The sequence below is a fragment of the Nelumbo lutea genome, chromosome 1 (genome assembly GCF_056320005.1).
Source record: "Nelumbo lutea isolate HS-2025 chromosome 1, American lotus-T2T, whole genome shotgun sequence".
Classification (NCBI taxonomy): Eukaryota; Viridiplantae; Streptophyta; class Magnoliopsida; order Proteales; family Nelumbonaceae; genus Nelumbo; species Nelumbo lutea.
In genome coordinates, this window is record NC_142684.1 from 101824694 (window position 1) to 101890993 (window position 66300).

The 66300-nt window shown below is 40.5% G+C and overlaps 1 protein-coding gene and 2 long non-coding RNA genes across 3 annotated transcripts; 1 reads left to right on the forward strand and 2 right to left on the reverse strand.

Moving 5' to 3' along the window:
* Positions 1 to 335: 335 nt before the first annotated feature.
* On the reverse strand, positions 336 to 3381 carry LOC148876458 (alcohol acyltransferase 9-like). The gene is made up of 2 exons (XM_088966988.1): positions 2828 to 3381; positions 336 to 1470 (listed from the first exon to the last, which is right to left on the reverse strand). Exons 1-2 carry the CDS (start codon positions 3254 to 3256, stop codon positions 511 to 513), a joined length of 1389 nt encoding a protein of 462 aa, XP_088823114.1. The 5' UTR covers positions 3257 to 3381; the 3' UTR covers positions 336 to 510.
* Positions 3382 to 21051: 17670 nt separating this feature from the next.
* LOC148876459 (uncharacterized) lies at positions 21052 to 22802 on the reverse strand. The gene is made up of 2 exons (XR_016100571.1): positions 21655 to 22802; positions 21052 to 21565 (listed from the first exon to the last, which is right to left on the reverse strand). It is a non-coding gene; the product is annotated as an uncharacterized LOC148876459 (long non-coding RNA).
* LOC148876460 (uncharacterized) lies at positions 22258 to 25154 on the forward strand. Its single transcript, XR_016100572.1, has 2 exons — positions 22258 to 22396; positions 24884 to 25154. It is a non-coding gene; the product is annotated as an uncharacterized LOC148876460 (long non-coding RNA).
* Positions 25155 to 66300: the final 41146 nt, after the last annotated feature.

Below are 66300 nucleotides of genomic sequence, written 5' to 3' on the forward strand. Positions count from 1 at the left end.
CTATAGATTTTTTTTTCTGGTTCGAGTCGGTTTTATCGGTTTCAAACCGGTCCCATCGTCCCATGTGCGTGTTGACTTGGTCATAGGTTGGATAGCCCGATGGTCCGGCCTGCCTATTCTTTAGTTGAGCTTGAACATGAACTTAAGGTACGCATGTTGAGATTCGAACCCAAAACACCAAGCCTGACAATTTCGAGCCTTATACGAAGGCTGGACATGGGCTAAGGTCTAGGCCCGATGCTCAGGTTGGGTTCGGGCTCAGGACCGGACATGCTCTAGACTAATCCTGGCCCGTGAACATGTCTTACTCAAACCGGTAACCACCAGACCCACCAAACACGAAGTGATGTGATTTCACTATTTCATTTCGTTGGCCGAGAAAGTCTTTTGTGTGGGAAAAAGATAAAGAAACGACGAGAAAGAGAAAATAAGAAAGAAAGAAATCAAAAGAAAAGAAGGCGGACCGAAAAAAGCCACGTACACAGTACACAAACTAGTCCTTACTACCCCTTACAAAGTTGATGTTTCAGAATTCAGACTAAAGACAATTACTTCTCCATTCTCCTTTCCTTCTTCCCTCGCTTCTCTCTCTCTCTCTGCTGTTGGGTATTTCATGTAGTATTCAAACTTCTCTACGACACTCTCCGGAACAGACACCAAAACCCTTACACTGTTTACGTCGCCGATGACCGGCAAAAACAGGCAATATATTTCACTCGCCAGAGGACCCATGTGCAGCGGCTTCCCTTCTCCGAAATCCAACTCTTCTAAACCTAATCTAGACCACTGAGAGATGACCAAACTCGTCGACAGGTCGGGCTTCGCTCGCCGTTCCTCCAAAAGATCCACCATTGACCTTACGTAGTCGTCGGTCAGAGATGCCCTCGCCTCCTGCACCAGTTTCACCCCGTGGTGTAAGTTACCACCAAGCAGCTCCTTAACCGTGGTCTCCGCGCATCCTAGCACGAATCCGTTGCCGTAGTACCCCTGCGGTAACTCTGGGCTAAATCTTTTCCTCACGTTCACGGAGAAGAGGAGCTTGATCTTCAGAGAGGGTGGAGGGTTGAGAGATCTTATCCAGCAGCGCCAGGTGTGCGACGCGAGGGCTTCGAAGGAGGTGCACTTTAGGGAGGGGACGCAGCGCCTCTTGAGGTGAAGGATATGGGATGGGGTGAAGGTTAAGCAAGTGGGGACGAGGGGCTGAGAGTGCAGAATGTGCATGAGGTCCACATGAGTAATTTTGTCCCGGGGGGCACTGTTGGTAAATTCCGGATGGCCGAATGCTACTTTCCGAGGGATCCGGGGTTTCAACAAGTGGCGACCGTGAAACGGTGCAATGGGGAGATGGGTGTTGGGTTTCGTGGTGTGGTGGGTCCAGTCGTGCAGGAACTGAGCAGTGCCGATGCCATCGCACAGACAGTGATTGATTGCGGTGCACAAGATCATCCCTCCGCAACGAAGCCTCGTTACCTGCACAAGGGTAAAAAAATTCCAATTCAGAGACAAGAATTCAGAACTGAGAAGGAAAGCGAGGGGCATTTTCGTCATTCAGGGAAGTAGGGAACACCAGCTGCTCCCGTTGAAAAGAACAGGCAGGATTGTAGGCTTATTGCTAAATTGAAATTGAAAGCAATTGGGAAAAAATGATGAAAAAGGAATTTTAGGAAAATCAGATTCCGAGGCTATGTTTGGTTAAAATCTTTTGTTTCAAAGAACCATGGTTTTAAAAATGCGTTTTGAGACAAAAAAATGATTATTTTTTTTACTACATTTTTTAGCTCAAAAGAATTAATTCTCCAAATGAGTTTTGATAAAAAAAAATAATAATAATAATTACTTTCAGCAATTTTCCTTAGAATCAGAAAATTTATCAAAATTAAATTTCTGGAAGAATGCCAAACACGATCTTAGAGTTAAAGTAAAATAATAAGTAATTGAGTTAATGCGTCATCTGTCTGAAATGTCCAAAACTCCATTTACTCGTATCGCCTTCCGTAATTGTTGGACAGGGTGATGGGTCGAGTTGGAAAAGTGGCAGCAGTCAGTGATCCGAAACTCGAAAGGGGGAAAAATGCGATGTGATCATGTGATCATTGATCAGCATCCAAACTTTAACAGGGGAATTTTGGGCCCAGAGAGCAAGTCGGATTGGATCGGGTCATCTACGGGACCCGCAACGATATATGATGGACGGAAATAGAAAAATTAGCTTTTATAAAGGTGGCACGCATATGATCTATTTCTAGAAAGATCAGAGGATTTACCTCGTTGTTTGTTGGGAAAGCAAAATGGATAAATCGGTGACCCGAAAGAAGAAATTGGGGATTCTTTCGCTATGCTTGTATCCTAATTTTCATTCAATGTAACATTCCTCTGGTATGTAGAAACTAGAGGTCCAACGACGGACCATGACCCGACCGCACTGGTATCGCTGTGAGCCGTGAGTAAGCTCAGTCGTTTTGCATTCTGCATTCGGTTTTTTTTTTTTTTTTTTTTCCCAGAAGAAAGAGATTTTAGTTAACGGAAAAGAAACAAGAAACCGAGTAATTAATGCCTGCAATCGGATCTCATCTTAGAATTCAGTGTTTTGTTGCAGAGCTTCAAAAAGAAGGAAAGAATCAGGGTAACGAAACTCTAACCGAAACCAATTAAATATAAACTCTGAAAAGAACAGAAGCACTGCAAAATGTAGCGAATACGTAAGATTAAAAGCACATGAACGAAAATCAAAGCTTGGGTTTGGAAGAATATAAGTTCAGAATTCAACAATGGAAAATACAGAAGAAAACGATAAATATGCAGCAGAAGTAACAGAAGAAAGGCTCACCTGAATGACAAGAGGAGGGATATCTAAGAAACTCTGACCATCGACTCTGTAAAGGAGCTTTCTCCAAGACCTGTTAGGTGTTCTTGAAGCTTCAAGAAACTCATCCACTGTAAAATCCATGAAAGCTTCTGCGAACACAGCACCTTCTCCATTGCAGTCAATCTCAAACTTGTCTTGATCTTCCGTGCTAATTCTCAACCTCCCTGCTAATGGATAGTAGTCGACGAGAACCCTTGAAAGTGAAGATTTCAAGCTCTCCGAGCTTACAGATTTCTTATAAGCATATACATACTTAATAGAGAATCTCAGAAACTTCTGGTCGTCGAGGTTAGAGAGAGAGAGTGAATGTCTGGGGGTGGGGCTCTCCGGGCAAACAAAAGTGGGTTTCTTTTGATAATAACAATCTGGAAGCTCTGAAGATGTAAACATGGTTATCTGTTCTTATTCTTGTGGTGGTGGTGGTGGTGGAAGCTGAAGCTGAGAAACAGGGAGAGAGAGAGAGAGGAGGGAGGAAGCAAAGCGAATGAAAGGTAGGAGAGTATGAGGGCATTTTGTAGATGCAGAGAAACTCAGAAACAGGGGTTCAGGATCAGATCTACGGTTGGATTTGACATGTACGATTAGATTCCTGTTTTATTAAATAGGATTTTTTTCGTATTTTGAGAAAGAAAAACTAAAACGAGAAAAGAAAAGATTAGGATATGGAGGATTTCTCGGCTTCTCGGGTGTTTTTGCGGTACAGTACTCGATAAATTGAGGCAGCGTTACGTTATTGTCTTCTTAAAGTTTAGGGTGCGTTTGGAATGAGTGTAAAACGTCATCAGCCTAAAAATATATTGATTTTATACTGATGACGTTTTACACTAAATAAAAAATGATTGTTGCTTTTCTGAAAATAATGATAAGTGAAATAATGTAATGTTCGGCATCTATAAAATCATGTAATTTTTATATGTAAAATTTTACTTTATTTTTATATGTAAAATAATGTAAAGTTTGGAATGAGTTAAAGAAAGAAATGATTGTTGCTTTTATATGAAATTTTAAAGTTTATATCGATTAACATATAAAATTACACTCCATCTAAACGCATGTAAAATTAAACTGAAATAAAGTTTTACATGGATAATAATTAGACCCTCTTTGCAAAAGCCTGAATAAAATATATACAACATAAATACATACAAAATATATGATTTTCCTTACTCCTTCCAAACGGAGCCTGAATAAAATAAATGAATAGTTGGGTACTGTCCACTGATCATATAAGATTTTCCTCTCTCGTCGGACGCGTAATGGCCGTAGAACCATAGAAGTAACTCGTGCGACATATACGTGTCCTCCTCACTCCTCTCCTCTCCTCAGTGGTAAAATTATGTAAAAGTTTCTCCCTTTCTTTCTGATCTGATCTGATCTGATCTGATGAAGCCTGAAGAAGGCGTGTGACTGTTGTGAGCAGTGACCACATGTTTCTCACGTGTCATATGCATATTGCATGACTGAGGATACACAAACACCAACCGTTGGATTGTCTGAATTGACATGAGATGGGATTGGTAGCAGCAAGGCAGCTTTTATTCCAATCTGATGTACGTAGTGAAAACGCCCTTTCAGACTAGTCTGAGGCGTGGAGGTGGTGGAGAGGTGCGTCATAAACTCATAATTAGTGATGAGAATGTTGCTTTGGGGAACGCTGTACAGAAAATGCCCACCGTCGGATATTGCTCTGTGGGGCTACTCATCCTTCACACGGTAGTGGGCAGTCCACGTTAGATTATGCAGATTTGTGGAGAAGCCCAGAAAAAGGAGGTACTGGACTACTGGGCTTGGTTGTTCATGTTCAGTTTGACAATCCGAGCCCATGCACAGTGCAAAACCTCAAATAGCACATATTCGGTCCAAAAGGGAGAGGGATCACCCGCATATGCGGACTAATTTCCGATGGGCCTTGGGCCGTGCCCCTCCGGTTCCGGTGCTGGCAGTGGCATAAATTGAATTCTGTTTAATTCTTTTTTGGTAAAAAAGGAAGGGAACCTCTTTTTGTGTCAGATTCTTATCTCAACAATCTGTCGTGTCAAACTTGGGCATTTTGGTGGGGCCCATATCCCTAGGGACACGTGAAACCGTCCCTCCTTTTACATATCTGACGGAGGAGCCACTTGTTATTCCACCGTGTTTGGGTCATTCTTGGCTCTTGCCTTTGCAGGTACACTGCCTACTTGCCTGCACCGCTAGAGGTTGTCCTCTGCTCTTTCTTCACTCCCAAGTCCTAACTCAAATGACTGAAGGCCCAATATGAAAACGTGGGCTCTCTCTCTTTAAATTATCACTTCTTTTGTAGTTTACTGTGTATTTGCATATTGCATATTCGGAACGGTTATAAATTATCACTTCTTTATAAATGGTATAAGAATTAATGTATAAACAAAGGTTTAAACTTAAATCACAAGATCGTGGGTCAATCTTGTATATAAGGGGAAGACAATTGATGTATCCAACAAAGGTATCAATGATGAGTCATAGTGTTTTAAGAGAATATAAACAATTGCTCCATGAACACTACTTAAGAATCTCTGTTTTACGTATACGTATAGGTTAATGGCTTTTATTTCTTTGGTTGATATTTATCGTGTTATTTATTTATTTATGGCCTTTCTTAGGGATTAAAAAAGTGAATTACACCCAACATTTCTTGTCAAACACTTATACTTAATAACTAATTAACTCATAATCAATAAGCTGGTATTCATCAAAATTGAAAAGGGAAAGGGGTGCTGCAATTAGTCAAAAGCTCCTTCGGGTATCATACCTTTTCGTCATCATAGACATAAAATGTGCCCTTGCATATAGAATTATTATGGACGAACGTGTCGTATAAATAGAGGTATTCGGACAGCCAAATTTTCTCCCGGGGTATTGATACTCCATGAATTCAAAGCATCTCAATCGAGCCTCCCTTCCGTGCAGATTAGATGCATTTTGGCTTGTGTCTCTGTTTATTCAATTCTCGTGAAGTCGTGATTTTCTTTTTATCAGATTTTGTTGTTTTTCTGAAGTACAGAGCTTTCAGCTATGTGTCTCGCTGCAAGCCACCTATGTGAGAGACCTAGAGAGAGAGAGATGATGATGATGAGAACACAGATTCCTCATCGATCAAGTTCCCTAAATAATGTAAAGGAGTTGTAGTTGTTTGTCCACCACATGGGAACCATAGACCAGTCCTTTTCCCAAAATTTCCCTCATCATTCACAGGTCTACAACCAGTCCAAGTCATATTTTGCGGCAAAGGGAAAGGGGATACCACGCATCTCCATTCTAGCTAGGCCATGGAGTTCAAAAGAATCACTCACACAGTCTGATGTTCATAAGAGAAAGCTCAAAAACTAAAAAGTAACAAATAATGTATTTAGGGTGTTGGGGGGGGGTGTTCAGAGAATAAAGTTGAATAAGTAATTTCTCTTTGTTCTTCCTTCCAATCTTTTGGAGTACTTGATCATGAACCTGGACTAGCTTCTTTCCTTAATTTCTAAGCACTTTTTGGAATCCACTTGATCAAGAACAATAGACTTAGCTTCTATCCCAGAATGATGAGAGCAAACCTACTCTTACAGTCTCTCTGCTTTGTATAATTGTATTGATTTCAGCATGGAATCAAATTCTAATCAAACCCATATATCTCAAATTTTTGCAAGCATATACCCGAACCTTTCCAAGTGTCTTCTAGAAGACAAGGCAGTTTGACATTAAAATGTTACGTATCTCTGTATACATGAACTCTATGACTAAAGTATTAAGGGAGATCTGCTTTTCTTTTGCTTACAAGATTTCCTTTTAATTTTTATTGATTGACGATAAGCTTCTGTTTTCTGCTAGTGAAAACCAAATCCCAGAAATAAAACACTGATTCAATGTAAGGCAGTAGCATGTAAGGAAGAATAAAATAAAAAAGAAAACTTATGCCATTTGAAAGAAGCAAAGCTTATATTCTAATCTTCTATAATATCCATTCAAGGCAGGCAGTGAATATATGTGATAATGGGTTTTACTTTATTCTCTCAAATGAAAAGCTATGTATATATGCAGAAAGCAATTAAGGACCTCTTAAGGTGGAGCACCTAGGCACCATGCACGGACCTCACTCAAAGTCATGCAGTGGCCCTTTGATGGGTGGAGCTAATACATCTTTTAGCCCAGCTTCCCCCAGTCAGCTTTTTGGGCAATTGGCCATTTGGGTTGAAGAGTAGATCCTTTAAACGTTACTTAAAGTTGTTTATACGTGATCAGTAAATTTTTTAGCATAGATTTTGCTGTTGATGCTTTAGTAGAAAAATAAGGTGCTCAAGCATCGTGATTGGCTACGGGAGTATCTCTAGCATCGTGATTGGGTAGAGAGTTTGATTATCAAAATGTCCTCATAGATAAGATACTTCCCTAAGCCAATCACGCACAGCGTCTTAGCACCAAGTTTTTGATGCTCAATCAAATTCCTTTTTGAGGGGTGTATGTGTGTTTTTGTATTTGTGCTTTTTCCAATGGAACACAAGTCACCAACTGAATTATTGGGTCATTGGTCATTCCTAAATTTAAATTAGAACTTAATTGTTTACTTTGAGGCTTTATTCGCTTTTTCGGGAAGTTATAATCTTCCCCGTAGGTGGAAAAGTTATCCACCTGGAGATGGGTATCATTTACCTGGAAAAACGATATTCAGGGAAAATAAATTTTCCATAGACCCCACATAAATCAGAAAGGAGAACATAAGTATCTTGGTCAATGGGAACCAAAATCCCATTGACCAACTTTCCCCCTCTCAAAATCCAAATAGCGGGCCCTAAATGTATTTTTTTTTTCTTGACATATCGGTCAGCTTTGGAACATTTTGTCACTGAAAATTCTATGGAATGGTTTTGACATGGACCTCAGTGCTGCAATATGATGGGCCTTAAGAAAAAGTATGCACAATCCAATTAATGTTAGGCCCAGATTTAAAAGATTTAAGCTTTTTAAAGGCACTAGAAAATGTATGTGTGCTTTGCATGAGCCAATTTTAGACGATGATGCCACTAAATAATATGTACCCAAAATTTTCTACATTTTTTGATATTTCCATCTGTATGAAAAATAATTTTATTTATCACATTTAGTTTTGCCTAATATGATGAATATGTAATATTAGAAATGTGCATTAAAATTATTTGATAATGCATATAGATCTAATTAATAGAATTTATTGGTGTGAAAATTACCTTAAATATAGGATTTAATGGCATAAAAGTTATCAATGTGTAGTACTATCCAAAAAAAAAAAAAAGGATAATAGGAATTAATACCTTAAATGCAAGACTAAATGAGAAGGAATTGAATGAGGTGATATGTAGAAATTCAAATTACATTTTCTACCCTCACAATTAGAAAGTGACTAAATTAAAATAGGGTATTCTAGTCAAAATGAGTTCTACAAGTTCATTCATACTTTTAATAGTACTTGATGTAACCGTTTTCGGTCACGTACCAATGTTTTGTGATGTAAAAATTTTTTGGCAAAGTACCTCGTTATTCGACCCGGTGGTGGCGTACCTTAGTGACGAGCTACTTGGTGGCGAACTACCTTGGTGGCGAACTGCCTGGGGGCGAACTACCTTGGTGGCGAACTGCCTGGGGGCGAATTGCCTGGGGGCGAACTCCCCGGTGGCGAACTTCATGGGGGCGAACTACCTGGGGGCGAACTGCTTGGGGGCGAACTCCCTGGTGGCGAACTCCTTGGTGGCGAACTGCCTGGGGACGAACTGCCTTAGTGGTGAACTGCCTACTAGGCGGTCGATGCCTTAGAGAATGTTGGAGCTCCCTGGTGCGGCGCAATCCGACTGCCCTCAGCATGAGGCGGTCTTCTTTCCTTTGTAGGCTGCGGGAGATGAGGGACCTGCGAGAACTTCATCTTTTTCTCCTCTTTGTAGGTGGCGGGAGCTGAGAGACCTGCGAGAACTCCATCTTTTCCTCCTCTTTGTAGGTGGCGGGAGCTAAGGGACCTTTGAGAACTCCATCTTTTCCTCCTCCTTGTAGGTGGCGGGAGTTGAGGGACCTTCGAGAACTCCATCTCTTCCTCCTTGTAGCTGGGGGGAGCTGAGGGACTTCTGAGAACTGCATCTTTTCCTCCTCTTCGTAGGCGGCGGGAGCTGAAGGACCTGCGAGAACTGAATCAGAAGTCCTGGGAGTACTTTCCCGGTGGGGGCTCTCCGATGCTTAAGTTAGCACTCTTATTGTAGAGAGCTTTGAAGATAATATGAGAGAGCTAGAGAGCAGGGTTACTTCCCTTTCCTTTCCCTCCCCTTCCCCTTTGGGGGGTGAGGTCTTTATATACCGGAGTCTTCGCGGGTTAGGTGGGTGAAAAGCCTCCAAACGGTAAGACTCGTCGCATCCGGTCATAACCGGGTTACGGTGGTGAACTCCTCGAGGTCGTCAGGCTGGCGCTTGTGTCAGGCGGCCAGGTCGGCGCCTGGGCCGGGTTGTCAGAGGGGTGCCTGCGTCAGTCGGCGGGTCAGTGTTTAGGCCAGGTCGTCAGGTTGGCGCCTGTGTCAGTCGGCGGGACAGTGCCTAGATCAGGTCGTCAAGCTGGCGCCTGTGTCAGTTAGCGGGTCAGTGTCTAGATTAGGTCGTCAAGCTGGCGCCTTGGTCGGATCATGCGCTAGGCTGGTCCAGGTCAGTCAGGTCGCGCAGGCCGTGCACAGTTCGCGCAGGTCGTGTGCAGTTCGCGCAGGCCGCGCGCTAGGCCGCGTGCAGTTCGCACAGGCCGCGCGCGCCGCGCAGGCGCGCGTCAAGTCGCGCGCAAGTCGCGCCAGGCCGGCCAGACAGGTGCCTAGGTGGGTCACCAACTTCGTAAGTTTGTTGGTTGGGTGTTTTCCTAGTTGTCACGAGGTGCCACGTGTCACAATTTTACTGGAGGGCCAAATCTGCCCTCATCAGTACTAGTAAACGTGTACGTGCATTTTCACGTGGTAGTATCTCTAAGACAAAACTATTTATAATTTATGGTCATTTTTTTATAATTCATTTATCCAAAAATTAATTAAGGTATTAAGTGAGTAGTTTCTGAACAGTTATAATTCATGGTTCTAACACCCTGGCAGTTTTTGAACAGTTATAAGTGGGCAATTTCTGAAGTGAATAAAGGACACATATACCCTCTTTATACTTGTTGTATGCTTAGACAAAATGGTAAAAAACGTCCAATAAAAATTTCAGAAAGATGGGGCATTCACTCTTTTATAGGTAGTATAGATATAGATAAATGGGTTTGACTATGATACTAGAAAGACATCATATCGGAAAAACTTACAACCAATCAACCAGTATCATAAAATAGATGACCAATCAGGTGGTATTCATCAAATTCAAAGGGGTGCTTTGATTGGTCAAATCTCTTTCGGTACCATGTCTTTCCGATATTGTAGATTTCCATATATATATAGATAGATAGATAGATAGATAGATAGATGGATAGATATAAATATGAGACTGGAATTGAGTTGAAATTACAAAACATATGGCAGTCTCATAGCATTAGTCATCAATACAAGCCCACTAGTTGGTATCAAAAAACCAAAAATCAAAACAAAATGAAAATAATCCTACTAGTCCTCAAGTCTTAGGAGGTTGAAATAAAAATTCCATTTGCATTGGTGTAAATACATGGGAGTGCAGTAGGTTTTTGTAAATTCTGCTTTACTATTGTCACAGATTTGACTTTGTCCTATTTGTTTATGAGAAGTAAAACGAAGCTACCTTCACTTTAAATTAAAGAGAATGGAGGTAGGGGGAGGGTTATATGTCTAGGAGTAAGATAGGATGCAAGGTGATGTAATCCCCATTTTATATGATAAAGAATTGAAGTAAAGGAAACATCGGTCTTGGGACACGAAATTTTTACTGCAAGTAAGAACAAAAGAGGCAAAACTAAATAGGGTACAAATTTTGCAAACTAAACTGAATAGAAAATGAAAAATCATAATTACAAACAATTGAAAGTAAAATTAAATCTGGTACAAATTTTGCACTGGATTAAGATTTGCATTGCAATGAAACACAACATTAGTTTATTTTAAGTTTCAACTTCACAGAAATTAGTACAGGAAAAAGCTACATGATTGTCATAATCTTCTCACCATCGTGTTGTGGTCAAGACTAAGTTTGGAAAGAGTGCAAATACAAGTTTAGAAATATGATAAAATACAAAAAACTCCCCTGAAGTTTCTAACAATCATAAAAACCTTACCTATAGATTCGTTTTAACACTATCTCCACAAAACTTTTGAAAAACTCAACAAAAGCCTCCCATCAATCACTAGTCCAGGCGGAAACCAAAATTGCCCTTATTCGAGCAATATCTCATTCATGCTTTTTATTATTCATTTCTAGAACAAAACTCTAACACTTGTAATGGTGCCATAGTTGGAGAATAATTTCCATTTTTCAGTTCTTCACCAACGATTATTCTTAACTGGTAGGTTTTCTTTTATTTCCCTTCTTTGTTTGAAAGCTCATTCACTCTATTCATTTTCTCTCTCAGTTTCTTCACTAAAACAACTTAGAACCTAATTTTTGGAGTGAATCTTAATGGTTGAATTAGTAATAGGACTGTGAATTTAGGATTTATTTGGTTGCTTTAATTTAGTGTTTCTACTTTGCCATGGAAGAAGAGGAGGAATGTGTGGGCATTTACATGCTTTCTCTGGAAATCGAGCATTCGAACCATGACAAGCTGTAGGAGCTTGAGGAGTTCCCAAATGTTCAAGAATGCAAGCTTGTTCCAGAGATGGATGATTTGTAGCTTGTAAAGGGATCACCTGTTGTTACTGAAGGGGCTGATGTGGCTAGAGAAGGAGATGCTATGGTTGGAGAAGGGGCTGTTGTGGCTGGAGAAGATGCTATGCCAATGGAAGAGGTGGAGGTCGAGATGGAGATGGAAACGTAGAGGAGGCTGACGTTAAAGAGACTACCAAAAGTGGCGGGAAGCACAAGCGAGGACAGTAGGCAAAGGTTTAGCTCAGATATTTATTCAAGGTAGTAGAAATGATTGATTTTGAGAGAGATTGCTAGAAGGAGGACAAAATTAAAAATGAAGTCTCTAAAAATGTTTGGCAAAACATTAAGACTATACATATTGCCCCTAATAACATGGAGGATAAAAGGATTTCGGGGTGCAATCCTAAGGGGACCTTCTCTATCAAATCAACTTATTTACTCAAGTGTTCCTCTATTTCATATCCTCCTATCAACCTTAATTGGTTGAATGGCATTTGGAAGTTGAAATGCCCTCCAAAGATCAAAATACTTCTATTTTTTCTGTTTAAAAATAGACTGCCTATTAAAAGTCACTTGAGGAAAAGAGGATTTAATATTGATGGCTCTTGTAGTTTTTGTGGGCTTGAGAAGGATATTGCACATATTTTTAAAGTTGGTGATCACACAAAGCAAGTTTGGATGACTTTAAACGCTCCCTTGGAAGGCCCAAAGGAAAATGAAAATCTAAGTGACTAGTGGATAAGAATGTGCACTAAATAAGAAAGCAAAAGTCTTTTTGTTAAGGAAAAACTAGATTTTGTTTTATGGGTGGTCTGGAAAAATAGGAATTCTAAAACTTTTAATGATGGTACTACTCCCATTCCAATACTATTAGATAGAGCTCTAAATATGTTTACGATTTTTTTTTATGGGAATAAATTCAGTACCTTTTTCATATCTCACAAGTTGTGGAAACAAATTAGTTGGAATGCTCCAAAACATGGTTTTACTAAAATAAACTTTGATATCTCTCACAATAGTGATGGAAAATGTTCAGTGGCCTTTATGGTTCGAAACCATCTTGGTAAGGTGCTAGCAGTCAAAGGATATAAACTTGGTACTTGTTCCATCAACTAGGCTACAACTTAGGCTGCATGGGAAGCCCATGTCCAAGCTACAAACTATAGGGAGTTTCCTATCATCATAGAGAGAGATTCGTCTCTTGTCATCTCCTGCCTCAAAAGAAAGGTGGATGTTCCTTGGAATCTGGAAGGTACTATCTTAAGCTACTTACGAAAGAGAAATATGTTCGAAGGAGATCTTCATTATCAACATGTCTACAGAGAAGCAAATCAGGCAGCTGATTGGCTGGCTTGGGAGGCTCTTTCTTCTTCTTCTTCTTCTTCTCTAGATTTTAGCATCTCATTTCTTCCCTCTTCTCTTCTTCTTGTTTGTTCTATTGACTTTTGGGGACATACTACCCCCCGTTGTGTGTAGTACATTTTTTTTTTCAAAAAAAAGAAAAAAAGATATACTTAGGGTACTCTCAAGCCCAAACCTTAACATTTGTAGAAAAAATAGTGGACATTGCTCTTGAACTGATAATTCCAAGGAATATTGGTGAAGTTGTTCTTACATTGAAAAAAGGAATTTGTAAAGACTTAGAGTTCGAAGCACAAGAAGAATGGAGAGCATAGACAAATGCTTGGTCAAGCCATACAGCTAGTTAGAGAAGAATCTCCAAATAATTATTGTCTATGATTTTTGCTATAGGTAAGCCATATAGTGTTCCTCTTTGATGGAGTTTAGGGATGGGAGTTTTCGATCAGGGGTTCCTCTCTCTTTGAATTGCATAGGGTTCCTATAGGTTCCTCTCTCTTTAAAATAGGATTATTTTAGTAATTTTGAATGTAAAATAATTTACAAAAAGGTAGAATGGGTATTTGAAAAAAATTGATATATCAACTTAACGTTTTTTCTTTGGTTCATTGACAGAAAGGAAGTTTTTGTTGAGTTTTTCAAAAGTTCAGGGGAGATATTTGTTAAAATGAAACTATAGGAGATGTTTTTATGATTGTCAGAAACTTCAGGGGAGGTTTTTGTATTTTACCATTAGAAATATGAAATACAAGGATTTACATTGTACATATTTGTATGTATATTCTTTCTAGTTTCCAAACTAAGATCAAGGGAATTTCTTAGATACAATTAGTGCTAGAGCTCAACCCTCTGTACGAAATATACCTTTCGATGTGGCTCTAAATTCTATTTGTTGTGGATCCAAGTTAGGGATTCATGACTTTTCTGATATCCTTAAATCATAATCATGATTGAGAAACATCATCATCATTCTCATTTTCATTTATATGTGCCTTATTGAACTTAATATTAAAAAAGTTATCTGCCATCTATTGCCTTTTTCTACCCTTAAAAGCGAGTAATTTCATCTACCAAGCTTGAATCTAAGGATTGCTTATATGGACAAACAATGTTTGTTCAAGTCATAGCTGCACTCTAGACGAACTAGGGATCTTCCTTGTGCCAACTTCTCAATAAGATTTCCTACTTCTTTTCGAGCTTATCTCCGACCTTGATTCATGGATTAATTTCAAACCAAAAAAATATTACGATTTGATCCATCTACTTTTTGAGTTTATCTGTCGATTTAGTGGGTACTGTAGGACCAATCATTTTGCTCCATAGGATACATAAATGCAAGTAAGAGATTGAGGGCCTATGCTTTGAAGTCTAACATTTGAAAGTGCAATAATTACATTAAAAGGTATATTGGTATTAGTGAACTTTTCTTTCCTCTGAACTTTGAATGCAAAGAATGTTGTTTTGAATTCTGAACTCTAAATTCTGAAAATTATCAAATATCCATTTTGACCCCATATATGAGAGTTTTATGGGGTCAAATATCTATTATCAAGTGATTGCGAGCCATATATATTTTAATTATTACTTTTCACTTCATTTAATTCCATCTTATTAAGTCTTATATTAAGTTATTAACTCCCATTCTCCCTAATTAAACCCTATATTAAAGTTTTTTTTCACTAATAAGCGCTATTAATTAGATCTATTATTAATATTTTCAACAGTATAAACCCATGTATTTTAAAGTTGACTCATAAACAAAACCATTTTTTCATCTAAGTGGTAACTAAGCAATTCAACCATCCAAATCAAATTGGTTAACCCATGAATTCACAATTAACAATAATTTTTCTAAATAAAAATAAATATAAAAATTTACACAAAATGTAGAAAGAAATTGGACATATATATGATATTTTATTAATCAAATTAAAAAATTAAGGGTGATAAACAAAAATAATTTTTATTGACAATGAAAACGAAATACATAATTTAGAACCAACAAAAAATGAAACTATTTTTCTATTTGGTGAAAATTAATAGTTCTACTTTTGGGTTAAATGTGTTGACCTATAATGTCTTAATTAAATAATTAAAATTAATAAAAGATAAAAAGACAAAAATACATAATTTTGCAAAAGAATTAGGCACATGTATAATGTCATGTATTTACCATATTAATAGAAAAATAAGTGCAACATATCAGAACTATTTTTACGCACATAAGAATATAAACAATCATAGAAAAATACTGAACACATTTAAAATTCCGATTTTGCAATTTGCATGCGATTAATAATCAAATTGAATTCAAATTTGATTTCATTGGGTCCCGAATTAAAACCGAAATCCAATTATATTGTAATATTTATTGGTTTTAATATATAAAATGCATATAATTATATTTAAAATTATAAAAATATATTTTTATAAATTATATTACATATAAATTTATTATATATATATATATATATAATAAATTCAATATGTTATATTTATATTAATTTATTATATATAAATGTTGAAAAGTAATTAAATCTTTATGTTTTATTTTATAAATGAACACGGTATCAAATTAAAACTAAATCTAATTGGATTTTAGATTAGATTCAAATTCAAGTTTTCAATAGCGGATCATATTTGGATGCAAGTTTTCAATAATCAGATTGGATTTGGATTTTTATCAATTTGATCTAAATCTAATTCGTCTATAGCCCTTCAAGTGGGGGCTCTCTCATTTACAACATTTATTCAGAAGTCTAACCTTGTAGGTTCAGTGAAAGATCGAGAGTTGTAAACAAAAGTGGCAAAAGAAAATCATTTAGCAAGCTTCCTAATTTTTCTTAGAACCCAGTGTACATTTCTTTTAATATTTTTAAAAATGGTATGATTTCTAATTTTATTAATTAGATCTATATCCAATAATATAAAACTCATATGAAAAATGACCCAAAAACAAAACCTTCTTCTGTCCACATGGCAAGTAAGCAATTCGGCCATACAAGTCAAACGGGTCAACCCACCCATACCCACCCAAGACATTTAACCGATGCATATATATTTTCCAAATACCAATTTACCCTTTTATAAAATGGGTACTTAAATAACTAACAGATGAAAGAATAGATTACACTGATTAGTAACAGTTGCTAGAAAATGGATATTATATTCTGGTTGAAGTGGCCGAACTAAGCCCCATTACAGACAAAGACCAATATGTCCCTCACTTTCGTTTCATGCTTGGGGTTTGTCATACCAAAGAAGTCATCATAGGTGTTGATCTCCATTGTCTTGTTGAGATAAACAACAATAGTCGTGCTCACAAACAATTGGATGCAATCACCCATGAGCTCTTCTTTGCACTTGTTGTTGCAGACCACACTAACCTATCTCAAGAGGGATGTGGAATCATATCCAAGACGGGAAACACTCTCTTGTATGTTTGGAGGAGAACCTCCCAAAGATTGACAATCAAAGAAGAAAGCCAAGACCAAGCTCCTAACAAAGCTACCAACGACAACAGAGAAGCAAAACCCGACCTAGCCATAGTGAAAAGCTTGCCACCCTTGCTTCAAAATGATAACCTCGCAAAATTCCCATGATCAAAGCTTGTGTATAGGTCATCAGTCTAATGGAGAAACCAAATACTCAATTGATACTCTGATAGTCATTTCACTTAAATTTCAATATGCAAAATTTAAAACCTAATAAAAGGAGAAAAAAAAATAAAAAATGAGTAGCGGTTCTAGTCACCATACATTAGTAAATCTAAGAGGTGAGCACAATGACACCACTGACCTCCTTGATCTTCTTCTCCACAATCTTGGATACGAGCTTGGTCTTCACAACGACGGGATGAGTAAACGAACTAGGTAACATCGACAATGGGCGGAGGTCTTCTCCTTCACATCTTAAGGCTAGGGATCATAAACCAGAGCTTGTCGATGTTGATGATGGGGCAATAGAACTTGTTGCGAAGCTTATGGAAGTAACGCATACCCACCTTACCGAAGTAACCAAGATGGTATTTGTTGAAGAGGATCTGGTGGCGATGCATGCCTCCAGCGTTTCGACGACCTCCTAGGTGCCCTCTCTTCTTCCTATTCTTCTTGAAGTGGGTCATTATTTTTCTCTCACACCAGAAACCCCTTTGGTTTCTCTTCCCTTCATAGTTGATAACTCTTCAAACTACTAGGAATTTGATCCGAATCGGACTAAAGAAACTCTTTGCAGTCCCTGGACACGATTCCCATAGTATAATGCAAAGTCAGAAATCGATTCGGCACGATGGAAATTAAAGCTCTCATGAGTTTACAGACGATAATATGTCTATAGGGGTATTTTATTTAAAATAGATGCAAAGGGTAAAATAGGCAGTTGCAAAAAATTGTTCCATCAGTTTAGCGTTTTCCGTTTTGGTCATTGACGAAAGGGGAGGTTTTTGTTAATTTTTTCAAAAATCTGGGGGAGGTTTTTGTTAAAATGAAATTATAGGGGAGGATTTTATTATTGTCAGAATATTTAGGAAAGATTTTTGTATTTTACTCTATATAAACAGAAAAAATATAAATTTTATAAAAAAAGTTAGATACATTATTATTACCATTATCATCATTTAAAATTGTCATGCGCAAAGGAAATGCATAATTATTAGTGATTAATAAATGTGTCTATTTCATGCTAACTCACTTAACTCAAATTTGACCTGTTTATAACCCAAAGTTTCAAGTATTAGATCATGCATGTATATTTGGTTGAGATAATTATGGTAAGGATGACATTGAATGGTTTTTATGGATTCATTTAGATAATGATTTAATGTTTATTTTACCATTTAAATATTTTTATTGTTTAATTTAAAAAGGTTAATTGTGTCGGTTTTATACTAATTTGGGTTACATGTGTTATTTAGTATGGAGTTAAACGAATTAATTGTGTTAATTAAGGTTACAAAGGTCGTGCTGTATTACTCGTGTAATAAACAAGTTATATTCGTGTTTGAAAATTTAACATGATTAATTAATCATTTTTTGTTCGTATTGACCCATATATTTGAATACCCCTACTTTGATATGACACAAACACGACACATGAATGCAAATTGTCTCCCCTATTATTTGGTAAATAAAGAAATTATTAATAATATGAAAAAAAACATGATAATAAAATAGGTAGGGAGGTTGATGGTGCGTAACCTGGATGCTCATAGCTGGAAGGTAGTTCGAATATTGGTTGCTTAGCTGGATGGTTGAAGTGCAAGAAAACAATGTTTAGAGAGCTCGGGGTGGCTTACCTGGTGTGGGCAATCCGATGCTTAAGTTAGTAATGCGAGCTGAAAGCTTGATAACAAGTAGGCTAGTGAGAAATAAATCGCACATACCTTGTGACGTTGAGGTTGATGCCATTATATAGGTGAGCTGTCGTATGTCTTACGAAACACCTTCGAGATCCCCATCTCGTATTGTTAGGAGTCCGTTCCGTACCAAGAGGTGGACATCGTGTTAGCCGATAAGGCTTATCGAATTCGTCCGATCCGGGTGGGATGAGAATAAGGCTCACAAATGTGCAATGTGATCCCAAAGTGGTCGGAGACGGTTGGCTTGTTTCTAGAAGTTTTTTTGTAAGGGGTTAATTGAACCGTGAACCTTTCTTCCAAACTGAACCGATCCTTTAATTTTTAGAAAATCGTAAAATGAAACCAAACCAAACTCAATTGGTTAATTAGTTGATCGAATTAGTTAATCAAAACTGTAAAATGAAACCAATCAATTAATAAACTAAAACCAAATTAGAAACCAATAAAATGAAACCGAACCAAAATCAATCAATCAGTTAACCATTGGTTTTTTATATTGATGAACCGAAACCGAAAACCAACTGATTTGGTTAAGTGGAATTTGTGGTTTGGTTTCGTTAGTTCGATTCACTTTTTCGGTTTTTTATAAACACCGAGTGCAACTTCGTTGAGCTCAGGATGGTCTCAAGCCCAAAATAGTGAAAAAATGCCAACTCATGCCAGCCCAAATTGCACCCCTAACTTTTGGAAAAACAAATTATACACACGCACAAAAGAAAAGCAAACCTCGCTCCACCCCCTCTCTAGTGCCCACTCCTCAGCCCTAGCTACTAAAGACTACATGCATCAGATGTGATTAAGCTGCTATATCATTATGTTTTTATCATTATTAATAAGATTTTAAGAGATGGTCAGACAAGAAACTAAATCTAGATTAAACCGCCCTGTGCCAAATTTCGTCCATTTCATCAGCCAATCACTAAGATACCACTTCGGATTAACATCAGTTCTCTCAAGGATAGACTAGAAGCATACCAAGATGATTGAGGATTAGAAGATATCAGGGTCCGTTTGATTTGCAGTCGAAATTGGAATCAAAATCCTTTCAAATTAGAATTGGAATGGTTTATTTTAAGATTTTTAATCTGCCATTGACCCGAAGGGTCAAACCGTTTGAACCATCACCAGGTTGACTTTCCAGGTCTAATTCTCATAAAACCTGGTATTTTCGTAAAAACAGTTCATAAGTTAGCGAACTGGATGACCCAAATAGTTGAACCATCCAATCGGTGACCTGATAAATAGGTGACGGTTTGACTGTCGAACCCCTTCTCTTTTTGCATTTTTTAGGTTAAAAAAATTGTAAAATCCCCCCAAAGTCCCAACTCAAGCCCCCTTCTCTTTTTACATTTTCTATCACTTTCTGTGTTCTAGATCTAGGGTTTATGCAAGATTTAGAACATGAGAGGACAAACTCACAAAGAGGATGGACCTGAACCATTTGACCCACCCAGTCGAACTGGTGACCCACAACCCAGTGGGAAAATCGGGTTGACCTCTGGGTTGGTCATAACTGGTGACCTTAGGGGGGGGGGGGCATCCCTTAAATGGATGAATGGCATTCCAATAGAAATGGGAATGGGGTTCTGATTTTGCCCAACCAAACAGTTGGAATCAAAATAGCCCATTCCGATTCCGATTCTGGGCCCCTATTCCTACGAACCAAACAGGGCCTCAGCATATTGTAAGCTAAAGAAGTAGGAAATGTACACTTGCAGTATGTGTCCAGATAACAGTGTCATTGAATTGTAACAAGTTGCACTTAATGTCAAAATCTTGTTAGTATATTTTCTCCCCTTAACAATTTAGGTCATGTTTGGTTCAATTCCCATTCTTACCCAAGATGAAATTCTAAAATGGACAAGAATGGGTAAAAATAGGTAGAATGAAAAAATATTGCTATGAACCAAGCGTTTTTTCCTAAAAATGAATTCTTTTTACTGACAAGTGTCCTATGTAAAAGTACTTTTGTATCATAAAAGTGCTTTTATTAAAGTACTTCCATAAAAGTGCTTTTATAAAAGCATTTTTAAAAAAGTGCTTTTAAAAAATGCATTCATAAAAGTACTTTTGTAAGTTCTTTAATAAAAGTACTTTTATAAAAGTGCTTTTTTATTAAAGTGCTTTCATAAAAGTTGTTCTGTGTAAGAGTACCTTTATAAAAGTGCTTTTGTAAAAATACTTCCATGGTAACAGTTTTGTAGGTAAAGTTTCCTCAAAGAATGAACCTCAATTTTTGTGTTATGGGCTGATTTTTCATTCTAAAAAGAATGTGGATCATGTCAAGAATTTTGCAACCAAACACTCTAATGTTATTCATTCTTATTCATTCTTGCTCAGAATGAATAGGAATTAAAAAAATGAAACCCTGAATAGTGAACCAAATATGGCCTTAATTTTTCAAAACAAAATTAGATGAAAGAAATAAACTTTGGATGATCCCATATGAGTTTGGCTTCGATTAAGGCAAAGCCCGTTTGAAGAACCTTTACAACCTTGCATTGGGAATATCTCGTTGATTATGTGCTTTGTTTCATGAGGAGATATTTCCTTGCAAAAGGCGATTGGAAAGGTGTGGGCACGAGCTTGCCTGACGGCAGACGATCTCATCCCATGTGTACAAAATATTAGCTTATTTATCCGTGGTTAGCTATGTAATTTGATATGCACAGCTATACAAGTAATGAATCACAAAGTCAAAAATCAAAGCTTTTACCATAATTTTTATGCCCATTTTATTAAAAATTCAAACATAGCCTTACATACAAGTTTTGGGTCAATTTAAGTTAGAGAACCCTTGGATTAGCCCAAGTTTAGCCATGTGGCCCATATCTGGGCAGTGCTAGGCCCAAACCAGGCTTACACCTATGATCTGAGGAGAAAACCTTGGCAGTTGAGAATGTTGAGTTCGGCTTCAATCCAACCACGTTTTGTCCGTGCACTGTTCGCGTATTCAGAGGACGCGCCGCGTGTCCGAATCGGGTGAGGTGTTGAAGCGTGCGAATGGGCCTAAACCCCGTTAGTGGTTTGGCAGACTCACGCTCTCTCCATTCCTCTCCTCTTCTGTCGTAGACTCACGCTCTCTCCTCTCCGCCCTCCGGCGACTGTAAAATCATCACCGCCGGCGACAAACAATCATCACGCTCCCTCCTTTTGGTGTTGTTTCTTCAAGAACAACTGATGTGCTCTGTTCTTCTGTGTCTTGTTCTGGCTCCACATTCTAGCTGGACATTTAGAAACTCATGCTCAAATTTACTGTGGTACTAGAAGACATCTGGGAAGTGTTTCTGCACTAGAAATGGCAAATACATACCTGTAGCTTCAGAGGATCCAAACGCTTCTCTACTGATCTATTCTCAATGGGGGGGGGGGCTCTTCACTGGGGTTCTAATTTTTGTGTCTCTATCTTTTGGGGATTGCTTGTTGTTCTTTGACGAATTAGTGCAGGACTGATTCTCTTTTCCCCGCACATCTTCTGAAAAAGTCGGTGAGGGATGAGCTTTCTTCGAGGGCTGTTTCCCATTCGAGGGCCGAACAGAACAATGTGCTGTTCGATCGGAAATAGGCTCAGAGGTCAACTAGGTCGAAGCCGAAGAATTGCCAAGGATAGAAGGTAGAATCCTTGCGGTGGATGTCGCCAAATTGGTATCAGCTTGTGATGAAGCCTTGACTTCAATTTTCGGGTTTCTACATGGATATGGCTTGTATAAATCTTTCGGACTCTCTGTGTTCCTCTTCGAGGATGAGATGTAGACAGCTTCCTGATAGAGACCTTGTCTGAAATTTGCATTTTATCTTGTTTCGTTGTTCCAATTAATGCCATTCGCCGCCGGTGATAATTGTTTGTCGCTGGCGGTGATGATTTTGCAATCGCCGCCAGGCGGAGAGGAAAGAGCGTGAATCTGCGAACCACTAACGGCGTTTAAGCCCATTCTCACGCTTCAGCACCTCAACGATTCAGAGAACAGACGGCATGTCCTCGAAATGCGCAAACGTGCGCGGACAAAACGTGGCTGGACTGAAGCCGATCTCGAGAATGTTCTTGGACATGATAGGTAACACGATAACCCTTTAAGTCCCATGTTTCTTTTCATTTTCAGAGTAAAAGACAGACTTAAACTTAAACCTCCCCTGATATTCATGGACTAAGACCTCCCTGTTATGTGACATTATTGGACAAGAATCTCCCCTCCATTAGGATTCCGTCAAAACACCACCACATGTAACCTCAAGTGTGCATTAAATAGTCCCAAAAACTTAAATTTGCCCTTTGAAGACTGGGTTAGGCTTTAATTACATGTGTGAATTTCACTGGACAAAGACCTTCGAACAAAGGCTCACTGCTGTCGGTGTTCAATTCACCATTGCGAAAGAATTTAACAAAGAAAAACTATGTGCTTTGTATCATGCTTCTCTCACCATATTCGTAGGTTTTCTTGTTTACCCTTTCTACGGCCAAAACCCTATTTATCTCCCTAGCCTGTTGTCCCTTCCATCAAGGAGTACTCTTATGACAAAAAGTTAAAAGAACTGCAAACGGAACAAAATTTCATGCTTTAATAATTTAAATCTGAAAATAAGGCCAGTAAATATCACCACCATGATTTGATACACAACCTACACATCATACCATCGCTGCACCTCTTTCTCCGCCATTTACTTGTAAAATTCAGATCAATAAAAGAATTAATACGAGATTAGGAGATGATGGAAGATCTTAGATTCTTACAGGATAAGAGACTCCAGCAGTTTAGGGAGAGAGGAACGGAAATGGGAAGGAGGCACTTCACATTTTGATTATTTTTTTGGTAGAGCTTTACCTTTTGATTATTTTTTTGGTAGAGCTTTACCTTTTGATTTGAAGTTACACTTTGTATTGTTATTTAAATTATGATTTTATATAAATATTTTTGCAAAGCATTATTTTATATCTTGAGTATAACCATGATGGAGACACAAATTCTCTAATTTTGTCCACCATGAATCCTGTATGGCAAACTTGTCTTTTAAATCATTCTGTTAGACGTAAGAGATAAAACGTTTCACATGGGAGATATTAGTTCACTTTAAAAATACAATGGGGTCTTAGTATTTAACATGACTATCAAGGGAGGTTTAAGTCTTTTACATGTCCATTCTTGCTGTTTTCGGTAATTTACAAAACCCCCTGTACTACGGGCTCAATGACAAAGATCCCCCCCAGACATTACCAAAACACGTACCCCATTAAATTTTCTCTATTTTCTTTTTCCTTACCCAAAAAAATACCTTTGCTCATTTCCCGAAAAGAAAAATATCTGACCTTCTATGGTGAGATATGTTTCACAAAGGGAAATCTGACTCTCACCAGTGATTATCGCCAAGAAAAAGGAAAAAGAATCTCCGGCAAGTTCATTTGTGATGTCCTCTCTCTCTCTCTCTCTCGGCCATCCTCCCTCCCTCGACATTCTGTCTCTCCATTTTCACTTTCCAGCCATCTCTTTCTTCCTTCTCGTTCCTTCTTCCTTTTATTTATTTCTTAATTTATTTTCTTCTTCTTATTGTTTTTCCCCTATTCTCCATCATTGTAACAAACCTTCCTTGTTCACTGTCTCCACCCGTTACCTCTGTCACTATCAAACCCAACCTCCTCTCTCTCTCTCTCTCCTTCTCTACGTCCTTTGTAGCCATGATCTTGCACCAACACCACCACTGCTAGGAGTTGCTGCGGTGACATGCCCTACTCCTTCCCTCCTTTCTCTCTCTCTCATTCTCCTTCGTCTCTCTCTCCTCCCTTTTTTTTCTACCGACCACGATCTTCTTCCCTCCTTTTACCTCTTCCTCTTCTAATCCCATTCCCTGTAATCAAGCCAACCAGTGTCGTCACTTTGGTCCCAAGGCAAGCACTCAAACATGAACAATACAAAGTGTTAAAAAAAGTAAGATGATTTTATAAATTAAAAAAAAAGGTAAAAATAATTAGAAAAGGGTAGAAAACTTTAAATAGTTAGATGAGAATCTTTTTTGAAGTTAATTGATAGAATGCTAACGGAGGGAGTCTTTTTCTAATGGCCAAAGTTCAGGAGGGGTCTTTGTTGTGGAATAAAATGCAGGGGATTTTTGTCAATGGCCCCATAGTACATGGGGGTCATTGTAATTTATCATTTTTTTGTCAAAAGAATTTTGAACCATGGTAACAAGTCATGCCTAGACCTATTCATGGGTCGGGTAGCTTGACGGCCTGGCCTGGCCTGGCCCATTAATTTTTAGGCTTGGACAAAATTTCAGGCCCATGGGCTTAGGCTCAGACTTTAAATATCACACCCGATCATTTTTCAAGCCAGGCTCAGGCTTTCTCAAATAAGCCTGCTCAACATGATTACATATAATAAAAAAATACTTATGTTATATACAACAAATATATATTTGTTTATTAAATTATTAATAAATATTAATTTACTATTAGAAAATACAAATTAGTTTATTCCTTTATTAAATTATTACTAAATTAATATAATATTAGTTTATAAAAGTATACTGAAAATAAGACATTTTGTGTACAGATCGGGCTTCGGGCTTTTTATAAGGGCCGGACTCGGGCTCAAGATCTAGGCTCGTTGGTCGGGTCTGCACATTTTCTGTTGGTAAAGGGGCAAAACTCGGCCCATGAACAAGTCTAGTCATGCCCAGTTACATTTTTACAACCTAGACTATTGGAAAGTTTTTCCAATATGAGATATAGTGGACTTGGGTGAACAATGCCTGCAAGCCCTACACTTTACAATCTTAAATGTATTATTATTATTATTATTATTATTATTATTATTATTATTATTATTATTTTGTTATTTTATTATTAAACAAATTTGGTTGCCTGGTCATTACTTATGACATTAGCCTCATGAAATAAGAGGCATTGCCTTTACCAAGACTTAGTAGGTGTTTGGCATCAATGCTGGGAACATTGCACCATTTTTTGAAAACAACGGTGCTGGGCATGTGGAGTTGTAAGCAATGTTTTCAAGAAAATGGTGCTTATTTTTTGTTTGGAACCGATGTTGCCACATAGGCATTTTTATAAAACAACACTGGTTTTGTTTGATACCAGCATTGGCAGCAACGTTGCTCCAAACCACACTTTCCCGATTTCCAAGGCGTAGTCTAGAGCAACGTTTTTCTAAGAAAATGGTACCAAACAAGAGGGCATTGCTTTCAGCACCATTTTCTCTGATATGGCACTTACATTGGCACCGTTTTCTCAGAAAACGACACCGATGCCAAACACCGCCTTAACTGCATCCTAGGGTGGTAATGGAGGGTGTTAGAGTTGATAAAACATTTGTTCATTAACTTGGCACAAATGGAGGAGAGCGATTGGGTATCATATATATTTAGGCGAGTCAAATCCTCAAAGGCATAGTGTGGTGCTAGAGTCTGGAGATTATTCATATCTATATCTATATATAAAACTGCAATGTGCTGAGTTGGCACATTGTTGTGTTCTAGTTTACTTGGGAGCACACTTTGCTACCTCTAGGCTTTTTTGAGTTTTTTACAAAAAATAAGTTAAGCTTAATAACTCTAGGTCTCCATGTCACTTAAAGATTGTGTGTTTGGGTTCCTAAAGATACCTTTGGGAGCCCAAAACATCTCAATTGTTCCACTACTGTGAAACCGAACTTGCATTCCCAAGACATCTCAATAAACATCTGAACCGAATGTTTTCTTCCTCTTTAGGGCTGCCAATCTTTACCCAAACCCATTTGACCCACCCAATCCACCCTTACCCACCCAATCTATTAAGGGGTTAATATGGGTCGAGTAACCCATTAGGGTCTATGGAAAAAGGGTCAGGGTGGGTTGGGTCGAGGGTACCCATTAGGGTCAGGATGGGTTGGGCCAAAGTCAACTTTATTTATACTCGTCAAATCTCAAAAGAATAGTAATTGAAGTGACTTAAACTCAAGCCTCCTAACACGTTCACATCTCATTACAATTCCAAACCACCATGCCACAATTCATTTTGGGATTAAAAGAGAAATAAAATAGATTTTATTAACTTTCGTGTTCACATGCAATTTCACACAAAAGCACTTTTATAAAAGTACTTTTACACGAAAGCGCTTTTATAAAAGAACTTTTATGAAAGAAATTTTACAAAAACACTTTTACACGAAAGTAGTTTTATGAAAACACATTTATGAAAGCATAAAAGCACTTTTATAAAAGTACTTTTGTGAAAGCACTTTTACGGAAGTACTTTTACACGAAAGAAATTTTATGAAAGTACCTTTACGAAAACACTTTTATGTAAGCATAAAAGCACTTTTTCAAAAGTACTTTTACATGAAAGCACTTTTATGAAAGTACTTTTACGAAAACACTTTTATGAAAGCATAAAAGTACTTTTGTGAAAACACTTTTACAAAAGCACTTTTATAAAAGTTATACTTTTTTTTTCATTTTTTGCTATTTTCTATAGTTTTTTGGTATTTTTCTACAATTTCTGAATTTTTTGGTTTTTTTTTTTGCATTTTTACATTTTTTTTGGTGATTTATTGCATAATTTTTGCATTTTTTTGGTTTTTTCATGCATTTTCTGGTATTTTTGCATATTTTCTGATTTTTCTACAAAATTTATGATTTTTTTTTGCAATTTTTTAGTTTTTTTTTTGCATTTTCGTGTCTATTGGTTGACCTAACTCATTTTTGTCATGTGGCAATCTTGAGAGAGATTATTCTCTCGGAAATTATTATTACAGGCATATAAGCCATTCCAACCAATTTTTGTATTTATAGGTGAGTGTAAGTGGGTTAATATGGGTGAGGGTGGCTAAGGGTCAATATGGATGGGCCAAGTGGGTCAATATGGGTGGATTAGGGTTAGGGTGAGTTATGACCCTTTAACAAGGATTGGTGATGGGTCATGGTGGGCTGGTATTCAACCCTTACTCAACCCAACCTAACCCACGCATTTGCCACCCCTATTATTCTCAAACCCAATCTCACATCTTCTCAAAACTATTTCAGTCATTGCAACTTTGCAAATTCTCAGCCACTGCAAGTTTGTTGAAAATTTCAAATATTTTAGCCTTTTGTTTCAACATTTGTATCTAGGTTTCGAACTTTTCAAAAGTTGCAGATTTGGTTGAACAGATTTATCTTGTTGGGCATATTCAAATTTTCTTTCAACAGGTTGCAAAATCTTCCAAGGTTGCAAGGTTGTAGAGGTTTCAAAGTTTTAACATTTTAGGTTTTAATCCAAGGTTGCAAATTGTTCCAAACATTAGGTAGAAGACCAAACTTCACTTTCTTTTGTTAACAAACGCATAAATTTTGGAAGAACAGAAATTAAAAAAAAAAGCAAGTAAAAAGCATTAAAAAACAATGAAAATTTTGATCTGGGTCAGCATGATACCCATTTTAACGTCTGGGTGAAGAAGACAACCAAAACGGGCATAATATGGCCTATTTTCGATTGGATCCATTTCACATAAATGGGTCCATTGCTTACCATTTTAAAACGGGCCTATTAAGACCCGTATGATAATAACTGTGTTTTGCATGGCTACAACAAAATAATAATAATAATAATAATAATAATAATAATAATAATAATAATAATAATAATGATAAAATAATAAAAAATCAAAATAATAAAATAAAGTAAGGTTTTGCACTCTACGTATTTGCATTTGTATTCCTTCCAAACTGAGCCTTATATGCAAACTTGCCATGAAATAAACCCCGAAATAAAGTAACCCACCCAGGCCGGTTCCAAGGTCTAGGGGTTTACCCTACTCGAACCAATCCAATGATCCATCGTTGGTGGAACTTACCTTAGAAACAAACTTGCCATGAAATAAACCCCGAAATACTTTTGGGGATGTGAAGATTTGAACACAAGCACTCATGGTTACAAAGGCCATGGTCTCACTTGACCATTGAATTACTTTAAGTGATTTTTTGTTTTCATGTTAATATTTAAATGTATATAATAAGTATTGTAAAAGATAATATTTACAAAATGTAAATTTAAATTATACGTTTTGAACCATATAATGATAGTTTGCATATTAAGTTACTCAATTTAATCAATAAAGATAATATTTTTAAACTATATCACATTTATTGAAAATTGAGTTTTTAAAGAACATGTTTTCTTTTCAAGGGGAGAGTAAATAAAGAACAAGTTCCATAGGTAGACCTTGGAACCGACCCCGGAACCACTAAGGCTAGAACCAACCCTGGAATCGACCCCTATAAGGTAGATTTCAAGTTTTGCCATGGACTCAAACCAACCCCTATAGTACTAAAAGTTATACTAGTACTATATAAAGATACTTGTTTTTAAGGTTCAAAAAATTGATACAATATGCCCCATATCGGACATATGGTATCGTATCTTTTGGGTCCCGAAACACCTGTAAATCATGACCCCACCCTTTTTTAATAAAAACCCCCTTTTTAACTCCCCCAAAACCAAAATTTGAAAAAAAAACTAAAAAAACAGCTAATTCTGTGTGTATCTAAGTACCGACATGTAGAGGCGTATCGATACTTTGAACCATGCTTGTTTTACATTACATGCACGTCATAAAAGTTAAATCCAAATATTAATATCATACACTGTTCATACTTGCACACCTACATGGCATATACTTTTGCATTAATATATATATATATATATATATTTATTTATTTATTTATTTATTTATTTATTTATTTATTTATCAATGGACCAGTTTTGGGTTGAACTCCATCCAAATCAAAATCAATTTGGATGGATTGGATGGACCAATAAGACATATTGAATTTGGACGGGCCAATATGACATATTGGATTGAACCTGGTCCGTTCATAATGAATTTATGTTGGATTGAACCAATATCTGGTCCATTGATAGAAGATAAGAACATAAGTGTCAATAGACGAGATTTGAGTTGAAACCAATCTAAATTAATAGGAATTTGAACAGATTGGACAATCTCTGGACTGGTCCAAAATGTCCAAAATATTCGTTGGACGGGATTGGACCAGGTCCATTTATAATGGATTTACATTGGACTGGATTGAATTGGACCAAATCCAATCCAATTCCCCTATATATAATCCTCCTCTCTCTCTCTCTCTTTTGTTTCTTGTTTGTTGATCCTCTCTATCCCTCCATTTATGTTCTCTATTCATCTCTATCTTTTCCCTCTCATCCTATTTGTGTCATTCGGTTTGGGGAAATAAGCCATAAGCCAAATGGTAACCAATCATTTGGTATTGATTCAAATTTATGTATTCTTCTGATTGGTTAAAGTTTCTCATGTACTTTACCTTTCCTTTCCAGCTGGAGCTGGAATTTCGTTTGAAGAATTTTTAGAGCTGTAAATGTTATCCATCTGTTAATATTTAAAACAAAATTTGGTCCTAATAAGAGTGATCTAAATTTCATCAGATTATAATTGGATCAAGTGCAAGTTGGGCTTAGGTTGGGTTTAGATCAGCCCTAATCCAACATGGGGTTCTGAGTTCCCAGATCTACTTTCAACCTAGCCGAGTCAGTCCTAATCTAGGTTTTAAACCTCGAACCCTACTTTCAACCTGATCTAATCAACCCTAATCCAAGCCTACTTTCAACATGAGCCCAATAATGTTGGTTTAGTCTCGAATTGGGCCAAATCTGACTTTTCTTCCATCTTAAAATCTCATAAAATATTTCAAGTTCTCTTAATCTCTGACTTAGAGATCTACACTGAACCTTATGACCATAAACTGACATTATATTTTATTAGTATTTATTTGTTTGATGTTTTTATTGACTTTTTAATACAAAAGTAAAGAAAAAAAAGGAATATTTCAAATGATTAGTCTATTATGAATTATAATAGATCTTCTATTAAATTTCTAAAATCATGAAATTAGTAATAAAATTGGTCATCCACTAGTACCCATCCCCAGTAGTTTTATGGATTTACTAGAACTTACTTATAGTTTGTGTTTTACTTAATTGACTCAAGTTGCAGCCCTAGAGATACAAGTTATTTTCAATTCATTTTATTCATAAAATACAATATTAAAGTATTTTTTTAGTTCATTTTATTAATGATTATAATGTTTTGATAATTATTAATTTAATTTATTAGCATTATTCAATACACGCTTATAATCTGAATTAGATTCGAATTCGAAATAAATAAGATAAATACTATCCAATTTGAATTTGAGTATAAATTAATCAAATACGGATGTGACTATATTCCATTAAATTCAATCTATCAGCAACCCTAAGAATTCCTTTGAATATTGGACTACTATAAAATATTGAAGCTCTGTTTTAAGGAAATCAAGAAATTCCAGAATCAATGCAAAAACTTTAGTAACCTGGCACTTTTACAACTTAAATAGGTTTGAGGAGATACAGAGCTTGGAGCCAACGGGGTCGCCATGGATGGAGACTCAACCGTACGTGCTCATTTGGCCGGCATCACTGCCCCCAATCACTCGAATTATCTATCAATTCACCAATCACCTGCAAGAAGAGTCCGGATCTGCTCTTCACAGTAGGATATGGCTGTGTGGTTTGTGTGATGAGTGCTCTCCGAGGAGTAGATTCCAATTCTTTCAAGAAATCATATTGATGCATTTTCGTGTTTCAGAGTAGAGGTGTAATTCAGGCTGTGTTGGGTTGGTACGGCACAACCTGCTTGTGGCTCGTGCAAAGTGCAGGCCATGCCATGCCATTCCGTAGGCTGAGCCAAGCTGTGCTTCCCTCTCTTAAGATACTTTGGAGGGTTGGCCTGACATGGCCCATGGCCCGAGTCCGTGTTTCGTGTTAGGCTGTGCTGTGCCGTGGGCTTAGCTCATGTTAGGTTAGGATAAGGGCCAAGCCATGGGCCTGGGCCGGGCCAAATTATTTTATTTGTTTTTTTTTTTACATTTTGATTTTTTATTTGTTTTTTGCTAAGTAAACACTAAAAACTAAAATACTTCACTTTCCTTAATTCCTTTGAGCCTTGGGACCAAATTGAAAGTATAAAAAATCTAATAAAGAAATGAAAAAAACTTAAATACTTAACAAAATACAAAATGGACAATAAATCGAAAAAAAAATAGGAATTTTATTTCTTGAATTTGAACAATACAATGGTCAATGGATGAATGAAATATAGAAATGGAATAAAATATAAAAAATGTAATACAATTATAAATTGAAAATAAAAAATTACATTGTTGAAAAAATAACTAATTTAAATAAAATTGAAAAAATTACAATAATTTTAAAAATTGAAAAAAATTACAATAACTGAAATGTTGAGTATACAAAAAATAAAAAATACTGGCTTCATCATTTTTCTTCAAGTTTTATCTTCACCTACATCTTCATCTAATCATTTTCTTGATTTTCATTATCTGCTTTGCTTTAGGTGAAACATTAGGTGTAATGTCATGTCCTCCTCTTTGTCTTGTAATCTATTATTAGCATCCAATCAATCTTTAAGGTAGATGCACATCTTCAAACTTTTAAAATTCCTTATACTAAAATAAGACTCTGATGAAACTATAGACACCAGAGGGGTTAGTAGATCATGTACCATAGCGACAAGGACTGGATAACTTTTTTCATTATAAAATCTTTTATCACTCTATCTAAATACCGCTGGGTCTCCAATGACTAGTTCTTCAGTCGGGCCACGGGCCATAAGCGACATAACATGACTATGCGGTCCGTGCCAATCTAATCCATGGACCTAAAACCCTAAACTTGGCATAACTGATAAAATCGTGCAGTACCATGGTATGGCCCACAAACCATTAGACGGGACCAGACCAGACCGACTCAAAATAATGATAGGCCATACTTGACCATAGGTTACACGACCCGATTTACACCTCTATTTCATAAGTGTAGGTAGAGGGAAGTGGGAATGCGGGAACGCGCATCTACAGCAACCGCGATTGTCAGATGATGCAGCAACCTCCAAACATTAACCCTTTTAGCTTTTCTGAAAACTAACGGTGACATCAATCTTAAATTCTTAATTAATAGGCGGATTTATGACACAAATCAAAAATATTTCAACGCCCTTCTGAATTCTGCCATACCCGAACTAAAGCCTTCCCGTCTCCATAAACTTCCCCATTCGTCCTTCTCTCTCAAGTCTTAGCCCAAGTGCCCAACACCCTTATCTCTTAGAACCCAGATCGACTGAACCCCCTTCTCTCTCAGCAACCCCACGTCCATTGGAAGAAATCTATACATCAGCGACCCACTGCACTGTCTCCCACTTCATGTTGAACTCTCTTCACCATTCTTAAGAATAGATGGATCTATACATCTCTATTCCTCTCAACCACTGGTCCCCCAAGCAAAATTAATGCCTCACATTCATGGCCTCAATTAAACTGGCACAATTACAGAAAATTCGGATGGATCCTGATCCAGCCAAATACGAATGCTGAAAATTCTTGATGAAACAGTCAAATACGAATGCCGAAAATAAACTCAATCTTCTTGTATACAGACGAGAAGGTGAGTAGAGTTCGGTCTGAAATGGGAGCGGCTGCCATTGATCATTGGCGTGTTACAAAGTTCTCCAATAGGGATAGGGTGGGTTTACTGAGAGAAAAGGGGATTCAGTAGAGGGGTGTTAAGGTTGAGGCGTGAGAGGGAAGGAAGGAATGGGGACATTCACGAATGATTCTGGATCACTTGCCCACGAGAACTCTGTCCACGTGTACCTATAACACACTATCCTGGTGAATTGGGAACATCTCTCTGCAAAATACTATGTCGGAGGATGAGATGTTCTCCATGTATGACTGTGATGTTATGTTGATAAACGTGGGCAGAGTTTTTGTGGGCAGGAGATACGGATGCAAGAGAGATGTTTCCAATACACAGAATTAGTGTTTTGTGACTTGTGATAGACATAGGCAGAGTTCTCATGGGCAAGAGATCGGGAGTCCAATTGGGGTTGCTGCATATGCATGTTTGGAATGCATGCCGAGAACAGATGCTGACTCTAATGGATTCTGGGAGGTAATTGAAGAGATTTTTGTAACTGTTATTTTTAACCCCCTAAATTTACTCTGAGTGGAACTGATGTGGCGTAATCCGGCTGCTCCCTGCTGGATATGATCTGGCTGAACAATGAGAACTGGGTTCCTGAAAGAGAGGAGTTAGAGATCCCGAGGTGGCTCACCCGGCGAGGATACTCCAATGGCTAAGTTAAAGCACAGTGGTAGTAGAGAGCTTGAAGATGATAACAGTGAGAGAGCTAGAGAGCGAAGATTACACACACAACAATAATCATAGAACATACCTTTGCCCCTGGGGAGGGGGGGGGGGGCAAAGTCTTTATATACTGAGGTCCATGCAGGTTGGTGGAATAGTTACCGGATCCCAGCTGTGATGGGACTTGTTTGCGTGTTAGGTGGGCACAATGCTATCAAACGGTAATATTGTCCTACGCCGTCAAACGGTAATACTGTCCCTTCCTGTCAGAACTAGGGATTTGGTGAACTAATGTGACCGTTACGAGGTACGACCCTGTAGGATACAGAGTACTGTGGTGTGCTCCTCGAGGTTGACATTCAGAGATCTGAATGGTAGGTGAATCGCCTGTAGGGTCATGTCCACGTGTCTCCCTATCATGAGGTCAGGCCAAATTCTCCTTTATCAATTGCCCCCCACTCCTCGAGCTAGGGGTCTTGACCTCATTCGGAGAGTTCACGATACACCAAGTGGATTTGGCTCGAAGTCTCGGTGCTCTGTCAGATGGGTCACGTGCGGTTCATGCGCGGACGTCAAGCGACCTATAGGCTCTACGGATGCCAAAAAACGTACTAAACCAATTTCGATCTCGAGGGTTGTGTAGCCGATTTTCTTAGGAGTTGTCGGATTGCTTTGATCTCAACTGTTGCTTCTTTGATATAGTGGCTATAAATAGGGGAACCCGAGACTCATTTCCTTCTCCACAAGCTTACTAGTCTTCGATCTGAGGTTGCACTTAGCTTCTTTAGCTTGGGTTTTCTAATTCGCCATCTCCTTTTAATCCGACTGTCTCTCTTTGGTGAGTCTCCCTTTGCTTTTCTTTCCAGTTCTATTCAGTTTCATGTCTTCCTCTAGCTTTAATAATCTTCTTGATGAGGCCGAGGAGGGTACCTCGGCCCAGATTGATAGCCAAGATGAGGCTACTCCAGGCTCAGAGGCAGTTCGTGGCCTTCCTGAGGTACAGGCACCCCGGGAGGCTCAAGAGGCCTTGGGTAGTCAGGCATCCACTTCTCACCAAGATCAGGTGCCGAACAACTTTGGCCCTTCGACAATGACCTTGGACCGACTTTAGGCCTTAGTACGTTGGGACAACCTCCCGAGAGAGTTCTCCTACAGTCTCCCCTCAGGTAACTTCCCCTCGAAACACGATCACAACAAGATTGTGATTTTCGAAGAGTAGCTCGTGGTTGGTCTTTGTCTTCCACTGCACCCCCTAATTGTAGAAGTCCTAAGGTCTTTCGATATCACCATAGACCAGTTACACTCGAATTCCATTTGCATCATAGTAGGGACCATTTCGCTTTTTTATGAGTACTATCTTCCCCTCAACCTCGATGTTTTTTCTACCATTTTGTCGATTAAGAAAAACTCTTCCTATGCACTTCCCAAGCATAAGAGAACCTATTACCTGTCTCATTGCCCAGAGTATAAGCTATTGCACGAACTCCCCAACAGGATCCCAACCTGGAAATGAGATTACTTCATGGTTCGTAACCCCGAGGGTGGCCTTTCCCAACCCATTGGAGGTCGGCGATTCAGGTTCCTAGAGTTAGACTAGGCCTGAAGACAAGGGAGACGCTCAAGTCTTGGGTGGAGCTCGGCTTCCTCTGCTCGGACTACCTTGCTGAAAACAAGCTTGTGCAGGCCAGCTTGAGTCCTGGTAGGTCGCCTTGGGTTTTTTGCTTTTTTAAGGTTCTGATTAGTTCGTGGCTAATCTTACTTTTTGCTTTTTGCAGCTACCATGCCGGTTAACGCAGAAAGTCTTTTGAGGAGCTCCCAGAAGGGAAAGAAGACGACCGTGAAGAGATCGCACCAGGAGGTCGATCTCTCTCCTGAAATTGTAATCGTGGAGCCAGTCTCCACTGCGCCTCCCCAGGAAGAGGCCCGATTTGCTGCCCCCGAGGTGGTCATGGACGAGGTTCGTCACGAGGGAGCTTGCCCCCAGGAGCCAGAAAGTTCTTCCGCGCCCGTGGGGGTGGATATTGCACTGGAGGCTTATCTTCCGGTAGTAAAAGAGAGTATCATGGACCACGTGCAGGCCATGCACAAGAGTCAGGGTGCCATCTTCCCTGACGAGATCGCGAAGTGGGCAGAGATGTCCCCGGGCTGGCTTTTGGGACTAGTCAGCAGCCACAGTATGGTGGTAAGTGTTCCGTTTTTCTCCTCCACCTCCCTTTTTTTTCTTTATTTTTTGACCCCAGTTTTCTTTTGGTAGGCTAACTTTCTTGGTCATGCGTTGGCCTGCCAATTGGCGATCTGCATAAAGGAAGCTCGCGATGCTAGGGTGGAGGTGCAAAAACTCCACCATGAGCTGGACCTGACTCAGGGTGAGGTGCATAGAGCGAAGAAGGGGGCTGAGACCCAAAAGAATCTGATCTCACCCAGGAAGGGCAGATCTCCTTGCTGACTAAGGAGAAGGCGCGGCTTGAGCGAGAGGTCGCGAACCTTGAGGCCTCCATCACGAAAGAAAGGAACAAGGCTGTCGAGAGTTTTAAGGAGTCCCCGGAGTTCGAGGCCCTGCAAGTTGAATACGGCTCGGGCTCCTATCGATCTGGATTCAAGCTGTGCCGATACTTGGTTCGGAAAAAGTTCCCCGATCTTGACCTCGGCGACATCACGATGATAGGCTTAAACTCCGAGGTGGCCAAGGCGGCAGATGAGGAGCCCGACTCTTCAGGGGAGGAAAGCGATGAAGAGATCAAAGTGGTGGACCCTTCTGCGTGATGGCTTCTTGTTCCTTTTTTCTTCTTTGAACTGTGGATGTACTCTCCCGGGCCGTTGAGGTCAGGTTTTAGTAAAATTCTTGTACTTGGACATTTTTACTAATGAAATATATACTTTTCTAAGTAATCCTGAGTGCAAAATAATTTTAAGTGTGAGTGAGTTCCGAGCTGGGCAATTTTAATGTGTAGGTTACCCGACCTGTCGAGGTGCCGAGCTGGCAATGAGTAAGGATAACCAGGGTGGAATAGACACCGTAGGGTTGATACCCGAACTGTCTTTACCTTAGGTGTTAGAAGTAGCTTGCTTATGCCAGCAAAGTAACCAAGTCTTATGCAGTGCTTAGGTCCTTGTCAGTTTGGCATTTTCAGTCCTTAGGCTTCGGGAGGAACCCGTAGTCCGCTCTTGAACTTCACCCACGCCGAAGTGGCAACTGGGTCTTGTGGCCCTTAGGCTTTGGGAGAGACTCGTAGTCCACCCCTAAATTTTGCCTATGCTGAAGTGGCAACTGGGTCTTTCAGCAACATTGACCCTTAGGCTTTAGGAGAGACCCGTAGTCTGCTCCTGAAGTTTGCCCACGCCGAAGTGGCAACTGGGTCTTTTAGCAGTATTGACCCTTAGGCTTTGGGAGGGACCCGTAGTCCGCTTCTAAATTTTGCGCACATAGAAGTGGCAACTGAGTCTTTTAGCAGTATTGACCCTTAGGCTTTGGGAGGGACCTGTAGTCCGCTCCTGAAGTTCGCCCATGCTGAAGTGGCAACAAGGTCTTTCAGCAGTATTGGCCCTTAGGCTTTAGGAGGGACCCATAGTCTGCTCCTAAATTTCGCCCACGCCGAAGTGGAAACTAGGTCTTTAGGAGGGGCACGTAGTCCACTCCTGAAGTTCGCTCATGCCGAAGTGGCAACTGGGTCTTTCAACAATATTGGTCCTTAAGCTTTGGGAGGGACTCATAGTCCACTCCTAAATTTCACCCATGCTGAGGTGGAAACTGGGTCTTTTAGCAGTATTGGCCCTTAGGCTTTGGGAGGGACCCGTAGTTCGCTCCTGAAGTTCACCCACGCCGAAGCGGAAATTGGGTCTTTCAGCAGTATTGTCCCTTAGGCTTTGGGAGGGATCTGTAGTCTGCTCCTAAATTTCACCCACGCTGAAGTGGCAACTAGGTCTTTCAGCAGTATTGGCCCTTAGGCTTTGGGAGGGACCCGTAGTCCACTCTTGAATTTCGTTGCACCTTAAAGTCTTGTAAGGAACTAAATGTCAAAGGACCCGGGGTGGCTAACCAGGTGAGGTCACTCTGATGGCTAAGTTAGTACTCTCATAGTAGACTGCGAGTTAGAAATCACAATCTGAGAGTTAGAGCTTGCTTACTTGTTTCTAGGGCTGGTGCCTTTTCAGTTCGTAATCAGAGGTAGTATCGCCTTAGATTGCTGATGTTCCACGCCCAAGGTACTTGCTTTCCTTCTAGGGTTTCGAGCTCGTATGTACCTTCCCCGAGTATCCGCTTTACTCGGTAGGGACCCTCCCAGTTTGGTCCGAGCTTACCTACACTGGGATCAGGTACCATAACTTTCCGGAGGACCAGGTCCCCTACACGGAAGTGTCATTTTTTGACTTCGACATTATAATACTGGGCTAATTTTTGCTGGTAGGCTGCGGTCCGAATGTACGCGAGATCTTGTACCTCTTCTACTAGGTCGAGATTGGTGCGGAGCTCGTCACCGTTTCCTTCGTTGTCGTAGGCTTCCAAGCGTAATGTAGGTATCTCGATTTTGGTTGGGATTACCGCTTCCGTTCCATAGGTGAGGTTGAAGGGGGTTTCTCCTGTGCCGGTCTTGACGGTAGTTCAGTAACTCCATAGTATGCTGGGCAGCTCTTCTACCCATAGCCCCTTAGCTTGGGATAAGCGGGCTTTCAGTCCGTGAAGTATGGCTCTGTTCGTGACTTCTGTCTGCCCGTTCGCCTGGGGTGTGCTACCGAAGTGAAGTTCTATTGTATCCCCATCTCAGCACACTAGTTCTGGAACTTGATGTCTTTGAACTGCTTACCATTATCAGAAATGAGCACTGAGGCAGTTCGAAGCGGCATACTATGTTCTTCCAAAAGAAGTTTTGTACGGTTTAAGCTGTGATTGTTGCTAGGGGTTTTGCTTCTACCCACTTTGTAAAGTAATCTACTGCTACTACTAAGAGTTTCATCTATCCTGTTGTTGGTGGGAATGGTCCAAGGAGGTCAGTCCCCCACTGTGCAAAGGGCCATGGGTTGGTGAGATACTTCAGATCGGCAGGTTAGTGATGGATGTTGGCGTACCTTTGACATTTTTCGCATTTCTTGATGAGCTCGAGTGCGTTTGCCTTCATCGTGGGCTAGTAGTATCCTTGCTGTAGCGCTTTCTGGGCGAGAGCCCTACCCCCCAAGTGTCCACCGCATAGGCCTTCATGGGTGTCGTGGAGGACGAGCATAGCCTCTGAATGTTGTAAACAACGCAAGTAGGGGAGCGTGTAGGATCTTCGGAACAATCGTCCGTCTATCATGGCGTACATGGTTGCCTGTCGTTCTACCCTTCTGGTTGCGTTGCAATCTATAGGTTGAATTCCGTGAAGTAGGTAGCTCACGAGTGGGTCAATTCAACTCGACTCTGTTTGTGCAATGGTCCTCATGGTGTTGCTGCTTATGCTAACCGGGACAGGGCATTGGCCTTAGCGTTCTTTGACATTGGAATCTGCCTGATGAATGGTGGGGTCGCGGGGTTCGTAATCTCCGTTGACCTGGTTGACCACGAGCTAGGAATCACTGCAAATGATGATGTGCTTTGCTTGTAGCTCTTTCACCAATGTGAGTCTGGCTAGTAGTGCTTCATTCTCTGCTTCGTTATTGGATGCTGTGAACTCGAACTGAAGTAAGTATTCCAGTTTCACCCCACTTAGTCCGTGTAGAACAGCGCCTGCTCCGCTTCCTTGTTGATTGGATGAGCCGTCTACATGGAGGATCTAGGGCTCCTCGTCCCAAGTTGGCCTTGCTACAACCGGGACCGGTGTCGTACTGGTCAAAGCTGTCTCTTTGTGTTCGAGCACCGTCAGTTCGGGGGCTGTGGTGGTAAAGGTGCATTCTGCTACAAAGTCGACTAAGGCTTAGGCCTTAATCGCCACCCGAGGCTTGTACTGGAGGTCGTATTCGCTGAGTTTGATGGCCCACTTTGTTAGTCTACCAGATACCTTGGGCTTGAGTACGACAGTGTGGGCTTGAAAATACGGGCGAGGCTTCCGAGCCACCGTGACCAATGCATACGTCAGCTTCTCAATCTCTGGGCACCTGGTTAGTAGATAGGTCGTTGGACCCAATCTACTTCTTTTATCAGTACTGAGCTGACCACCTCATCACTCGCGGGGAGGTACAACTTTAAAACATCGCCCTCCTTGGGTCGGGTCAGAACTGGGATGCTAACTAGGTATTTCTTTAGCTCGTCGAAGGTGAGCTGACACTCTTTAGCCCATTCGAAGTTTTTACTTTTCTTGATTGCCTTAAAAAGGGCAAGCAACGATCTGTTGACTTGGACATGAAGCGGCTTAAGGCAGCCATGTGGCCATTCAGCCTATGAACCTCTTTCATCTTGCGAGGTGGCTTCATTTCTAGGATAGCCTTGATTTTTTCGGGGTTTGCTTCGATTCCACGCCGGTTAACTATAGAACCCAAGAATTTACCCGAGGTGACACCAAAGACACATTTACTAGGGTTCAACTTCATACTATACTTGCGCAGAATTTCAAAAACACATTGCCAGTCACTTATTAAACAATTTGAAAATTGGGTTTTGACGACCATATTGTCTACATAGCACTCAACCTTATCGCCGATCAACGGCTCAAAAAGTTTGTTGAGAAGTCTTTGAAAGGTTGCCTCAGAATTTTTTAGTCCAAAGGGCATAACCTTGTAACAGTACAGTCCTAGCTCGATTATAAATGTTGTTTTTTCTTTGTTGGTGAGGTCCATCTTGATCTGGTTATAGCCTGAGTATGCGTCTAGAAAACTCAGCGACTCGTGCCCTGAGGTCGCGTCCACTAAACGATTGATCTTAGGGAGAGGGAAACAATCCTTCGGGCAAGCTCGATTCAGTCGATGTAATCGACGCACATGCGCCATTTACCGTTGGTCTTTTTTGCCAGAACAGGGTTAGACACCCAGCTCGGGTAGTGGACCTCCCTAATGAAATCGGTTGTGAGGAGTTTCCCGACCTCTTCATCGACTATCCTCCAACGCTCTAGGGCTAGGTTGCGTTTTTTCAGTCTAATACCCTGACTAAAGGATCACTGTTCAACATGTGAGTTATAACCATAGCACCTATATCGGGCATTTCTGTCACGAACCAGGCAAACATCTAAATTCTTAAGTAAAAAACTTACCAGTCGAGAGCAGGGAGGCTCTTCGATCGTGGCTCCGATTTGGAGAGTTCTAGTTGGATCTTCCGTCGAGGTCGGGATGTGGATCGTCCCTTTGGTTGGCATAGCTCGCTCCTCAAAGTACTCCACAGGTCGCTCTAACTCAAGGTCATTCGCCAGCTTGGCTTTCCCTTTGAGAGCGGCAACGTAACACTTCCGGGACTTGAGCTGGTCGCCCTGAGCAACCGCTACCCCAAAGTCTGTGGGGAACTTCATGGCGAGGTAGTAAGTAGATACCACCGCGCGAAGCACGTGAGTGACGGGCCATCCCACAATGGCATTGTATAGGGAAGGCGTTGCGACTACTAGGAAGGCATGCTCAAAGCTTGGGATGTTGGGCCACGTACTAACCTCCACGTTAAAGAGATTCGCCTGAGAAGCCTAACCTCTTCTCCGTTGAAGCCCACAAAGGAAGTACTTGTAGGCTGGAGGTCACTTTCACGGAGTTGTAGCTTGTCGAAGGTGCCTTTGAATAGGATATTGGCCGAACTCCCTAAATCTACCAGGATGCGCTTGATTTCAAAGTCATTGATCTTCATTCTTATGACCGCACACGTCGTCCTTAGTGAAGAATATAGGGTCCTCAGGCCGCGACCGCTTTGGAGGGTTCCGCTCTTCGAGTTCTAGCTTGTGGACTGAAGTCTTTCCTGCCACTGTGGAACAACCCGCGACAACCGATTGGCTGGTGATCGTATTGATTATCCCACGAACTGGTCTTTCTTCAAGCAGTTGTCTCTGTTCACTTGGCATGTTGTTGGACATGGGAGCGTCTTTCTTTTGCTCCCCTCGCTGATCTGTCTGGTCTTTATTATTTTTCTGTACATAGTTTCTCAGGTACCCATGACAGATGAGTTCTTCAATCTCGTCGTGACGGTTTTTGTAGTTTTCGGTGCTATGACCGTGGTCTCTGTGAAAATGACAATATACATTTTTATTTCTATGGGTCGGGTCGCTTCTCAATCGGGGTGGCCAATTCACAAAGGAAGCGTCATTGATTTCCATGAGAATTTCCCCTCACTTCGCGTTGAGGGGTGTGAAGTTCGTTCTTTCAATCGGGGGAGCTCGGGGATGAAAATCTGACCTATTCCCTCCCCTAGTGGGGGACTTGCTTTTCTTTCTCTTGCCGCCACCGTTGTTCGAGTTGTGGTCCTCCCTCTTTCTTTTTTATGCTAGGGCTTTAGTCCGTTGTGTCATCTCTTCCTTGGTCCCGATGAACTAATCGGTGAGCTTCAGGAATTCTATGATGTCTTTGGGTTTGTTTGCCACCACATGCCACTTGAATTCTCGGTGAATGATCCCCTTTTTTGCTGCTGTGAGTCTCACGGCCGGGTCTAAGTCTGTGATTAGTAGGCAAGTGTCGTTGAAGCATTTAATGTAGCTTCGAATTGACTCTCCTTCCCTCTGGACTATACTGAGAAGGCTTTCTTGTGACATCGGGCACTTCTTACTGGTGTTGAAGTGTGAGGTGAACAACTATACGAGCTGCACCCAACTTTTAACTGTTCCCGGCGCAATGTTTTTATACCAAATGCGGGCTACCCCTTTGAAGGTTGTGGAGAAGGTGACACACATGCAGGCTTCGTCAGCCCCAGCGAGATGCATCTGGGACTGAAAAGAATCTAGGTGGTCGTTTGGGTCGAAAGACCCGTCATACTTGTCCAGGGAAGAACCTTGAAGTTCGTTGGCATCGGGGAGGTTAGGAGATGGGGGGATAGTGGAGAGGGTACAGAGAGGAGGGGAGCAGCTTTGGTGACTCCTGAGCTTACCTCCATTTTACCTTTAGGCTGCTCGGGTCAGCTAGGTCGTGCGAGCTGGCCTGGATTTACCTTCCGGGGTGCTCCAGTATGTCTCCTTTGCCGCTGCTCTACTGGTTCCACAGCGGTGCTACTGACCTCCACACTATCAGATGGTGCTTTGGTCAGAAGTGATTCGGACTGCAGGCTACTATGGACTGAAACTTCTTGCTTGGAGTCCTCAGCTAAGACCTCAAACCGATTTCTTGTGAGAGTGCCTTCAGGTCGCGAAGGTTGAGGTGAATTGATTCTGGTGGGCCGAGTGTCTTTTGACCTGCTTACCTGCTGAGAAATGGGAGGGACTTGTCTTTCTCTCCTGCCACAAGATGAGACCTGGGAGATCTCTTCCTGGCCAGGACGACTACTTTGGTGGCGAGGCTTGCTCGGGTTGATTGGACACTAAGGTGGTGTAGGTTGCTAGTTCTGTTGCAGCGGTGGGAACTGCTATTGGTACATGTGGTGCAGAACTTATTGTTGCTGCAACGGTCATTTAGTTAGTTTTGTCCTCCGAGGGAAACTACAGATGGTTCAACGGGGGTCGTACCCACTACAAGGGGAAGTGGGGCATTCACAGGCACAGTTGGTCAAGGTACAACAGGTGCTGGGATCCCACCCGCGGGGGGCTGTATGGTGAACTGGCCTATGTAGACAGTTGGGAATTGAGGTTGCCCCCTAGAGACGTTTGGTTCTTTGTGTTGTTCGGCATTGCTGGAAGAAGCCATAGGTTTGATTTTGAGTTTTTGGGGTTTTTGAAATGGAGATAAAAATGCTTTCGGTAACAAGAATTCCCACAGAGGGCGCCAAATGATGTGGCGTAATTCGGCTGCTCCCTAGTGGATTTGATCTGGCTACCAGCAACGATGAGAACTAGGTTCTTGAAAGAGATGAGTTAGAGATCCCGGGGTGGCTCACCCGACGAGGATACTCCGATGGCTAAGTTAGAGCATAGTAGTAGTAGTAGAGAGAGTTTGAGGATGATAACAGTGAGAGAGCTAGAGAGCTAGAGATTACACACACAACAATGAAAATAGAACGTACCTCACCCCTGGGTGGGGCGGAGTTTTTATATACTGGGGTCAATGCGGGTTGGTAGAATAGTTACCGGATCCCAGCTGTGACGGGACTTGCTTGTGTGTTAGGTGGGCGAAACACCGTCAAACTGTAATACTATCACACGTTGTCAACAGTAATACCGTCACATGCTGTCAAACGGTAATAGTGTCCCTTCCTATCAGAACTGGGGAGTTGGTGAACTAATGTGACCGTTATGAGGTACGGCCCTGTAGGATACATAGTACTGTAGTGTGCTCCTCGAGGTTGCCATTCGGAGGTCTGAACGGTAGGCAAGTCGCCTGTAGGATATCGAGCTGTTCGATGGCGAGCTGACTGGTAGTGAGCTCCTCAAGCTTGCGCTCCTTAGGTCTGCCTTTAGACGAATGCCGAAGTTCCCTTGGACCGAAGTGATCCATTGGTCCGAGCACGATTTGTAACGAATTTGGTTTCGCTTGTCGCGATCTGGTATCGAGACGATCTTAGCTCGAAGTGAATTTAGTTCAGGGTACCAACTTACTTGAGCTCGCTTTGTAGCGAGCTGATTTATGCTGAGTTGTCGCTTGTGTGGGGTCATGCCCACGTGTCTCCATGTCATGAGGTCGGGCCAAATTCTCCTTCATGAGGAACCACCTTAAATTTTATTAATTGGCCATTATCAAAAGGTGGAAGATAGAAATAGGAGATGACTTAGGGTCCATTTGGTTTGCATTTGGAATCGGAATTGAAATCGGAATCAGAACCAGAATAGTCCATTCTCATAATTTTCTTGATTCAGATAAGAATGAGAATGAGAATTAAAATCAGCAAGAATGGGATTTTATTCCCAAAGGAGGGGCAGAGAATGGCCATTCCCTCAAATGGGAGAATGCCATTCCAGTTGGAATGAGAATAGGATTCCGATTCCACCCAACCAAACAGTTGGAATCAGAATAACGCATTCCGATTCCGATTCCAAACCCCTATTCGCATGAACCAAAAGGAACCTTAATCAGACTTATCCTAAAATCCACACACAACCTTACCATCTCAATCCAACCCATAAAATCATAAAAACAAAACTATACATTATAATCAAACTAAAAACAGTAATTCATATATAGCTATTTGTTTTCAACATCAGAAGCCATTCTACTATCAGCTGAGAAAGAGAGAAACAGAGAAGCAGAGAGAGAAACCAGGAGTGCTGATATGTTAGTGTATCACGGCACGCCAAATTATTGTTCCATTCTTTTTCTTTTTTACTTTCATAATCTCTTTTCACGTTGTACAGTGGAGTTCATATCACATCGGATGAGATGGATCAATCAACATTCAACTTTTTGTTATCCCAGGTAACCAGTTTTTAAAACAACTATTTAAATCATATTTCAAAAAAAATGTCACTCTCCCCCTTTACTTTTTATCTCTAAATTCCAACCCCATGCCCTGCGTTATGCCAACCTTATTATCAATAAGCAATCGTGTCCCGCTACAGAGAGAGACAACCTTTATTGCCGATGGAAAATGGCTTCCCCAACTGCAATCGAGTCCATTGTCGTCTTTAAGAGATCAGACAACATTTATTGGCAGAAGGTAATAATTAATTAATTAAACTCTTTAAGTACTTATTATTCTATTAACTACCTGCAGCCACATCTATAGACTGTAGTCCATAGGAGATGAGAGGTGTATTTTTCTGCATTTTGGTTATTAACCGGATTTCCTTTTTCCTGTGCAGTCAGTCACTAAGGAGAGATTGTTGTAGGATTCTGCCATCGAAGAAGAGTTCCACAATGCACATATGGGTGGGCAACTGCCGAGGTGGTGAAGTAACTGAATTGTAGCACTAGAGATTGAGTTAGATTTTGATTCATTAATCTGTATATATATATATATATATATTTTTTTTTTGGGGGGGGGGTGAGTTCATGAGGATAAGATTGGTTTCTGTTCACATTACTATAATTGCTAATTTGTATAATACAGCATCATACAGGTAATAATGGTCTTTCTTGGTAGAACTCCAACTCCAACATAGCAAATCGTAACAAAACAAAATATCAAAATCTCTCTAACCGGTAACAAATTCAGAAATATGTCCAACCCCGAAGAAAATACAACTCAATTACTTTTTACCGACTGACCAAGTGTTTCAGCTTCTTTGTTAGCATTCAGTTCCTCTGAAAATACAATTCAATTACTAATTCCCTGTATGTACTTATTTTCAACTTCTCAAAGCTTTTTTTTTTTTTTTTCACTTACTATGCCTTGGTTTTATTGATTTTTGGTTTACAAACTACAGTTATGCCACTAGGAGAGGAGGAACTCCATTTGGTAACCATGTTATCTAGGAAGAATGATAAACAATATTTATATTTTGGGGTTTTAATATTGTTGCACCAGTGCTTTACGATTCTTGCCTTGTCATGCTAAATCTTACATGTCTTGGCATGGTATTTGATCTTGATGAAACACTTGTAGTTATAAACACAATGCGATCATTTGAGGATCAAATTGATGCCTTACAGTAGAAAATAAATACAGATTGTTGGCATGTTAGCAGAGGTTAAGCGCTATAAGGATGACAAGATTATTTTGAAACAGTATGCATAAAATGATTAGGTTGTTGACAATGGAAAGGTGATTAAAGTTCAATCTGAGATTGTTCAGCTTTGTCCGACAACCATCAACCAATTGCCCGTCCACTTATAAGGTTACACGAGAGGAACATTATTTTGACTCGCATAAATCCTGGGGCATGTATTCATCAAATCAAAATCCATAACCCAATTGTGGATTTACAATTTGAAAAGGAGAAGTTCTCCTAGAAGAGGGAACTCGAAGGAGATAAGAATGGATAACAAGGATTCGGTTAACGGATGAGTTAAAGAGTGTTTTAAATTTTAATTAATTTATCTAAAAAAAATAATTACCGGTTACTTAAATAAATTTGATAACTGTTGTATACGTGGCAGTAATAGAGGTTTTAGATATGTAATGGTTTTCCATATCATAGTTGGACCCCATAAGAAACTAGGCCTAGCTTTCTATCACTTTATCAGGCCCACGTGCATTAATATCTATAGAGTCCACCCGTGGGTTCACTGGACGCGTGAGCCCATCAATCACAATAGACCACGTCGTCCAGTGCCAATGTTCACAATGCTAACGGGTTTTTAACCATTAACATGAGACAATCAGTTCAATAGGACACAGAAAGATAAAATTAAATCAAAACACCCTGCTCACTTAGGACATGTTTGTTTCACTGCTTTGGGTCTCATTCTCTTAATTCTTGCTCATTTTAAGTAAGAATGGATAAAAATGAATAATATTAGAGTGTTTGGTTACAAAATTCTTTCCAAGAGTCACATTCTTTTTAGAATGAAAAATCAGCTTCATAGCACAAAAATTGACTAGCCTTCAACATGAAAAATAATCATGTTCCATCTTTCCGATTTCATTTTTTAAGGAAACTCTACCTATAAAATTATTGCCATAAATGTTTACTTTTGTGAAAGCACTTTTACGAAAGTACTTTTATGGAAGTCCTTTTACGATACTACTTTTATAAACACACTTTTATGGAAGTACTTTTATAAAAGCACTTTTATGAAAATAATTTTATGAAAGCACTTTTATGAAAGTACTTTATGAAAACACTTTTACGAAAGCACTTTTATAAAAGTACAAAGCACTTTTGCAAAGGTACTTTTATAAAAGTACACTTTTATAAAAGCACTTTTATGGAAGTACTTTATAAAAGCACTTTTGCGGAAGTACTTTTATAAAAGCACTTTTACAAAAGTACTTTTATAAAAACACTTTTATGAAAGTACTTTTATTGAAGTAATTTTATGAAAGCACTTTTACAAAAGTACTTTTATGAAAGTACTTTTATAAAAGCACTTTACAACAATACTTCTATAAAAGCATTTTTACGAAAATACTTTTATAAATGCAGTTATGCGAAAGTACTTTTACAAAACATCTATGCCAATTGGTAAACATTGACTATTGGAGACCTAGGTTGGCAGTTTAGTGAATACCGACACATTTTGTTTTTTGAAGAATGAAAATGAGAAACATAGGACACTTGTCAATCTAAAAAGAATTCATTTTTAGGAAAAAAGTGTTTGGTTCATAGCAATATTTTTTTATTCTGCCTATTTTTACCCATTCTTTTCCATTTTAGAATTAGGGGTGGCAATTTCCCCGTCCCCGACGGGTACCTGAGCTCCCTAACCTAACAGGGACGGGGATGGTGGGTACTTTGAACTGTGAACTCTGTACTGTGAACTGTGAACCCTAGTCTTCTACTCTTCTTCTTTCTTCATCTTCGTTGACCGCCATCACTATCGTCACTCGCCCATTGGACATTGGACTTCGTTGGACGTCTATCTTCACCAACTACCAGGCTACCACTCGAGTCTCAACAAAGGACAGAGATACTCAAAGAAGAAAGAACTAAAACTCAGTTCTTCAATCTTCCTTCGATTCTTTTCCACTATAGTCGAACATCTTTGTCCAGTCCTATAAATTCACTTGAGTCTCGTCAGACGTCTTTCTCCGGTCCTATAATTCTTTTCCACTATAGTTCTTCTTTTGGGTGCAACAACATGGAGTTGAAGAAGGAGAAGCTTGTGAGGTAATTAGGGTTTTTGCTTTCTTCTCTTTCTTAATTTCATTTTCAGTTTAATCTTGGAAACTTTCTGGTATTTTGTATAATGGGTATCAAACTTGTTAGGTTTTATCCCGATGGAAAACAACAACTCCCTGAATTCGTATGCGAAAAAGGAAATTCCCAACGCATTGAAAAGCCATCTCTAGTTTACAAGGTTTCAGCTCCTTTACTGAAATCAGATGGAAGAGGTGGAGGCAGGGGCAGGAGTAGAAATGGAGAGGGTTTGAGTTTAGGGAAGTCTAAAGTCTTTCCAGAAGACCATGAACCATGGAGGAAGATGATACTTGATCCAGGAAGTCAGCATGTGTTGCAGTGGATCTATGTTTTTCTTATCTCCTGCTTGTTGGCATTATTTGTGGATCCATTGTATTTCTACTTGCCTTCAGTAGGAGGCAATGATATTAATAGCTCATCATGTATAAAGCCAGATTTGAAGCAAGGAAAGAAGGGAAAGGTGGGCACCCTGCATCACTCCACTTGATTGTGGATCCAAACTAATTGAGAAATTTAGAAGAAAGAAAGAAAAATAGAGTAAAGAAAGAAACATCAGCTTTTTTAAGCTTGGAGTAAAGAAAGAAGCATCAGCTTTATCGGGGATTCGGGTCTCCGATAGGGAATTCATCCCTATCGGGGTCGGGGATAGAGGGGGATTTCTTTCCCCAACGGGGATCGGGGACGTGGATGGGGGGTGATTTGGGGGTCGGGATCGGGGATGGGGAATGTAATCCCCACCCGAACCGCCTCGTTGTCATTCCTATTTAGAATTTCATCTTGGGTAAGAATGAGAAAGAATGAGAATTGAACCAAACATGGCTTTAGCCTTCCTTCCATTTTGCATTTCTCTCGTTGCTTTTCCTCCACCGAACCCTACCCACACATCGGCGACCATATCATAGCGGACGGTGACCCGAACCAGCAGCCATCGACAGCGAGAGCTCTGGCGGTACGTTTTCTGGCCTCTTCTTCTTCTTCTTCTTCTTCTTCTTCTTACAAAGGGTTCCCTGTTTTCTCTATTCAACAGATCATAGCCTTACAATGGCAGGGTTCTTCAGGCGAACGAAGGTAGGTCAACACCGGCGAGCTTCCTTCTTTCTTCTGTCTATTTTGACAACAGAATTTCTAAATTGAGATCTCTTGAAAAGCTTATTCTATCCTGCTCAAGTTGGGAAAGATATCATATGAATTATCGGAGATGCAACGACTGAGATAAAAGAATTTGCAAATTTTTTACAACCTCATGCTTCATCTTCATATTGTTGGAAAATCCATCTTTCAACAGAGATAAAAGAATTTTCCACATTTATACAACCACAAACTTCATATTCAGATTCACGTGATGTTATCTTCTGCTTTTCATTGGATTCATTCCCATGTTTTCATCGAAAAACATCAGCCCCAAGTGATCACATGGGCTACAATTTATCAGCTTTTATATTTCCTTGTGATATTGGGCATTTGTCATCATTGATTGAGTTGGATATAAGCTAAAATGCTTTTCGCAAACTACCATACAACATCGGTGGCCTTTCTAGGCTCAAAATCCTCGAGTTGTCTAGATGTGAAAATCTTGAATCACTCCCGAAGCTTATGTCAAGTTTGGAGGCCTTATATGCATGGGGTGGTACATCATTAGAAGAATTCCCATATCCTGATCAATGTTTATCCTCATTTGTGCGCGATCTGGATGCTCCTAGCTGTAGGGCAGCTCGGACGCCTGTTGCCAAGTAGGTCACTCGAACTGTAAAGAAAGAGAGGTATCAGAGATTCCGGAGTGGCTAACCCAGTGAGGTCGCTCAGATGCTTAAGTTAGTAATAGTATATGCGAGCTGAGAGTTTGAGAATAAGGAGAGATAGAATGCACTAAATTGCGCATACATTTTCGTGTCATTGGGGTTGGTGCCTTTATATAGGCTTTGTTTGGCGTGGGCTTCACACACCGCATCCGAGATTTCCGGGAGGTCCCCTAACCGGTCCGAGATCCCCGGAGGTAACCACCACGCACGTTGGCCATCCTCCGGAATACTCGGTACGTGGACCAACTTCCAAGAAACTTGGGAGTGTCGGGATATGCATACTAAATTTGTTAGTGAGCACAACTCGCAGGTCGCCTCCTGGACCTCAGTCAGGTCGGAAAGCCCTCGAGGAAGATTGCTTCTCGTGTCGAGGTCACATCGGCTAGTGACAAAGTGCTACAAGTCGGCCCTAAACATGGTGCTCCTAACGACCTAAGTTGTGGTTGAAGTCGCTAGATTGGCAGTAAAGGCAAATCGCCAGGTCGAGGTGAAGACGAACTACAATATAAGATTCCAGTTGTTTTAAAATGTCATGTGTCACAATGTCATTGGAAGGCCAAATCCGCCCTTATCATCAGTAGCATTGCTTCTAACAGATAGCAAGATTTGTAGCTTACCAGGCAACATTACTTACTCTTCACACCTCAGTATCCTTGTGCTAAATGATAATACAAGGCTGAAGTCACTCCCAAAACTTCCTTCTAGTTTACAATGTTTGATTGTAGATGGTTGCAGATCGATGGAAAGAATACCAAACTTGTCAAACAATTTCAACTTAGTGGCATTGAAGTTTCGAGGTTGCAACAAGCAAGTTGAGATTCAAGGCTTGGAGAAATTATCTCCACGACTCGGAGATGTGGGAAGCTGCTGTTGTTAAACATTAGTGAACTACTTTCATGGAACAGGGATTATTGTTTAATGGTGCTAAACCCCGAGGTATAAGCCCGCCAGTGTTGACCCACCTTTGTTCGCCTGAAGAATCCCGGCGGTGTAAGGCTTCGATATGTTGAAAAGAGAAAATAGGAAACCCTTTGTAAAAAGAAGAAGAAGCCTGAAAACGTACTGTCGGAGTTCTTGCCGTTGATGGCAGGTGGTTCGGATCACCGTCCGCTATGATATGGTCGCCGGTGTGTGAGTAGGGTTCGGTGGAGGAAAAGCAACGAGAGAAATGCAAAATGGGAGGGAGGCTAAGTAGAAGTGGGTAGGGTGTTTTTGATTTGTTTTGTCTTTTTGTGTTCGGTTGAACCGGCTGTCTCAAATTATCGGTCAAAAACCCGTTAACGTTATGAACATTGGCATTGGACGACGTAGTCGATTGTGATTGGTAGGTTCACGCGTCCGGTGAACCCACGGGCGCACAGAACGCGGACTCATCTATACGTCTTAAATTGAATGGTCGAGTCGAATGAAGCCACATCAGCAGGTTTGTTGGTCTTGTGGACGACAGCTATCAGCTACAGCATTGCATTTATATCTAGGCCTTGAAAACGATCCTTGGGGCACTTCACCAATAGGTCCAGTACAAAAGTGGAATAGTGGGCCGTGGGCCCGTGAGGATGGCAAGCAACTTACATGATATCATATCCACTTTATTGCATTCTTGGAGTTTAGACAATCAATGTTAAAAATATTGAAACAGAAATATCAAATGGTCCAAAAATTGTATGTGTTGCTCACTTGGGTAGTTATGAACATGAAAATTAGGCTAACTTTTAACCTATGATGGGCTGGGCTTTAAACAACTTAGTTTGCTGCAACTTCAATTCTGAAGCTAACTTGCTCAGGGTTTATACAATCATAGCTAAAAAACGAACTTGATGTTTTTTCAGAATGACTCCGGTGAGACAGGATGGTAAATGAATATGGGGTCCTAAGTTGCCACGTGTCTCACATTTTGAAAATCAGAATTGATGTTGCGTGATCTGATTGTTCCTTGCTGGAGGATGATTTGGCTTTCAGTCGGACGGTGAATTAGGTAAATCTACAAGATAAGACCAGAGAGCCCGGGGTGGCTAGCCTGGCGAGGTCGCTCCGATGCGTAAGTTAGTAAGTTGTTGCGAGCTGAAATATATTTGAGAATGTAGAGAGCTAGAGAGCAGAGAAATCACGCGTACCTCATGCCATCGGGGTTGGAGCCTTTATATAGTTGAGTATTCGTGGGGCACACTGAAGAGTTCCAGGATATCCGGGATGTGGAGATGGAAAGGTCGGGGTCTGTTAACTTATCGTGATATCGAGGGATTTGGGAGTCGTTGGAGAGACCTCTGGAGTATGTTACGCGGGAGACGGTTACGTGTCAATTCGAGTTGTTGGTTTCGAACTAGTACTTCGGCCTTTTAATTCCAAGCTGGCTTGAATATCGAGCTGCCTCGACACCGAGGTGAGACCTACATCGAGGTAGCTTTGCTCCAAGATGATCCTTAAGCCGTGGCCTTTGTGCCGAGGTGACTGAATGCGCGAGCTCCATTGTTGCGAACTGAACTTGTCAGGCTGAGTTGTCATCTCTTGGTCAGGTCGTGTCCATGTGTCCCCTTTTTACTAGTTCGGGCCAAATCACTCTTCATCAATTGCCCCCCACTCCCTGAGCCAGGGGTCCCGACCTGGTGCGAGGAGTTCATGACGAGTCCAGGTGGATTTGGCCTGAGGTTCAGGCGGCTTGTCGGGCGAATCGCTAGTCGGACTTGTTCGGCCACCCGACTCAACCAGGAATAACCCAGGTCGCATCTAGTCTACGCGCTGACGTCACGCAATCTATAAACTCTACGGACGCCAAAACACACACTAAACCAATTTCATCCTCGAGGGTCGCACAACCGGTTTTCCAAGGAGTCGTTGGATCACTTCAATCTCGACCGTTGATTCTTAGACACAGTGGCTATAAATAGGGGGCCCGAGACTGATTTGCTTCACCACAAATTCATTAGCCTTCGGTTTGAGGTCGTGCTCAAGTTCCTTAGCTCGGTCTCTTTAGTTCGGTGTCTTCCCGAGGTCGTCTTCCTTCAGTTTGGTTTCTCTTTGGTGAGTCTTCCCTAGCTCTCATTTTCGATTCCGTGTCTTTTCCATGTCTAGCTTTAGTTTCGATAGTCTTTTAGATGGGAGCGGTGGATCCACTAGGGCCGAGGTAGGTACCTTGGCTCAGGTCGTAGATCGCCATACCAAAGAAGCTACTTCAGGTCAAGATGCAGTCCGCTATCCTCCTGAGGTGGAATCACCCCGGGAGGCACGAGAGGCCTCAGGTGACCTGGCATCCACCTCACGTCAAGGTTGGCAGCCAGATAAATTTGGCCCATCGACAATGATGGCGAACAGGCTCCTGTCCCTAGTAGCTTGGTATAGGCTTCTGGGCAACTTAGTCTATAGTATTTTCCTAGGTAACTTTCCTTGGGAACACGGTCACGACGAGATCGTGATCTTCGAGCAGTAGCTCGTATCTGGTTTTCGTCTTTCTCTTCACCCCTTGATAGTAGAAGTCATAAAACTTTTTAACATTGCCATAGATCAACTGCACCCGAAGTCCATTCGTAATGTAGTATGAACCATCTCCCTTTTCCACGACTACAACCTTCCTTTTGGCCTTGATATCTTTTCTTCCATTCTCTCTATAAAGAAGAACTCCTCCTATACAGTTGTCCGTCTATGATGGCGTACTTAGCCGACTAGCACTCTACCCTTCGGGTTGCATTGTGTTATGCAGAAAGGGTCTCGTGAAAAAGGTAACTCACAAGCAGGTCGATCCAGCTTGGCTCTGCTTGTGCTATAGGAGCGACCGCTCCTGCTCCCCTCCCCCCTCCCAAGAATGTTGGGCCGAGGTAAGTCCTCTATGAACACGGTCCGCATGGTGTTGCTACTTGTGCTAGCTAACCGAGACAAGGTGTCGGCCTCTGCATTCTCGTATCTCAGGATCTGCCTAATGAAGTAGGAGATGAAGCCGCGTAGTATCTTCCTGACCTTGGCCAAATAAGCAGCCATGGTAGTGTCGTGGGCTTCATACTCATCGCTGATTTGGTTGACCACGAGCTCGGAGTCGTTGCATATGATAAGGTGAGCCCGACAACCAGTGCTTCGTACTCTGCTTCGTTGTTCGACGCTGCGAACCTGAACCAGAGTGCGTATTCCAGCTTCACCCGCTTGGACCGTACAGAATTATTCCCGCACCGCTTCTTTGTTGGTTGGATGAGCCATCAACATGGAGGGTCCAGGGCTCCTCATCCCAAGTCGGACCTGCTCTAACCGGGATTAGTGCCGCACTGGTTGAAGTCTCCCCCGTGTGCTCGAGCTCGTCCAACTCGGGGATTGCGATGTTGAATGTACATTCTGCCACAAAATTGGCCAAGGCTTGGGCTTTAATTTCTGTCCGAGGTTCATACCGGATATCATACTCGCTAAGTTCGATGGCCCGTTTCGTCAATCTGCCAGACACCTCGGGCTTGAGCAGGATCTGTCTCAAAGGCTTGTTGGTGAGGACAACAACGGTGGGGACTTGGAAGTATGGATGAAGCTTCCGAGCTGCTATGACTAGCGCGTACGCTAGCTTCTCGATCTCCGGATACCTTGTTGCAGCATCCTGCAAAACCTTGCTAACATAGTAGATGGGTCGTTGGAGCCAATCTACCTCTTTTATCAGTACCGAGCTGACCACCGCGTCACTCGCCGAGAGGTACAGCTTTAAAATATCCCATTTCTCGAGTCGGGTCAAAACCGGGGTACTGACTAAGTATCTTTTTAGCTCATCAAAGGCGAGCTGACACTCCGGGGTCCACTCGAAGTCCTTACTTTTCTTTATAGTCTTAAAGAAAGGTTGGTAGTAATATGCCGACTTAGACATAAAATGACTCAGAGCGGCTATGCGGCCATTCAGCCTCTAAACCTCTTTTAGTTTGCAAGGTGGTCTCATATCTAAGATGGCCTTTATCTTTTCTGGGTTGGCTTCGATGCCACGTCGATTGACTATGTAGCTCAAGAATTTACACGAGGTGACCCCAAAGACACATTTGTTGGGATTTAACCTCATGTTGTACTTTCGTAAAATTTCAAAAACATTTTGCAAATCGTTTAATAAAAATTTTGAAAATTGGGTCTTAACGACCATATCATCTACATAACATTCAACTTTATTGCCGATTAACGGCTCAAAAATCCTGTTTACAAGTCTCTGAAAGGTTGCACCGGCATTTTTTAGTCCGAAGGGCATAACCTTATAGTAGTACAGTTCGAGCTCGTTTATAAAGGCCATCTTTTCTTCATCGGCGGGGTCCATCCTGATCTGGTTATAACTTGAGTATGCATCCAGAAAGCTCAGCAACTCATGCCCTGAGGTCGCATCCACTAGGCGGTCGATCTTGGGCAGCGGGAAACAATCTTTTGGGTAGGCTCTATTCAGGTCGGTATAATCGATGCACATGCCCCATTTACCATTGGCCTTTTTTACCAGAACTGGGTTAGCTACCCAGCTCGGGTAATGGACCTCCCTGATGAAGTCTACCGCTAAGAGCTTCCCGACCTCTTCATCGACTATCCTCCAGCGCTCCATGGCGAGGTTGTGTTTTTTCTGTCTTAACGGGCCTAACTAAGGGATTAGTAGTTAGTTTGTGAGTTAGAATTTTAGAATCTATTTTGGGCATTTCTATCACGGACCAAGCAAATACATCTAAATTCTGAAGTAGAAAACTTACCAGCTGAGAGCGAAGTGGTTCCTTGATCGAAGCGTCGATCTAGAGGGTCTTAGCTAGATCATTAGTCAAGATCAGGATGTGAACCATCTCCTTTGTCGGTGTAGCTCGCTCCTCGACATACTCCGTAGGTCGCTCGAGCTCGACATCAACCGCTAGTTTGGTTTTCCCCTTGAGGGCGGTTACGTAGCATTTACGAGATTCGAGCTGACTTCCTCGCACAACCCCTACTCTGTAGTCCGTAGGGAACTTCATTGCTAGGTACTAGGCGGATACAATCGCGCGTAGGGTGTGCATAATGGGCCGATCTACTATGGCGTTATAAGGAGATGGGGTTGCGACCACCAGAAATGTGTGCTCGAACCTCGCTATGTTCGGCCACGTGCCGACCTCCACAGGTACTAAAACTCACCCTAGGGGTCTGACTTCCTCGCCGCTGAAGCCTACCAGGGGGTATCCGTTGGCTTAAGATCGCTTTCTTGGAGCTAGAGCTTGTTGAAGACGTCCTTGAACAGAATGTCGACCGAGCTACCTGAGTCAAGTAGGACGCGCTTGACTTTGAAGTCGTTGAGCCTCAGCTTTATCACTAGGGCATCATCATGGGAATATTGGATCCCACGCGCATCATCCTCCGTGAAGTAGATCAACTCTTCAATTCTAGGTCGCTTTAGTGGGTTCTACTCCTCACTTTCTAATTTGCGAATTGAAGTTTGACTTGCTGTCGTAGTGCACCCCGCGATGATGGACCCGCCAATAATCATATTGATTACTCCGCGGGTCGGTCTCTCCTCGAGTAGTTGTCATGGTGGCTGCTCGTTCTGTCTGTTACTGGATTCTGGAGCATTTCTTCTCTGGTCCCCTTGCCGGTCTGTTTGGTTTATTTCTTCTTTTTGTATAAATTTTTTTCAGATACCCACGACGGATGAGCTCTTCAATCTCGTTGCGGAGGTTCCTACAGTTTTTCATACTGTGTCCATAGTCTTTATGAAAGTGATAGTAAACATTCCTGTTCCTGGTGGCAGGATCTCCCTTCAACCTAGGAGGCCACTTAACAAAGGAGGAGTCTTTGATAGCCATCAGGATTTCTCATCGCTTAGCATTGAGGGGTGTGTAGTTTGTCCTTTCTACAGGTGGGGTTCTAGAGTGCTGACTTGACTTGTGAGATAGCGAAGGAGATTGGCTTCCAGACTTGTTTCCTCCCCTGGTCGAGGACTTACTCTTTCTTCTCTTATTCCCATCATTACCTGTGTTATCACCTTCTTTTTTTCTCTTCTCTACTGGATAATCGGCGAGCTTGAGGAATTCTATGATATCTTTCGACTTGTTGGCTACCACATGTCATTTGAATTCCCTGTGAGTTATGCCCTTCTTTGCTATCGTGAGTCTCACCGCTGGGTCTAGGTAGGGGATCTGTAGGCATGTGTTGTTGAAGCACTTGATGTAGCTTCTGATGGACTCCCCTTCTCTCTAAACTACATTAAGGAGACTCTATTGGCACTCAGACAGTTCTTGCTGGTGATGAAGTGCGAGGTGAACAACTCCATGAACTGCGCCCAACTCTTGATTGATCCTAGCGCGAGGTTTCGATACCATGTGCGAGTTACTCCTTTGAATGTGGTGGAAAAATCTACACACATGCAGGACTCGTCAGCCCCAACTAGGTGCATATGGGACTAGAAGAAGTCCACGTGATCATTAGGATCAAAAGATCCATCGTACTTGTCGAGGGGAGGCATCTTGAAGTCCTTGGGCATCAGGGTTGCCAAGAGCTTGGGAGATAGAGGGGACGACCCAAAGAGTAGAGGGGTTGTCTTTGTGGCTACCGAGCTCGCCTCTTCTTTACCTTTAACCTGTTCCTACTGGTTTGGCTTTGCGAGCTGGTTGTTCTGAGCTGAAGTTCGGTGTGCCTTGTGACGCCTTTGTTGCTGCTTTTTCATCGGCTCAGCATTGGTGCTGCTAACCTCTGTATGGTCTGGTACTGCTCTGCTGCGAGGTAACTCTTGGTTCCTTGGGTTTGCACCTTCCTGATGCAAATGCCGAGGAAGAGTAGCTCTATTGGGTTGTGTCTCTCTGGACCTGTTTCCGATATTGCCTTGTGAAGCAGGCAGAGTGATCTGTCCATCTCTCCTGCCGCGAGGTGAGACTTGGCTCCCAAGAGGAAATGGGACCTGGGAAGTCTCCTCGCCTCGGTGGGGAGATCAAGTGTTCTGCACACGAGGTCGGTTCTACTGGGTTGCTGGGTGCCGGGGTGGAATCAGCTGCTGGCTTTGTGGCAGTGGAGGGAATTATTGCTGGTAGTACTGGTAAAACACATGTTGCTAGTATTGTTGGAACTGCTGGACCTGCTGCATTTGGACCTGAATGGCCTGCACGTAGTATACCAGGTCACCGAATTGGGACTGCCCGACTCTAGGGGGAACCACAAACGGTTCAGCGAAGGTTGCACCCACGACTGGAGGGAGCGGGGCATTTACTTGTGTAGCGCTTTGTGGCACAGTCAATGTTGGGATCCCAACCGTAGTGAGCGGTATGGTGAATTGGCCAATGCACACTAATGGAAACTGAGGTTGCCCCCTAGAGATGTTCATTTTTGTGCTCTATCTGGCGTGACTAGAAGATGCCATTGATTTCAGATGAGCTGTTGAATGTGGAGAAGGCTTTTTGTAGTAGTTCCCACAGACGACGCCAATTGATGTTGTGCGATCCTGCTGGAGGATGATCTGGCTTCCAGTCGCATGGCGAGCTAGGTAAATCTACAAGATAAACTAGAGAACCCGGAGTGGCTAGCCCGGCGAGGTCGCTCTGATGCTTAAGTTAGTAAGTTGTTGCGAGCTGAAATAGCTTTGAGAATGTAGAGAGCAGAGAAACCACGCATACCTCATGCCCATTTGTGACAAGTGTCCAATACAATCCTCCAACCATAAAAGAAATAAAGGGGTGAGGATGAGAAAAGGAAAGAGTAGTGGTAAGTAGCAACTAAGAGGGTGGATGGAGTGTTTTGCCTAGGTTGCATGTTGAAACCAAACATCATGAAAAGCAAGTAACTAATTCTACCCATATGGGCAGCTGCTAGAGAAAGATGAAATTGAGAGACACCTATCATGATCAGGTTACTATCAAGGTTCCTTTGTGCCGTCGTACATTTTTGTAATTATCCTGAGACAAGGCCTACCCCTCGTGACAGAGGACCAAATGTGGTCCACATCAACCCAGCTTTTCCCCCTTTATGCTCTCACATTCTGTGCAACTTGAGATTGCTAAAAGGATAGAAATCACCCACCCCAAATTTGTTCATTTCTTATCTGTAGGTGGGCCGGGGTAGCTCTATCTATCTTTTGCACATTCACCACCACCCCCCCAAAAAAATCTTTCTTTTGTTTATCCACTCTCAATTGCTTCAATTTTCAGCTTAATTACTTACCTTCTGCCTCTTTTCCAAGATATTAACCCACTCTGACCAATAAAAGTGTGAGCCTATTTTGTAAGTTAATTTGTATCCTTTGTGTGTCTAGAGTCCTGGGGAGATTTCCTTTTCTTTCTTGGATATACAGTGAAATTTGAGAAAGATTGGTTGATGTTGAATCAAAGCTCAAGAGAAGTACAGGAATAGGGCTATTGGTTTTGGCATCCTGGTCTCGGTAGCTTCTGGATATATGACGGGTCAAAAGCAGTCATAGTCCAGGGAATCTAAAGGCGGCCTCAATGACTATTGAATAATTGTGAAACGTGATAATATAAATGTAAGTTCAGTAGTCACCCTTTACCAGATTAGAGGGAAAACTAGCCAACCTCTTACTGTCTTTTTGTGATGTGAATTGTTGACAATGGTTTCATGTTTTCATTTTTTTTTCTCTGGTTAGTTCTTTTTTCTGAGCTACTTGGGTCAATGTGGTAGGGTTTCGAGAAGAGCTCAAAGCTGATGCTGACTGGCTAGACCAAGGAAAAGGAATGGTATATATGTATATGGTGAAGTGGTATTGAAACCCTGAATTGAAAATATGTATTCTCCTGCAGATACTTAGATATAGCCTATCTAACACACTTGGAATATGATTCTCATTCAACAGACAAAATTGGCTTACTTTGAAAGAAAAGCAAGAAGTAGTCTAGCTAGGTCCTTGCCTATAAAAACATTTATATTAATATTAGATGATAAAAAAGAGTGGCTTCTATATTTAGTGTATAAACAAACACATATTCCTTTCACACAGAACCCCATTATCACTTCAGGACTGGGGTTCAGCTTGACACTGCACACATAGTGTTAATTAGTATATTGAGCAAAAGTTACCAGTGCACGTATGTAGGACTTACAATATGTAAGAGTTGGACCTAGCTAGAGGCACCTATGGATTCGGATTTTCTTTTTTTTTTTTTTTTTTTTTTTTTTCTCTTTTTGATCCAATGGGACCCCCAACTCATATTTAGGCGGGATTGAATTCTAAATCTCCGCTACAGCCAACAAAATACCTTTAGGAATCATAAGCTGGTTGCCACCTTGTTATAAACAAGGACTAAAATTTCATAATGTGTCGGGACGTATCGACTGGTATGCATTCGATACAGGCCGATACGCTTCATCCAGTGTATCAAACTGTATCAATATTTTGAATCTTTTACAAGTTTGAAAACTTGAAATATTAGATTGTGGGTCAATTCTTATATATAGCTTCTTTGCATTTCTTATGTTTTTCTTTAATACGAAGCTTTCTCCTCATACATGCACATATGAATGACTTTTTCTCTCTCCTTAAAAGGGAAGGAAAACAGGAGTAGTACACGTTTTTGAGACATGGGTCTGAAATATCTACTAATACTCACGAGTATGGCTGGACTAAATTAAGGCTGTACATATTAAAGGAGAGATATTAAAGGTAGGAAGTTGGGAATTAGTGGCTAACTTTGAAGTGGACACTTATTCATATACAAAAAGACGGGGGGGTTAAGTGCGCACCCACGACCCACCAAATCTTGAAAAAAAAAAACTATTATACAAAGTATATGAAGCTAAGAGGAGTAATACTTACTAAAGTGAGTATACATTTTTTTTCATACTGGTCTCAAATCATAAAGCAATGGGTGTCTTAAGTGAGTATATTTTTTTCTTTTTTCTTTAACATGCAGTGAGAATGTAAGATGATTGTGCATCTCAAGAGAGAGAGAGAGAGAAATAAAGAAAGAAAGATAAAAGGATATACTATGTATAAATGTATATGTATGTATGAATTTATGGGTACTATGCACATCCATCTGGCATTTTGTTTATGGATATATGGTTTCAATTGACTCAGTTATATTGTGGAAAATATCAAAAAAGGGAGAGAGAGAGAGATGAGTCCAGCTGAATCATAAATCTGCATAGTTGGAGTCCAACTAATGGAGGATATTGAGTGTCCTGATGATGGAGACGCATGTAAGTAAGATCCTGCGAGATTGTTGGCTCCATATCAGAATGGGGGCCATCTCTATGTGGCTGTGAACTCCTTTCTCTTCAATTCTATTTATGGTTTCTCTGGTTTCAGTTCAGTCCTACTCCATTCCCTTCCACTCCTCTACTCCACACCCTTGGAATGAAGTACCATCCATCCATGCACCAAGAAGAGAGAGAGATGGGTTGAAAGAAGCTCCTAGGAACCACCATGTAGTTGGTAGGGAAGGGTCATTTTCCTCTTTACAATTGGGTCACGTTCTGCTGCAGGTTTGAGTCTAGATGAATCCCCCCTCTCCCAACAAACTATCAGCTTTTCGTCTACAAAGTACACTAGTTTGAATTACCAGAAAGCCCATCGGTCCTTTCCTTTGTTCCGCTGTGCACACTGCACATGATGAGTATAATAGATAGAGGAAAAGAAAGAAAATATATTGTGAAGAGGGAGGTTAATGGGGAAGAAAAGAAGCACCAACACCAACCAAAGGCCAAAGTCGAAGTAGTTGCTTTTAGTTATAGGGGCCGGGAGGAAAATAGCCACTTTTGCCAACAAATTAAAGGACACTCACTCCGCAACCCCCATTCTTAAACACATGTGGATTCTCACAAGTCATTACGCTGGGAGCTGCACAAGCCACTAGTGTGAGACACCTTTAGCCTTCGTCTGTCCCCACCACAAACCGACCATCGCAGGTCACAGATCACATATCACAATTCACACCCCTTTTTTCCTTCCAATCGCTTTCTCTCTCTCTCTCTCCTGAAGCATAGCAATGTACCAAAAGAATACTTTAAAGGACTCCTCAACTGTTCCACCCAAAAAAAAAAATGTATATTAATTCAATTTCCACCCGTATCCTAATTAAATCCTCCCCCACCCAAATTGGGATTAACGAAAAAAAAAAGGTTTAATCAAGACTTTTATTCCTAATTACCCCTAACAATCCCGATCATGTCGGCTCATTCTTAATAAATTATTTATCCGGGTAAATGCATTTATAGGAACCAGCGTTTTTCGGGTAACTTTTTTTTTTAATAAATATATTTACTTATGTTTTCTTAATCATGAAATTCACTCATGTAAATTAGGCAATTTATTATTTTTTACCCAAGGTTTTAAAAACTGACCTGGAACCAGAGTCGTTCTGACAACTGGTTTCTGGGTTGATCGTTTGACCAACCGGTTCGGATGGATGGCCTATTCCAACTTAAAAAATAAAAATAAAATAAAATAAAAAATGGCCATTAACTGTTGAACGGGTCAAATGGATCAACAATTTGACCACCCAGGTCAACAGGTCACTGACTAAATCAACAGTTTATAGCCAAGGACTAAGTTAAAAATAAAATGAAACTGGTTGGCTGAACAATTCACGGATCAAAGAGTCCACCCATCCGAATCAATCGCAATTTGGAAACACTGTTTGTACCCATATATTCTATTCTTACAATTCTTACAAGGGGCAAATTCGTTTGCTGGTATATTTATATTTTTCCATCTCAGTAGGAAAAGTGTATATTACTTATAAGTAATTCCCAATGGAAAGTTGGTTTACCGTAGAACCCACAATTAGCAGAAAACTAACACGTACGCCCTAATATGAATCATAATAGTTATAAAACTTGGACCAGGCTACCTCTTGAACCAACTAAATAGCTAGAACCGGTTGTCTTTTGGGCAGGGTTCACTTCAAACCTGCTGAGAGCTAGACCGGTACCTTTTCTGTTGTAACAAGGAGAACCTATGAAAATGAATAACGAGTTATGCTACATGTTCTCTGAAATAGTGATGTGATGATCTTGACAAGAATGAAAGGAAATGAATACACAAACTGATTAGAAAAATAAATAAATAAAACCAAGAAATAACAAAACCATTGGGTCCTTGTGAATTGGTTAATTGAGTTTCTTGGTGTTTTGTCAAGAAAAGGGGCATCTAACCAGTGATATCTAGCTATCATCCAAAGATTAAAAAATTAAAAAAAAAGAAGAATATTCCATAGTCACCATAATATCAATGCTAAGTGTCGCTCAAATTTCAGTCTCTGCTTTTCTCAAACAGGTCGGGGTCCATGAAAATACATTAGTGTTATGATGAGATGCAATTTGTTTTCTTCTTTAACTGATTGAACAACAACAGGCCACCCTAACCCTGTGACTAGGGGTGGATTCAAGTCGAGCCGAGTAGAATAGTATTAGGCTCGAGTTTGAGCTCGAGCTCGGTTCAAGTCAGAATTTTGATTTTGAGTTTGGCTCGAGTCATAAGTTCATAAGTTCGAGTTCGACTCGACTCAGCTTGTTTTATATTTTATAAAAATATTTCATTATATATTTTATAAATATTTTTTTATAAAAAATAAAAATTATATATAAAAAATGTTTTATATTTTATAAAAATATTTCATTATATATTTTATAAATATTTTTTATAAAAATAAAAATTATATATAAAAAATGTTTTATATTTTAAAAAATAAGAATTATAATAATTTTTATTATATATTATTTTTTATAATTTTATTATATATATTAAATATAATATATATATTTGAGCTGGCCCATGTTTCCTTGTGTTATTGTACTTATGACTCCGTTTGGGAAAATGCATATTCATTTAAGTGCAAACTGGTTGGCGGAGACTTGGATATCGATTATCGCCTGTTTAAAATTTTGATACGATATACCTGTATTGTATCATATCGATAACTCTCCTAAACTTTAAATGAGGGGTGTTTTGAAATTTGATCATTTTCAGGGGGCAGGCAAGCCTAAAACTGATCCTTTGAAACAATTAAAAAAAAAAACTAGAAAAAAAATTATGAAATATTGAAACACCCCATATACCTCTTTATGCATATCAGGCATATCGATATTTTAAACCTTAATTACCTCCACCTGGGTTGAGGATGGTATAATGGGCATGGGAGATGGCCAATCTCTCATTGTATAGTCAGTCATTTGGGAAAAAAAAAAGTACAAGTAAAAATACAAAATGTTGTCATTTTCATATACCTTGCATATTTGTATTTGCATTCTTTACAACCGGAGGCTATACATTTTTTGACATTGCTTATGCAACAAATCTGAACATGATTTGACAAATTATCGTCACCATATATATAATAAAATACTTGGTTTTGGATTGTTTTAATAGAAATTAGTTTTATTACTTATATTAAAAATAGAAATTTAAAAGGACTTTAGCCTCACAGTTTATAACCACTGAGGTGAGATTTCATCAAAATTCAGAGGTGTTGATTGGTTTTGGTATCATGTCTTTCTGGCACTGATCAAAAGCATTTTTCTGCATCATCATCAAAATTTGGTGTATGGATCTGGAGGGGTTCAGTAGGTGAGAAAATGTATTGGTGGATGAATGAAGAATTTCAGTGCAAACTCTCATGTATGAACCCCACTGACATCTCCCACAAGTGAGTGGGATTGTGTTTTCTGGCTTCTTTCCTGCCCACTTTTTTATGTTATGCAGGGATGTCTATTACTTCATTTCACAAGGGAATGATACCTTATAAATAAGTTCAAAATGTTAGGTCATTCTTAGTCTTTCTTCGTACTAAAAACATAAAAAAAAAATTATATATATATATATATATATATAACTAGCCAATAGAAGCTCCATTTCGGCCATTTCAACATCATAGCTAGAAAAGATGCTTTGGTGGGTTATTTGTTCTTTTCTTTCTTCCCTCTGAAGGAGGTTCTTCCATCTCTCTCCTTCCTTATAACTGCGACCATTCACCAAACAACAAACTTTCAAAATCAAATTCCAAATATATTAATTAATTTTAGTACATGGATGTTGTGTGTAGAGTGAACAGTTAAATTAAGGGTATGTTTCTAAAGTCTGACATCTGAAAGAGTGTTGGTGAATTTTTTTTAAATACAAAGAATGTTGTTCTGAATTCTGAATTCTGAAAACTATCAATTTCATTTTAACCCTATATATGAGAGTTTTTGTTTATTTTCTTTTAGACCATCATTAAAAAATAAAAAAATTGTATGATTACACTTTAAGAGATAAGAAATAAGAGAAAAAGAACTATCAATTTTATCTTAAAATTAAAATATTCCTCATAAGAAATAAAAATTAAGAAAAAACGAACAAACCCTAAATTAACTTAATTTATTAATAAAACTAAAGATTGAGCCTCACTGCCCCACTAAACTAGTTCCAGACTAACACCACGCTGGATTGGCCCCCACTGCCGCACTGAACTGGTTTTGTACAACAGGTCCCCTTTCCACCGACCCCAGATTTTAGGGCCAGACCTACAACTAGAGAATACTAATGATTCTTTCCATTTCTAACCCAACATATCGCTATGTGGATGTAAGTTTTTTTTTCATGTATGTTAGTTATGATGATATAGCTTGAGTCAGAAAGAAGAATGCATGCGCATGTATCATGCATATTAATGATGTTCCTATGGCTTCATGCATGTATGTATGCATGCGCATGCATAAATTTTGATGTTGGTGCAGCATGATATGGAAACCAACCATACGTACATGCAGCATTTAGTTGGTTTAGGCCTCCACTATGCATGTAGTCGTGCGCATGCGTGTGGTGATGATAGGTGGTGTTATGGGGTGGGGTGGAGGTGGAGTCTCTGGAGTGAGGAGTGGTGGAACAGGAGGACCTAACAGGGGGATCAGCTGCTCGATCGACGCTTTCTAGAATCACGATTCTATTGATTGGCCCGACTCCTGAGCAGTCCGGAACGGGAACAGCAACACTCCAGATATTGTACAAACAAAACCATGCAGCTGGCTCATAGTTTTTGTGATAAGCGGTTTAATTTCTTTGTTCTGTACGCGCAACGGTGCAATATAAGGGTTTGGTTTGTCTTTTTAGAGATGGCAATCTGACTTGCCCAGCTGTGGCTCTGACCTGATCCTCCCGAACACTCCGGGAGGGTGTTCGTAAAGAGTTGGATTACTACCAATAAAACCCAAAATTCTATCCGTTCAGATCTCCTACTCACAACAACCCTTTTCACGTCTACCCACCCCTCAATACAGCTCCCTATATACAACTGTAATGTTATGTAGGTTGGTGTGAGCAGGGGAGATATGAATTGAAACTCTGGTGATTAGGGACAGGACCGGAGGAAATCGGAACCGGTGTAAATCAAGGACTAATATAA

Excerpts from the sequence above, each read along its gene's own strand:
- LOC148876458 (XM_088966988.1), bottom strand. The coding sequence starts at position 3,256 with ATGTTTACATCTTCAGAGCTTCCAGATTGTTATTATCAAAAGAAACCC. Across the intron at positions 1,471-2,827 it reads TCCCTCCTCTTGTCATTCAG|GTAACGAGGCTTCGTTGCGG; the intron begins GTGAGCCTTTCT and ends ACCCTTGTGCAG.